This window comes from Glycine soja, chromosome 8, assembly GCF_004193775.1.
Source record: "Glycine soja cultivar W05 chromosome 8, ASM419377v2, whole genome shotgun sequence".
Taxonomy (NCBI): Eukaryota; Viridiplantae; Streptophyta; class Magnoliopsida; order Fabales; family Fabaceae; genus Glycine; species Glycine soja.
The window spans coordinates 23,756,375-23,828,463 of record NC_041009.1 but is presented as its reverse complement, the minus strand read 5'-3'; the positions used below and the strand labels follow the sequence as shown (position 1 = coordinate 23,828,463).

At 33.7% G+C, this 72,089-nt stretch overlaps 2 protein-coding genes across 2 annotated transcripts in view; one reads left to right on the top strand and one right to left on the bottom strand.

The window, feature by feature from the left end:
* Window positions 1–24,682: 24,682 nt before the first annotated feature.
* Window positions 24,683–62,671, bottom strand: LOC114424050 (two-component response regulator ARR18-like). The gene is made up of 7 exons (XM_028390918.1): window positions 62,551–62,671; window positions 27,293–27,442; window positions 27,025–27,188; window positions 26,176–26,422; window positions 25,958–26,034; window positions 25,309–25,435; window positions 24,683–24,954 (listed from the first exon to the last, which is right to left on the bottom strand). Exons 1-7 carry the CDS (start codon window positions 62,669–62,671, stop codon window positions 24,683–24,685), a joined length of 1,158 nt encoding a protein of 385 aa, XP_028246719.1.
* An 8,028-nt stretch (window positions 62,672–70,699) lies between these two features.
* LOC114422840 (aluminum-activated malate transporter 4-like) overlaps window positions 70,700–72,089 on the top strand; it is a 5,362-nt gene continuing 3,972 nt past the window's right edge. The window contains exon 1 of the mRNA XM_028389381.1: window positions 70,700–71,270. Coding sequence (XP_028245182.1) covers window positions 70,898–71,270 — 373 coding nt within the window. The 5' untranslated portion in view covers window positions 70,700–70,897. The remainder of the gene's footprint in view (window positions 71,271–72,089) is intronic.

Here is a 72,089-nt window from a genome sequence, read left to right as displayed (position 1 = left end):
GTTTTGGGACTTGAGTGTTTTGTGAGCCACCTTGATGGTACCCTAACATCAAGTGTTGGACCTGAGTGTGTAGAGTTGATCTCTAGTGTGTAGAGTTGATCTCTTTTGTTCAGAGAGCAATCTCTGGAGTGTCCTTGATTTAATTGTAAACACGGGAGAGTGTTTGAGAGGGAGTGAGAGGGGTTCTCATATCTAAGAGTGGCTCTTAGGTAGAGGTCGCACGGGTAGTGGTTAGGTGAGAAGGTTGTAAACAGTGGCTGTTAGACCTTGAACTAACACTATTTTAGTGGATTTCCTCCCTGGCTTGGTAGCCCCCAGATGTAGGTGAGGTTGCACCGAACTAGGTTAACAATTCTCTTGTGTTATTTACTTGTTTAATCTGTTCATACACTCAGAGATAATCTGCATGTTCTGAAGCGTGATGTCGTGACATCCTGTACGACATCTGGCATTGGTATCAGAATTTCAATTGGTATCAGAGCGGGCACTCGAAATCACTGAGTGAGACCTAGGGAGATAAATTCTGATGAACATGGAGAAAGAAGGAGGACCAGTGAACAGACCACCAATTCTGGATGGAACCAACTATGAATACTGGAAAGCAAGGATGGTGGCCTTCCTCAAATCACTGGATAGCAGAACCTGGAAAGCTGTCATCAAAGGCTGGGAACATCCCAAGATGCTGGACACAGAAGGAAAGCCCACTGATGGATTGAAGCCAGAAGAAGACTGGACTAAAGAAGAAGACGAATTGGCACTTGGAAACTCCAAAGCTTTGAATGCTCTATTCAATGGAGTTGACAAGAATATCTTCAGACTGATCAACACATGCACAGTGGCCAAAGATGCATGGGAGATCCTGAAAACCACTCATGAAGGAACCTCCAAAGTGAAGATGTCCAGATTGCAACTCTTGGCTACAAAATTCGAAAATCTGAAGATGAAGGAGGAAGAATGTATTCATGACTTCCACATGAACATTCTTGAAATTGCCAATGCTTGCACTGCCTTGGGAGAGAGAATGACAGATGAAAAGCTGGTGAGAAAGATCCTCAGATCCTTGCCTAAGAGATTTGACATGAAAGTCACTGCAATAGAGGAGGCCCAAGACATTTGCAACATGAGAGTAGATGAACTCATTGGTTCCCTTCAAACCTTTGAGCTAGGACTCTCGGATAGGGCTGAAAAAAAGAGCAAGAATCTGGCTTTCGTGTCCAATGATGAAGGAGAAGAAGATGAGTATGACCTGGACACTGATGAAGGTCTGACTAACGCAGTTGTGCTCCTTGGAAAACAGTTCAACAAAGTGATGAACAGAATGGACAGGAGGCAGAAACCACATGTCCGGAACATCCCTTTCGACATCAGGAAAGGTAGTGAATACCAGAAAAGGTCAGATGAAAAGCCCAGTCACAGCAAAGGAGTTCAATGCCATGGGTGTGAAGGCTATGGACACATCAAAGCTGAATGTCCCACTCATCTCAAGAAGCAGAGGAAAGGACTTTCTGTATGTCGGTCTGATGATACAGAGAGTGAACAAGAAAGTGATTCTGACAGAGATGTGAATGCACTCACTGGGAGATTTGAATCTGCTGAAGATTCAAGTGATACAGACAGTGAAATCACTTTTGATGAGCTTGCTACATCCTATAGAGAACTATGCATCAAAAGTGAGAAGATTCTTCAGCAAGAAGCACAACTGAAGAAGGTCATTGCAAATCTGGAGGCTGAAAAGGAGGCACATGAAGAGGAGATCTCTGAGCTTAAAGGAGAAGTTGGTTTTCTGAACTCTAAACTGGAAAACATGACAAAATCAATAAAGATGCTGAATAAAGGCTCAGATACGCTTGATGAGGTGCTACAGCTTGGAAAGAATGTTGGAAACCAGAGAGGACTTGGATTTAATCCTAAGTCTGCTGGCAGAACAACCATGACAGAATTTGTTCCTGCCAAAAACAGCACTGGAGCCACGATGTCACAACATCGGTCTCGACATCATGGAACGCAGCAGAAAAGGAGCAAAAGAAAGAATTGGAGGTGTCACTACTGTGGCAAGTATGGTCACATAAAGCCCTTTTGCTATCATTTACATGGTCATCCACGTCATGGAACTCAAAATAGCAGCAGTGGAAGGAAGATGATGTGGGTTCCAAAACACAAGACTGTTAGTCTTGTTGTTCATACTTCACTTAGAGCATCAGCTAAGGAAGATTGGTACCTAGATAGCGGCTGTTCCAGACACATGACAGGAGTTAAAGAATTCCTGGTGAACATTGAACCTTGCTCCACTAGCTATGTGACATTTGGAGATGGCTCTAAAGGAAAGATCACTGGAATGGGAAAGCTAGTCCATGATGGACTTCCTAGTCTGGACAAAGTACTGCTGGTGAAGGGACTGACTGCAAACTTGATCAGCATCAGTCAGCTGTGTGATGAAGGATTCAATGTAAACTTCACAAAGTCAGAATGCTTGGTGACAAATGAGAAAAGTGAAGTCCTAATGAAGGGCAGCAGATCAAAGGACAACTGTTACCTATGGACACCTCAAGAAACCAGTTACTCCTCCACATGTCTATTCTCCAGAGAAGATGAAGTCAGAATATGGCATCAAAGATTTGGACATCTGCACTTAAGAGGCATGAAGAAAATCATTGACAAAGGTGCTGTTAGAGGCATTCCCAATCTGAAAATAGAAGAAGGCAGAATCTGTGGTGAATGTCAGATTGGAAAGCAAGTCAAGATGTCCCACCAGAAGCTTCAACATCAGACCACTTCCAGGGTGCTGGAACTACTTCACATGGACTTGATGGGGCCTATGCAAGTTGAAAGCCTTGGAGGAAAGAGGTATGCCTATGTTGTTGTGGATGATTTCTCCAGATTTACCTGGGTCAACTTTATCAGAGAAAAATCAGACACCTTTGAAGTATTCAAGGAGTTGAGTCTAAGACTTCAAAGAGAAAAAGACTGTGTGATCAAGAGAATCAGGAGTGACCATGGCAGAGAGTTTGAAAACAGCAAGTTTACTGAATACTGCACATCTGAAGGCATCACTCATGAGTTCTCTGCAGCCATTACACCACAGCAAAATGGCATAGTTGAAAGGAAAAACAGGACTTTGCAAGAGGCTGCTAGGGTCATGCTTCATGCCAAAGAACTTCCCTATAATCTCTGGGCTGAAGCCATGAACACAGCATGCTATATCCACAACAGAGTCACACTTAGAAGAGGGACTTCAACCACACTGTATGAAATCTGGAAAGGGAGGAAGCCAACTGTCAAACACTTTCACATCTTTGGAAGCCCATGTTACATTTTGGCAGATAGAGAGCAAAGGAGAAAGATGGATCCCAAGAGTGATGCAGGAATATTCCTGGGATACTCTACAAACAGCAGAGCATATAGAGTATTCAACTCCAGAACCAGAACTGTGATGGAATCCATCAATGTGGTTGTTGATGATCTAACTCCAGCAAGAAAGAAGGATGTCGAAGAAGATGTCAGAACATCGGGAGACAATGTAGCAGATACAGCTAAAAGTGCAGAGAATGCAGAAAACTCTGATTCTGCTACAGATGAATCAAACATCAACCAACCCGACAAGGGACCCTCCATTAGAATCCAGAAGATGCACCCCAAGGAGCTGATTATAGGAGATCCAAACAGAGGAGTCACTACAAGATCAAGGGAGATTGAGATTGTCTCCAACTCATGTTTTGTCTCCAAAATTGAGCCCAAGAATGTGAAAGAGGCACTGGCTGATGAGTTCTGGATCAATGCTATGCAAGAAGAATTGGAGCAATTCAAAAGGAATGAAGTCTGGGAGCTAGTTCCGAGACCCGAGGGAACTAATGTGATTGGCACCAAGTGGATCTTCAAGAACAAAACCGATGAAGAAGGTGTTATAACCAGAAACAAGGCCAGACTTGTTGCTCAAGGCTACACTCAGATTGAAGGTGTAGACTTTGATGAAACATTCGCCCCAGTTGCTAGACTTGAGTCCATCAGATTGTTACTTGGTGTAGCTTGCATCCTCAAATTCAAGCTGTACCAAATGGATGTGAAGAGCGCATTTCTGAATGGATACCTGAATGAAGAAGCCTATGTGGAGCAGCCAAAGGGATTTGTAGATCCAGCTCATCCAGATCATGTATACAGGCTCAAGAAGGCTCTCTATGGATTGAAGCAAGCTCCAAGAGCTTGGTATGAAAGGCTAACAGAGTTCCTTACTCAGCAAGGGTATAGGAAGGGAGGAATTGACAAGACTCTCTTTGTCAAACAAGATGCTGAAAACTTGATGATAGCACAGATATATGTTGATGACATTGTGTTTGGAGGGATGTCGAATGAGATGCTTCGACATTTTGTCCAACAGATGCAATCTGAATTTGAGATGAGTCTTGTTGGAGAGCTGACTTATTTTCTGGGACTCCAAGTGAAGCAGATGGAAGACTCCATATTCCTCTCACAAAGCAAGTATGCAAAGAACATTGTCAAGAAGTTTGGGATGGAAAATGCCAGCCATAAAAGAACACCTGCACCTACTCACTTGAAGCTGTCAAAGGATGAAGCTGGCACCAGTGTTGATCAAAGTCTGTACAGAAGCATGATTGGGAGCTTACTATATTTAACAGCTAGCAGACCTGACATCACCTATGCAGTAGGTGTTTGTGCAAGATATCAAGCCAATCCTAAGATAAGTCACTTGAATCAAGTAAAGAGAATCCTGAAATATGTAAATGGCACCAGTGACTATGGGATTATGTACTGTCATTGTTCAGATTCAATGCTGGTTGGGTATTGTGATGCTGATTGGGCTGGAAGTGCAGATGACAGAAAAAGCACTTCTGGTGGATGTTTCTATTTGGGGAACAATCTTATTTCATGGTTCAGCAAGAAGCAAAACTGTGTGTCCCTATCTACTGCTGAAGCAGAGTATATTGCAGCAGGAAGCAGCTGTTCACAACTAGTTTGGATGAAGCAGATGCTGAAGGAGTACAATGTCGAACAAGATGTCATGACATTATACTGTGACAACCTGAGTGCTATTAATATTTCTAAAAATCCTGTGCAACACAGCAGAACCAAGCACATTGACATTAGACATCACTATATCAGAGAGCTTGTTGATGATAAAGTTATCACACTGGAGCATGTTGACACTGAGGAACAAATAGCAGATATTTTCACAAAGGCATTGGATGCAAATCAGTTTGAAAAACTGAGGGGTAAGCTGGGCATTTGTCTGCTAGAGGAATTATAGCAGCTACTGCTATTTGAACGTGCTCAAACGTCTCACTTAACATTAATAGCACGTTCACTACTAAGCCAAAACAAATTCGACCGTTGCTTCACACGTCCCTCTACATTCCTCATTCAAACTTATATTTTCGTGGTAATCTCGTTTTCAGCATTCCCCAACAGCTCTCAGAAATTTGCGAAACCATTCCAAACGCTCTGCTTTTCCATGGCTACCTCACCAAAAGAAACTTCAGCTCCTGGTTCACCCTCTGTACCATCATCCCCATCATCCACCAAAGCGCCATCAATCCAGGAACAACCTGAATTCCATATCCAACCCATACAGATGATTCCTGGTCAAGCCCCTGTTCCTGAAAAACTGGTTCCCAAACGACAACAGGGTGTGAAGATTTCTGAAAACCCTAGCCTTGCAACAAGTCCTAGGGAAGTAGACACAGAGATGGATAAGAAGATCCGCAGTATTGTGAGTAACATTCTGAAAAATGCCTCTGTTCCTGATGCTGATGAAGATGTTCCAACATCTTCCACCCCAAATGCTTCTGTGCCTGATGTTGAGAAAGATGTTCCAACATCTTCCGCCCCAAATGCCGAAGTCCTCTCTTCCTCCAGCAAAGAGAGATCAACAGAGGAAGATGATCAAGCTGCAGAGGAGACTCCTGCACCACGGGCACCAGAACCTGCTCCAGGTGACCTCATTGACCTAGAAGAGGTAGAATCTGATGAGGAACCCATTGCCAACAAATTGGCACCTGGCATTGCAGAACGATTACAAAGCCGAAAAGGAAAAACCCCCATTAAGAGGTCAGGACGAATCAAGACTATGGCACAGAAGAAGAGCACTCCGATCACTCCTACCACATCCAGACGGAGCAAAGTTGCAATCCCTTCCAAGAAGAGGAAAGAAATTTCCTCATCTGACTCTGATGATGATGTCGAACTAGATGTTCCCGACATCAAGAGGACCAAGACATCAGGGAAGAAGGTGCCTGGTAATGTCCCTGATGCACCATTGGACAACATCTCATTCCACTCCATTGGCAATGCTGAAAGGTGGAAATTCGTGTATCAACGCAGACTTGCCTTGGAAAGAGAACTGGGAAGAGCTGCCTTGGATTGCAAGGAGATCATGGACCTCATCACGGCTGCTGGACTGCTGAAGACTGTCACCAAGTTGGGAGATTGCTATGAGAGTCTAGTCAGGGAATTCATTGTCAACATTCCCTCTGACATAACAAACAGAAAGAGTGATGAGTATCAAAGAGTGTTTGTCAGAGGAAAATGTGTTAGATTCTCCCCTGCTGTGATCAACAAATACCTGGGCAGACCAACAGATGGAGTGGTGGACATTACTGTTTCTGAGCATCAAATTGCCAAGGAAATCACTGCCAAACAAATCCAGCATTGGCCAAAGAAAGGGAAGCTGTCTGCAGGGAAGCTAAGTGTGAAATATGCAATCCTGCACAGGATTGGAGCTGCAAACTGGGTACCCACCAATCATACTTCCACTGTTGCCACAGGTTTGGGTAAATTTCTGTATGCTGTTGGAACCAAGTCCAAATTTAATTTTGGAAACTATATATTTGATCAAACTGTTAAGCATTCAGAATCCTTTGCTGTCAAATTACCCATTGCCTTCCCAACTGTATTGTGTGGCATTATGTTGAGTCAACATCCCAATATTTTAAACTACACTGACTCTGTGATGAAGAGAGAATCTCCTCTATCCCTGCATTACAAACTGTTTGAGGGGACACATGTCCCAGACATTGTCTCGACATCAGGGAAAGCTGCTGCCTCAGGTGCTGTGTCCAAGGATGCTCTGATTGCTGAACTCAAGGACACATGCAAGGTGCTGGAAGCAACCATCAAAGCCACCACAGAGAAGAAGATGGAGCTGGAACGGCTGATCAAAAGGCTCTCAGAAAGTGGCATTGATGATGGAGAAGCAGCTGAGGAAGAAGAAGAAGCAGCTGAGGAAGAAGATGCTACAGCAGAGGAAGAGGAAGATGCAGCAGAGGATACTGAATCAGATGATGATGATTCTGAAGCCACCCCATGATCATCAGACCTTTATTTTTGCTTTTTACTCTTACTAGCTATAGGGGCATGTCCCTTTGAACAATTAATTACTATTGGTCTGTAATATTTGCACCTTAAGTTCATGCATTCTACTTTTGTCAAATTCTGTCTAAAAAGGGGGAGTAATAGTATTATATGCATGATTTTGTGTATGCAGTAGTAGTATTATGCATGACTTATGATTTAGAGAAGTAGGATACGATGTATGCATGATTCATGATTTTGAGGGGGAGTTGTATGTATATGATTTTGAGGGGGAGACTGCTGCTGCTGATGATGACTGATGTAAGCTACTAGTAGCTGATAGAAGATGCTGCAGTAAGAGCATGGAGACAAGGGAAAGCTGATGTCACATGAGATGTCTTGACATCCTGGAAAAGACTAGTAGCTGATAGAAGATGCTGCAGTAAGAGCATGGAGACAGGGGGAGCAGAAGAAGAAAGCTGATGTCATGTGAGATGTCTTGACATCCTGGAAACGACTTGCAACTTGCAGAATTTCCGCTGTGCTTGATTACTCTGATAATGAAAGTTACTGATCCCACTTGCATAACTGCTCGTACCTGCTCAGGAAGTGTCTAAGTATGTTTTAGACAAAATTTGCCAAAGGGGGAGATTGTTAGTGCTTAGCTTTACTAAGCTTTAAAAGATTGGCTAAGATTTTGTTAAAACATAAGCACTTAGACAATGAAGGAAAGCTGGAGTTGCTGCACATGATGTCCAACGTTATGTCAAAGAATAAGATCGGGCTGCACAATGCACAAGGCAAGATAAAGTGTCAAATGAAGAATTGAAGCTGTAGGATTCACGATGTCGGATACAATGTCCAGGACATCCTGCCTGAAAATACTGGAATTGCTAAAAGCATTGAAGCTGCAGGATCCACGATGTCGGATACAATGTCCAGGACATCCTGCCCGAAAATACTGGAGTTGCTAAAAGCATTGAAGTTGCAGGATCCACGATGTCGGATACGATGTCCAGGACATCTTGCCCGAAAATACTGGACATATAAATCTGTTATATCTTTAACAGATTATTGTGCAGTTAGCAAGAGATTAGATGATCTATCTTTAGGAACGAATTAAAAGATAATTAAAGTTCGAATTACAAACTAGAAGAGTTCGTTCAGGGATTAAAGATTAAAGATAAAAACTAAAAGATCAAACGTTATCTTTTAGTTCTTTAAGTGCAGATTTTCAGGAAGAATGATAGATCTCATCCAGCACAAGCTGTTGCAGCCCAGACCCACACACTGCTATAAAAACATGGAGGCTGCACGAGTTCTGTACCAAGTCCGGGATTGAAGAGTTGTTTTGTGAGTTTTGGGACTTGAGTGTTTTGTGAGCCACCTTGATGGTACCCTAACATCAAGTGTTGGACCTGAGTGTGTAGAGTTGATCTCTAGTGTGTAGAGTTGATCTCTTTTGTTCAGAGAGCAATCTCTGGAGTGTCCTTGATTTAATTGTAAACACGGGAGAGTGTTTGAGAGGGAGTGAGAGGGGTTCTCATATCTAAGAGTGGCTCTTAGGTAGAGGTCGCACGGGTAGTGGTTAGGTGAGAAGGTTGTAAACAGTGGCTGTTAGACCTTGAACTAACACTATTTTAGTGGATTTCCTCCCTGGCTTGGTAGCCCCCAGATGTAGGTGAGGTTGCACCGAACTGGGTTAACAATTCTCTTGTGTTATTTACTTGTTTAATCTGTTCATACACTCAGAGATAATCTGCATGTTCTGAAGCGTGATGTCGTGACATCCTGTACGACATCTGGCATTGGTATCAGAATTTCAGATTTTATTTTATGTGGTTAAATTAAGTGAGCCTATTAGACTACTAAATAAAATGATATGGGTTTAAATGAGCAAATGTCAGTGTTAGCCCATTAGGGATAATGAGAATCCTATTAGGTTAACATGTTATAAAAAGACTATTGTCCCCAATATACCGAGCCGTCACACATAGTTTTTCTTCTCCTCATATGAAGAGTTACGAAGGTCCCATCAAATATATTTGAATGATTGAAACAAAGAATCAAAATCAATTTTTTTTTATTTTATCAATATAACACCCTGAAAATTATAACTTGGTGTATGCGCATGATTAGTCCTTATTAAGTAATTTCATGTGTTTGAATTGACTGCAAACTATGATTAATTAAAATCATGGTGTTAAGTTATTTTTCAGTAAGTGAAATTTTTTTAAATAATTTTTTTCTTGATAATTATTTATCGATAAGTGTTTGCCCGTAAAAATAATTTCTTTGCGTATGATATTTTTTTGTCAAATAAATTCTTTTTACAAAAATAATATAATTGGATCTTTGCAATTTATTTATTTACACAAATAATAAATTCATTAAGTATTAAGTTTATTATAAAAAAAACTATTTGATTTAATTTAATTATTAAAGTTAGTAGAAAAATATTTCTATGCGAGAAAAACATTTTGCAGTTGTCATTTGAACAAAAAGGTTTAATTTTTTTAAAACTAGAGGAAAAATGCTTTTCAGCCATGTAAATTATAAAAATCATGGATTTCATCTTCATTTTCTAAAAGCAAAAGCAAAACAAAGTTGCTTCAAGAAAGTCAATTTTGAGGTCTGGGAAACGTGTTAGAAAGAAAATTTTACTGGAAGCAACATAGGATTAATTTTTTTTTGTAAAAATTAACTTGATGAAAAGAGGGTTCTATTAGCTTCACACTGTAAAAAAATATAAGTCATGTTGGTTTTGGGAAGAAGTAGAAATTCACAAATCTTTGAACTATGTCCAAACTAAAATGCTCTTTGTCTTGCTGCCTTGTAGAATTCTTATGTTTTTTTTTTGTTTTAGATTTTTGCTAATGAAGTATTTTACCTTGTTGGAGAGATGAGAAGATTTTATTTAAGTTTGTATAAAAAGTTTTCAGTAGTAAAATTGTTTACGGAACTTTACAGAGGCTTAAATTTTCCCCTTTTATAAAAGCTGGGGTTTTTTAATGCATGTTATTAGATGTGCTGAATTGTTAAAATTTTTTACTAAGTGTTGATGTGTTGCTTAAATTTTTGTCAAAGTGTTGTGTGATGAATTTGATTATTTCCATATGCATTATGATTTATTTTTTTATGATTGAAAGACCCACATAGTGTGAATCTCGAGCAACTATAATTGTGAAATGCTATATTTTAATTGGAGACCAGGTGGTGTGACCTCAGGCAACTGTCACATGCGATGTTTTGTGTGTGACCCGGTTGACTTGTTATCAGGGACAGTAACAATTTGCATGTTAAGACCTGTGTGTGGTAGATATAGAGACTCGTGCATAAGTCCAAGTGTCAACTAATTCTAGTAGGCATAGTGTATCTTGAAAGAAGTGCACCATTAGGTAATTGATGCATGAGTTCTGGTGTGGACTAGAACCCTATTCTAGTGGATATTGTGTATCTCAAACGACATGCAATGCTTTGTGTTAGTTCAAGGGACTCGGGCACAAGTACCCATGTGACTAGGATGTTTTCTCCAAGAGATTAATGCACCTGAGAGACGTGCAAGTGGACACAAAATCACGGTAGAATAAGGAGACTTTCTTCAAGAGAATCATATAGGGGGAGGTGCTGGAAGTTGTGAGGGCTTGCTAGACAACGATCGATTGACGATTTCCACCATGAGGTATGGATGGTATCCCTATTTTGTGATTATGCTAAGTCTAAATGATTCTCATTCTTTGTTTTCCTTTCAACAACGTTTTGTAGTTGTGCTATCGAGCCCTACGACAATGATAAAGTAAACACTTGGTGAGAGTGGTTAAGGAGTAAGTCCTTCGCATTAGGATGGCCTTATGAGTGGTACTTGTGTTATTCCCACTGACTTGCTATTTCTTGGGGATATGGCATTGAGTTTGTAGTCGCATTTTTCACAGTGCCAACTTGGTGATCCCGACAAATGCCAGGCATAACCAATCGATGAGAGCCTTTCCATCATACTATGGCATAAAGTGTCCTCCCAGCAGTCATCTAGACTAAAATGTGTTGGATCAAGTGGCCTCGGAATAATTAAGAAGGGGGGGTTGAATTAATTATTAATGTATCTTGACTAATTAAAAAATTATCCTTCTTAATATTATTAGATTCAATTAGGCTTTACTACTAAGTTATGAGGAAGTAAAGAACAAAAACAATAACTTAGACAAAAGTAAAGTGGAAATAAAAGAACACAGCGGAAAAGTAAAGAGTATAGGGAAGAAGAAGACAAATACAAGATTTATACTGGTTCGGCCACAACCCGTGCCTACATCCAGTCCCCAAGCAACCACCGATTCTTGAGATTTCCAATAACCTTGTAAAATCCTTTACAAGCAAAGATCCACAAGGGATGTACCATCCCTTGTTCTCTTTGAACAACCAAGTGGATGTACGCTCCACTTGAACTAATCCACAAAACATGTACCATCTCTTGTTCTTAGTATTACAACCCAAGTAGATGTACGCTCTACTTGTACCACAAAGGATGTACGCTCCAATGTGTTAAGACAAAGAATTCTTAGGCGGTTAGTTCCTTGAATCTTTGTAAGGGGAAACAAAAGATATCTCAGACGGTTAGTCCTTTGAAATCTTTTGTTTAAAGGGAAAGGGAAGAATCAAAAGAATTCTCAGGCGGTTAGTCCTTTGAATCTTTTGTCAAGAGGGGGAAGGGAGAATCAAAAGAATTCTCAGGCGGTTAGTCCTTTGAATCTTTTGGCAAGAGGGAGAAGGGATGAAAAGATAGCACGCTTTTGTTTTCTACAGAATTTCCACTTGCAAAAAAAAAAGTTTTGAAACAAAGTTTAGAAAGCTTTTTCGGCAAAGAAAAAGCAATGGGCAATGGTTAGAGAAAGATTGTGAAAAAGAATTGTTTGGAAGAATATCATATATATATATATATTGAATGTGTGCCAAAGTCATGCTTTTATAGACTCTTCATGTCTGGTCAAAGAAACCATTGAAAAAGTTGTGACTTTAGAGAAAACCATGTTAAGAGTTATAACTCTTAACTTTTTCTTCAAAACTGTTCACTGGTAATAAATTACCACAAAGGTGTAATCGATTACACAATGCATTTTATGAAAAGTTGTGACTCTTCACAATTGGATTTGAATTCCAACGTTCAGATTCACTTGTAATCGATTACTAATATAGTGTAATCGATTACACTATTTGAAAATCATTTTGGAATGTTGCAAACCATTTGAAAACATTTTGAAAACCAAACTGGTCACTGGTAATCGATTACTGATAACTGGTAATCGATTACCAAAGAGTAATCACTCTGGTAACTTAGAAAATTTGAGAAAATTCTTTTGTAAAACCAAATTGTGCTATTTGGTTTTTGAAAAAATCTTTTAATACTTATCCTATATGAAGTCTTGACTTGTTGCTTCTTGATTTCTTCTCTTGAATCTTGGATTGGATTCTTGATGCTTGATCTTGAAGTCTTGAATCAATTACTTGGGCTTTTGGCATCATCAAAATTGCTTGGTTCATCATCATGAAGCTTGCTTCTACAAAATGTTGTAAAGCCAGTGAGTTCTGAGAGTTCTAATGGTAGCTAGTCAATGTGCTATGTATGTTGAGATAATGAGATGGGAAGCCTTAGGTTGCGTGTGAAATCTAGTATATAACCACTACAAAGTGGTTGATAGTGTTGTGTGGTTTAACTTGCGATAGGGCTTTTTGTGCTTGGTTGATGAGGTGAAAAGAATCACCGTTACGTTTTTTTAGGATCAAATGCAGTTAGAGCTAGTGCTTGAGCTAGAGTGTGGAGTAGGCAAATGGTACCCAAATGTGGCACGGGGTGTCGACCACTTTATTGAGTACCTCAGATTCATGATGATGTCCTTAGTTAAGCTTGTAGAGGCACCAGTGTACGTGAAGTACTTCATATGTGGGATTCAGCCTATACTATTGTAATACTGTTATGCCACCTTATGGAGATCATAGAGATTTCCTCTTCTTTGTCGTCATCATTTTCATTCGACACACCAAACTATGCACTAGGGTCATCGTATGCAGAGGAGTACTTTCCTTAGTATGAGCAAGGGCCACCATACGCCGAGGAAGACTCTCCTCATTATGTGCTAGGGCCACCATACACTGGGGATGACTTAGAGCACACTGTGGCAACCCCTCTTGTTCCAATACCAAATGTGAGGGACGACAACATTGAGGAGGATCCAGAGATGATGGAGGAGTATCGATCAAAGGTGGCAGAGGAGCCTAGTGATCTAGTGATCAGGGTATGGAGGATGACACCAGGGGCAGACCCAACGAAAAAGATTAGGGGGGGGGGGGCAAATATAACCTAGATAATTTTATGATAAAAATCTACATTAACTATTCATTTATAAGAAAAAAATCCAAAATCTATTAAAATGAATTTCGACAAATGTCTTGTACCACTTAATATTTCTTATTTTTATACCATATTATTAGTGCAAAATACTTACTGACTTTGTTGACGATTAATCTTTGTCGAAAAACCTAATTTTCCATCTTTATTGGGTCTCCCCTCTCAATTATATTTTTTTTCATTCACAAGGTTCGAACTTAAGATCTCGCTTGAGTCCACTACTACTCAGACCAACAATTTTTTAGTGTACAACTTAATATTTGATTTGTTTTCTATAATAAAATATTCAAATAAAAATAATTATTTTAATATTAAAATATTATATTATATATATATATATATATATATATATATACATTAAAAAAATTCAAGGGGGGCCAAGGCCCTCCTTTACCTATACATTTGTCTGCCCTTGGATGGCGCAATGGTAGATGATGGGGGAGCTTCCCCAAGGAGGAGTCGAGTGGCTCATAGGGGAGAGTAGTGAGGAGGAGGATCCCGACAAAGATATGTACGACGCTTCCTCCTAAGGAGGATCTTCTCACTACGATCTTTTGACTCACCCTTTTTGTGTAAAGTGTCTGTTGTAGGCTTAGGTTGTGGTGATTGCACTAGGATGTTTCCTTTCTTTAGCATATGTATGGGTAGACCTAGGTTCCAGATATTTTGGTTGTGTTTGTATTCATCATCTTTTCATTATGTATATTTTGGGCATATCCACGAGCTGATATATCTACAATTTCAAACTCAGTACTATTTGTATTTTCGCAATATTATGTTATATGTATTTCAGCAGTTTAGTTTATATCATTTCTTTTTCTCTTCATTTAAAAAGTGTATGTTTTATATTCAAAACGCTTTTGTCTCTTCTAAATGATTTATATTTCTATCATGCCTTTTATGTCTAAGGAAGAAAAAAAGAAAAAAAAATTTACTCGCGTTTTCGTAAGGTAAAATGTTTTCACCATCGAATGAATGAACACGATCATTTAAAAAGAAAAGTGCATGTTTATTCATAATAGATTTAGGGTGTCACAATTAGAGACCCAATACAAAACAAAATTATTAGATCTAAATAAATATTTGCTAATTTATTAGGAATAAAAAACACACCTTAATTTTATTCTTCTTGGTTATAAATATAGCCTAAGCACGTCCAGGATAGGAAACCTAATTCCCATCATATTCCTATTATCCTCTCGAGCCATTTATTTTTCTTTAGAAAAATGGCTTAATTGCAAAAGGAATCCCCCTATTTTTCCCAATTCACTTAATCGGTCCCCTATTTTTTAACTCGCTATTTGAGTTCCCCTATTTTTTGAAATTCACTATTTGAGTCCCCAGAGAAAAAATTGAACGTTGATTGTAGCTTACAACATTGACTATGCAATCGAGTCCTTCCTTTTGCCTCCATAGGGCTCCGAATATGAAAATCAGTAACGATTCCACCACAGACAGGTCAATGACAGATTTTTTCCTTCTGGCGAATGACACCACCGTCCACGGAGCTGAGTTTCCGCCTTTGTCGTCTGTGATGCCGCCGTTGCAGTGTTTGATGTAGAGGAAGAGGAGCAATGTAAGGGAGACTATGGTTGTCAAAACGTAGCCCACCACCGATATGCCTGGTCTGAACGACGACGAGGAGTTGTTGTTGAGATAATTTTTAGTTACCTAATTACTGAAAGGGTAAATTGGAAATACCTCTTAAACGAACGATTATATGTGGACACGTGGCAGTCAACGTTTTAAGCTAACAATCAACGTTCAATTTTTCCTCTGGGGAGTTAGATAGTGAATTTGGAAAAATAGGGGGACTCTGATAGTGAATTAAAAAAATAAGGGGACCGATTTAGTGAAATGGAAAAAATAGGGGGACTCTTTTTGCAATTAAGCATAGAAAAATCACACAAACAAAAGAAAAGGTAGCATTACCAAGGATGATTCCACAGGAAACTTATCCTCCAAATTTGTCCTTTAGTGGACCAGTGAAGAGTAGCTAAACCCTAATTTGAAAATATAAAATGTCAACTAAACCCCATTAAAAATATATGTAAAATTTTGATTCATTTGATTTTGAGTTAGTTGTTGTTTAGGAGTTAAATAGGTACTTTATTTAAGTTGTTGTACATCTTGATCCATGATTTGAAGTGGAAACAACTATTTTTAACAGAAAAACCGATAATTTATTGGTATTAAAAAGTGTAACCAAACCAAAAAAACACAATTTAGGTTCAAATATGAACACACACAGATTCAAAGATTACAAACTTTGTATCCTATACACTAGACATGGCAATGAAACACATACCCGTGGGTATCTGCCCAAACCCATCCTGATTTTGACGGGGAATACCCGAGTTAACCGGATATAGGTTCGGGTTCGGTGATTACCCAAATTTTTTAATCGGGGTTAGGGTCGGGAACGAGGATGTCACTACCAGTCCCATACCTATTTCCGTACCCATCCCGATGATAAAATTATTAAAATTATATTAATTACTAGTTAATTTTATTTTATAATTTTTATATAATTTAAAATTCTTTTCTTGGTGATTTTTGTAGACAAATGCACTATAATGAATTTATTGATATATAAGTAATTAAAAATAAATATGTAACAATCAAATTTTTTTAAATTAGAATTTTCAATTTAATTCTTTTACAAAAAAAAAACTTTTTACAAATCTAAACGAGGACGAGGCGGAGATGAGAATACCCAATACCCAGAGGGATGAGAAAACAAATTTTAACATGTCGGATACCGGGGACCGGTATATATTGGAAAGTTAGAGATTGAAGAGATAATACACGTCCCCGCATCGCCCCGTTGCCATGTCTACTACACATACCATGTCTACTACACACACCAATCAAGCATCCCCAAAAGTCACTAACAATAATCCATATAAACACGCTACAAGAATTCAACATCTTGAAAATTAACCATACCTAATCCAAAACACCTTAAATAAGATATATCACTATAATCCAATCTCAAAAAACATTCACCAAAAAGAAAGAAAAAAAAAATCCAATATTTTCACCAACATCTTGAAAACAACATCCATGTTGATCAAGAGATTGTTAATTGAACTTAATTAGTACCGATATTTTCTTTTGTGAACACTTGTGCTCCATCATGTAACTAAGTAAACCTTAACAATGCAATCCTAACTTCTGCAATAAGTTTGACAAAGTTTGAAAAACATGACCATATTGAAGAACAAGGAATTTGGACCTAAGGAAGGAGGACGAGGGTAATGTCGAACCGAGGGCTTCCTGCAGGAAGTTCCAACCCAACACAATTCTGGAGCGAGACGTCAGCACGGTAGTTGCCAAAGGCATAAGTGGCAAAGGTATTGTTGAGTTTGACGGCAACCACACTGGGGCATCATCAGTGTTCAGGATCTTAAAATCCCCGCCGAACTTTCTCCAAAAGTCTCTCGATTCTCGTTGCTATGGTTGACTTTCTTGCAACGCCCATGGCCATTTGCGTCTCAAGTTTAATATAGGGTTAAAATGGTCTACCCCCTTGTAATTTCATTTTAATATATTTTTTAACCAAATTACTATTTTATAATCTAAACCGTCCAATTATTTTATTCTATATCCAATGGCGACAAATGAGGAAGAAGACTTTCCTAAAGTAACCAGTCAAATTCTTTAACAAATTAATTATTAATAAAATTAATTAATATTCCACACGAATGTCTTATTAGTATTAAATACATGTGACATAATGTAAGTATCCTGCTCTCCAAATATTGCCTACCCCCCTCCCCAAATGGTGCCATATGAAAGCACAAGGAGGTCCATATATAACTTTTGAATTCATTTCGATAACGTAAAATATTGTAATATAGTAACAATTGTAATTTGTTTTGACATGTACATTTGGAAGAGCACACAACATTTTTATTGTTACAGAAAAATTTGTTTAATTTAAAAATTGAGATAATAAAAAAACTTTATGCACTTTGGGTGACTAAGGAGTTGTGTATACTTAACAAATAACAATAATAAAATAGTATTATTTACTGCATATATTGATACATTTAAAAATAATATTAATAAATGGAATAAAAATTAATAATATATACTTGTTACCATGAGTGGAGTTTGAACATCCAAACAGGACAAATAATGAAAACTAACCAACAAAAAACTTGCCTATCAAGTTCTATGATGATATAATTAAATATTAATTATGTCTTTCTTTTATTTTATTGTAAATTTTAACATTATACTTCAATGGGGTAATAATCCCAAAATCTAAAATAATTAAGTAAAAATAAATACACATTGTTTGGAAGATTAATAACTATTTAATTTTTGGCACACATTATGTAAATTTTATGTTTGTGTATTTAAATGTTGCATCTTTTGCAATTAAAACGTTTTAAAATATGTTTTCCATTTTTTATGTGTTTTATTTTTAAAGAAGCTTATTAATAGTGGTTGTGTTATTGTCATGGCGTGCTTTGGTCCTCTGAAAATCTTGGTTCCTTTGTTAGAGTTTTGTTAGTGTGGTGGTTTCTTCCTTTTGCTTGAGTTTCTTTGTTATGGTGTGAAGGGATGACACTTGTTATTCTGACATATAATTAATATATTCTGACACTTGTACCGAGTTACACAACATGATTTGATTTTTGAGTTTAAGCTATATTTTTAGCATTACGTGATCTCTCCAAAAATACATGGTAGTACACGTAACAAAATATTGCCTACTTTTAACTACCAAAATTTAATGCAATGACAAAACAAACTAATCTAGATTGCTTCTATGAAGAGGATAATAATATATGGCTCGATGGTAAGCTTAAACTTATCATCACTATTCACTCATGTTTTAAGAATATAAGTTTCATTGTGATGTTCCTCAAATGTGTGCATCTTCATATTTAAAAGTCACTGGGATCATGAGAAAAAAAAATTCTAAAGACATGATATAAAAGTAATATGTAAAAAAAAAAAAAATGAAACCAAATAAAGTAAAAACTGATGTAAGTTTCATTGAAGCTTGTAGGCCTAGGATCTTCTTCATCAATGAATTCATTTGCTTCTTGGAAGATGAATGACAGCGGAATAGAGAAGAAAGAGAGAGAGGAGACGTCATTTCAAGGAGAAGATGAGTCTAGAAGAAGTTCACCACCATAGGAAGCTATGGATAAGAGCTTGGAGGAAGAAAAAGATGAATGAAGGGAGAGGAAGAGAAGAGCACGAACTTTTGTGCTCTAAAAGAGCTCTGAAATCTGAAGTTTAATTTTCAAATGATCAAAGTTGAAAAAATGCACACACATGACCTCTATTGATAGTCTAAGTGTCACACAAAATTGGAGGGAAATTAGAATTTCAATTCAAATTTCACTTGAATTTGAAATTGAATTTGTGGAGCCAAATTTTGGAGCCAAAATTTTACTAATTATGATTAGTGAATTTCAGTTATGGTTCAACCCACTAATCCAAGATCAATTTTAAGATTCTTCACTAAGTGTGCTTAGGTGTCATGAGACATGTAAAGCATGAAGAACATGCACAAAGTGTGACTATATGATATGGCAATGGGGTGTAGTAAGCAAATGTTCACCTCCCCCTCTAAAATTTAATTGGATTGGGCTTCTACCAATTCAATTAAATTTATTTCTCAGTACACACATCAAATATTCACTTAGTGCATGTGAAATTACAAAACTACCCCTAATACATGTAGAAACAAGCTTCATGATGATGAATCAAGTTGATTCAAGTAGTTTTGATGATGACAAAGATGATGACAAAAGGCCCAAGAGAATGATTTCAAGATTGAGTCAACAAGTTCAAGATCAAGTTTAATTTCAAGTTTCAAGAGAAGAAATCAAGAAGACTTCACAAGGGAAGTATTGAAAAGATTTTTCAAAAAACAAACATAGCACAGTTTTGTTTTTCAAAATAGTTTTTCTCAAAATTTTCCAAGTTACCAGAGTTTTTACTCTCTGGTAATCGATTACCAGTTTCCTATAATCGATTACCAGTGGCAAAGTTTGATTTCAAAAGCTTTTAACTGAATTTGCAACGTTCCAATTGTTTTTTTAAATGGTGTAATCAATTACAATATATTGGTAATCGATCACCAGTGTATCTGAACGTTGAAATTCAAATTCAATTGTGAAGAGTCACATCTTTTCATAAAATGTTTTGTGTAATCGATTACATGGTTTTGGTAATCGATTACCAGTTACAAGTTTTAAATAAAAATCAAGAGGTGTAACACTTCCAATGGTTTTCAGGTTTTTCTCAAGGTTATAACTCTTTCAATGGTTTTCTTGACCAGACATAAAGAGTCTATAAAAGCAAGACCTTGACTTGCATTTCAATAACTTTTTAACAATTCTTTAGAACAATTTTTGAGAAACCTTTGCTACTTATTCTTCTTCTTCTTCCTTTGCCAAAAGCTTTCTAAGTTTTCTGGTTTCCAAACCTTGCTCTTTCACAGAAAACAAAAGTGTGCTATATCTTTTCATTCTCTTCTCCCTTTGCCAAAAAGAATTCGCCAAGGACTAACCGCTTGAATTCTTTTTGTGTCTCTCTTCTCCCTTTTCCAAAAGAACGAAGGACTAACCGTCTGAATTCTTTTGTGTCTCCCTTCTCCCTTTTCCAAAAGAACGAAGGACTAACCGCCTGAATTCTTTTTGTGTCTCTCTTCTCCCTTTTCCAAAAGAACGAAGGACTAACCGCCTGAATTCTTTTGTGTCTCCCTTCTCCCTTTTCAAAGAATTCAAAACGACACAGTATGAGAATTCTTTTGATTCTTCCCTTTCCCTTAAATAAAAGATTTCAAAGGACTAATCGCCTGAGATATCTTTTGTTTCCCCTTCACAAAGTTTCAAAGGACTAACCGCCTGAGAACTTTGCCTTAACACATTGGAGGGTACATCCTTTGTGGTAAAAGTAGAGCGTACATCTACTTGGGTTGTTGTAACTTAGAACAAGAGAGGGTACATCTCTTGTGGATCAGTTCAAGTGGAGGGTACATCCACTTGGTTGTTCAAAGAGAACAAGGGAGGGTACATCCCTTGTGGATCTTTCCTTGTAAAGGCTTTTACAAGGTTGAAAAGAAATCTCAAGGACCGTGGGTCGTTTGGGGACTGGATGTAGGCACGGGTTGTTGCCGAACCAGTATAAAACTCTTGTGTTTATCTTCTTCTTCCCTACACTCTTTAATTTCCGCTGTGCACTTTAATTATCACTTTTACTTTTGGTTAAGTTTCTTTTTCTTTTCTTAACTTTGTAGTAAAACCCTAATTAAATCTAGTAACATTAAGAAGGATAAATTTTTAATTAGTCAAGGCACATTAATAATTAATTCAACCCCCCCTTCTTAATTATTCCGAAGCCACTTGATCCAACAATACAAAAACTAGTCTAGGTGTTTTAAAATACAAGGGATGAAAAATCCTATATTTCTATGGTACCTATCTACATTATGGAGTCCTAAATACAAGGACCAAATATAATGACATCCTAATCTAATATGTACAAAGATAATTGGACTCAACCTTAGTCTATGGGCTCAGAAATCTATCCTAAGGTTCATGAGAATCCTAGGACCTTCTTCAGCAGCTCTAGCTCAATCCTCTTGGAGCCTCTTGCTCATGGCTCTAGTGACTAGTCCCTTCCTCGGGAGGATTGCATCAAAAACACCTTCAAGTAATGAAAATTCACAAAGTCAATTCACAATGCTTCCTCAAATATGCTTAATTCAATTGGGAGAACCATCTTTTTCCAATAAAAGAAATGAAAGACAAGACACCTTTTAGGAGACTGATGCCAAAATCTCTAACTTTATTGTAAGAAATCTATAGACTTTTAAGACATGCAAGCTCTGAAAGAAAAATTGGATTAGATAAATTGTACTATTGATAAGATGAAAATGATTACTTCTATAAACACAAAGACACACTGACAATTATATGCTGTCAAATACAACACATGTTGCAATATGTTCTTTTAAATTAGAGATATAAAACCATTTCACTCAAGATAAATAAACTTGGGTGGAATGTGTGTGGGAACTACTCTGTAGTAGAAAACAAACTAATTGCATAAAAAAAAGTCTATACAATTAATCTTGGTGGGCAAAAGTTTCAGATATTGTGCACAAAAGAAAGAAAGATGCAACAATCCTAAAAGAGGTTTCATATGATCACAATCTATTATGCAATTACATCACTATAAATTGAGAGGTTCCAAATAGGTCAAAGCTGAAAAAAAGGATCAAATCATTGGACTGAAATTACATAGAAATCAATTTACTTTTACTGTTCAAGTGTTGGGCATCAGTATCTCAGAAATTGTAGTAGAATTCCCTCAAGCTATTATTCTCTTATCCAACAGTGTTGCTTAGTTACATTATACCCATATCGCTAACAGATACTTGTAAATGAAAAATAACTAATATTAGGAAGAAAAAAAGTGTAGAAAGTTATCGATAACTTATTTTTTAGCTATCTACAACACTTCTAAGTACAAAGGTAGAAGGTAGCTAAAAAATATTCCTCCACTTGGATACTTTGAAAATGAAAAACCACTAATATTAGGAAAAACTATAGTCAATTATTGATTCATTATTTAATCTATCCATTGCACATGTCAAGTATTACTCTTATTGGGTGCTCTGCAGATTGCAATTGAAGTTGAAACAACTAACTTTGATAGACAATAATACAACATCATGGGATATAATAGTTATGCAAGAAGATGTTGGTAAGATGCACTTCTTATATAACATTATAAGATATGACAAAAAGAAGAAAAATGAACAAATTGAAAATATATTTAAAAAGGTTTGTGACAATTATTAATCAAATGGAACAAGATAAATGAATTAACATGGAGAAAAAAAAACCTTAGTTTAATATATGTGGCATTAATAGGAAAAAAACCAACAATTTACGAAGTCAGAGTCATTAAACTGAGAAACATACAGGAAAAAAATGTATAAAAAACTCATTCCAATGTAAATCATAATTTTGGGAATAATTCTATGAGCTTTGTTTGAAACAAAAATGACTTGCATACCAAGTTGTTCATGGCTGTAAACAAACTTCCAACTCTTGCTTCTTAAAACTTAACTGCTCAAGCAAAAATCCAAAAATTAAAAAAATAAATACCCATTATAGTACGATTAATATGATGAAATTGAGAATGAATGGAAAGAGAAGACCACTTGAGAATAAACAAAAAAGAAAAGGAAAAAAAAGTATACGCGAAAGATTAAATATTGGTTTATTTGGATAAAAAATTAATTAGCCAACCGATCAATATTATTGCAATCTATTGCCTCGTGCTCTCTGCCAATATCAAAATAGAGTAGAAACTCTTTAAATTAATACTCAGTAAATTAATAAACTTTTTAAAATAATAAATTTTTCCGGTTCTAACTTGGACCAATATAAAAAATTGAAAAACTCGATAAAATAATAAGATAATAATTTTTCATGAGATCTCTTTATAATTTTTTATCTCAAGAAAATCATAAATTAATAATTCATAGAAACTGAAAAAAATATATTACACTATTGAAATATGATTCAATAGTTGCTTAAGACATGGATGATTTTCCAATAGTAATTTATATATGTCAAACTTGCTTAAGAATACATTGAACACATTTATTTTTCTTGTTTACATTTATTGTACTTCAAAAGTCATTGTTGATTTCCAATGCATATAAACAGAGCAATTACTCATTTACATTGAGTCTCAAGGTTTGCTATAACGTAACTCTAAGAGGTATAGACTAATTTGTCTTTTTATTTGGTATGTACAGTATAATTACTTAAAAACTCTTTAAATTAATAATTATTAATTTATCGATAAATTAATAACTCTCTAAATTAATAAATTTTTCCGGTACTGATATTATTAATTTATAGAATTTTAACTGTAGAGAGCTGTACACATCACAACAAAGAGAAAAAAACACAGTTTTACCAAAAGCAACAAATTAACAACCGAAAAATCGAGACATAAATACTTTTCATATCTTTTCTAATACACGAAACAAAAACTTTTTGTATGCAAGCTCATAAGCAACAAATCGTAATACCCAGAGACAAATTTAAACAAAAAAAAAATCTGAAATTGAATAGATAATAAATAAAGGACCATTCAATAGGAAAAAAAGAAATAGAAAGTGAAAATTGAGGTATGGAAAAGTTAAAAAAAAAATGCAAAAGCAAGAACGTTAGGCTGAGAAATTCCCTCCATTTTGCCCTCACCATTTTTCCACCACATGCGTCACACGCCATCCCTTTCCACAGCAAGCCTCTAAAATGTCTCTTCCATTTAGAAATTGAAAGGTAAAAAGAAGATTGAGAGAAAAAAAAGGGGGGGGGGGGGGTTGAATCGATTTAATTACAGGCGCATGAATTTTGAAATTTAAAAGGGATTCAAAGAAAGTAGTTGGCTAGCGTGAGATTTAAGGATATAAGTTCTAGTAGTGATCGAAGAATTTAAAGTGTAGATAGATGGGCATAAATTCTTAGGTTGAAATATTAGGCGGAAAAACGAGCTTGAGACCATTGAGTAAGTGGACATGTGTAGTTTTCTCTTTCATTACAATTTTTACTCAAAAATTCAAATCTCCCGTGTAGTATATGTGTCAAAATTTCATCTGTTTGTAATTGTTGCTTGGAATCTATTGTGAATTTTGTCCTGTTCAATGTCCATACAAGAACATTATTAGAAATTTAAAATTTCTTTGTAGTAATTCACTTCGAGTAGCTCATGTTTACTCATATATTTAATTATAATCGTTTTATCACAATTAAACCAGTAAACTGTAAATTGGATAGTACTTTTACCAATTTATTAAACAATTGATTCTAAAACTTAACATAGAAGGTTGTAAACATATAATTACTATATGATAAATAGGTCTTCGGTAAGCTCGGCATCGCATGCACTTGAAAGTTGGCACCCAAAACATCATTGAGAAATTTATTACATCATGAGTCCAAAATTATCAGTTTCAATATCTTCAAGACTTCTGAAGAACTCTTCATATTCATTTTCAGGTAGGTTTTGAAGTGTTGAAGAAGCATTTGGAATAGAGTTTCCCACTATAGCACCATCAATTTGGCTGGCCAATTCATTTGCAACAAATGAATTGCTTAGGACACTCTGCAGTTTGTGAATATCTGATTCTTGAGTTTCACCAGAGTTCAGGTCTTGTTTTGGGCTCGCATTTAAGGGAGCAAATGATGTAGGGATACCTGCAGCAAATTCAGTTGTTGGATGGTTTATAGACTCATGCATATGCTCTTGTTGTTCTACTGTCATGATCAACAGAAGAGAAAATGTTAGTAATATATTCTTTAGCACACATTTGATTGTTGATTGAAATTCATTGGACTCATAAAATCAAGCATATCCCAATTCCTATTTGAGGATACTCAGCTCATAATTTCTTGCCTCTTAATAAATTTCAGTTAATAATAAAAGATGTGTTCCAAATGTGTTGCTATCATTTTTCTTAAAAAATGCCATTTTGTAATCTAAGATTAGTGAAAATCAAATGGAATTGATCTTATTGTATTTCTTTCACACCTAAGCATATGACAACATACCTCGGTAACTTGAACTCCCTAACGAGGAGGGAAACGTAGTCTTGCCACTAATGTTTGATGATGTACCCGCTTGATATGAACCATAACCGATAGTGACCTTATTACGCTTTAGCTGAAGTTTGTATCTCTGTGCATTGGTTGTTGATCATGTACATATTAAAGAACAAAGAACATGTTAATTTGTCATAGCAGGCATATTGTGATTCAAACAAGAATCGTGAAAGCAAGTGGGAAAAGGAAGATAAAAGTAACAATGCATCGTTGCATCCAAATTTTATGTAGTGATACAATTCTAATTAAACTATTAACTATATAGTACTACTATACCCATTTATCTTTTAAATAATGCAATTTCCAATTGAAAGAAGCAGCTATATTTAGGAGGTCCATTCCTATCACAAAAGAACTCATGTCTAACGAAATTAGGAACTAAAACTCCACTAAACCAAACCGACAATCCTATTGTGATGTCTTTGCATTCCTTCAGTTTTTTTTTTTTCCTTAAAGTAGCAGCTATGTGATATTAATAGAGTATTATATATATAAACCAAGTCATACTCAAACTTGTGGGTTAAAAACATGCAATAGTAATATTAAATATTATAAGAAACTATTCCATGTCTAATTAAGTTGAAGGGACATGAAAAACCTGCATATAACTTGAAATCTGGTTTAATGTTAGGTCAGACACTTTCATTAATTTTTGAATCGCTTTTGGACGAGCAACTGAACACAAAAACAAACAAAGAGCTGATGTTAAATATGTGATTAGTGATTACCTTATTATCAAGGATATTTCAAGCATAATCCATGATTAATAGATTATAATACTAATGAAAATTCAATATAGAATGGGAGAAAACATACTATTACTCTCAATGCCGCCTAGATATTCTAGGGCTTCTGTGAACTTTTGACGCAGCTCAAGAGTCCAAAGGATTTTCCTTTTCTTCGCAAATCCAATTTTGTGTTCTCTTCTTTTCTCAGTCTCCTTAGGTATATGGTTATCACGGTTAAAGTTCATCATGGCTGGCCTAAGTTCTTCTCTCTTCTCTCCTTGCTTGCTTTCATTACCATCATTATCAATCTTCCTTTCTTCCTTTTCTCTACAAGCCTGGCATTGTGTGCCAATAATTAACTGTTCAATGCAAGTATATATATTTTGGAATTTGTTTAATAGGTTTTCCTCAACCAGCCTTCTTTCTTGCACTTTTTATTTTTTGAATACATTGCCATGTTTAGAATATAGTTAATGTTATGCATGAAATTTACTGTTTTATTACGGGATAAATTATTGAGTAACATAATTGGTACTCGTAAGTTATAATTATTGTCAAAAGATTAGTCCTCTAAACATTTATGATCAAATTAGTCTCACAAAAATCTAGAAGGTCACCATATATATTATCCTCCAAAAAATTTGTCATTGTATTAATCATTAAAGGACTTAATTAGTAGCCAAATTAGTATTTAAAAATAGTATAACCAATTAGTTTCCATGGTGACTAATTAATAAGATGAAACATTCCAAACATTTTTGAGGGAACAATTAATATGATGATATTTTAGATTTCGAAGGAACTAATTTAGTTAGTAACTATTTAAAAAAAAAAACTAATGAAGTAACATGTGTAATTTCAAAAACCAACACGAGGGTTTACCATAAATTATTTATCATTTGGTTTTTGTAAATTCTAATCCCTATTAACAACATACCTTGTTTGCATGTTGTGCTTCTATTGCTGACTTAGGTTTTGACTGATGTGCAATTAGCCACAAGTATTGGAGATCCTCAAAAAGGATTGGTTCCTCGAGGAAATAACAAGGTCCTTTAGCTAATGTTTTCCAAATAGTATCCTCAGACCCTCCAGATGAGATGACTGGACATGATAAATATAGACAAAAAAAAAAAAGTAGTGAGATCAGAGAGTTAAATTGTTAGGAGAAAATTTAACTGCATCGAAAACCTGAAATTCCAACTCACAAACAACTGGAATGTCCTTCTCATGCAATAAATCCACAAACGCAAGGTCATGTAGGCCAGGCATGTTGAGTTTAACCATGACAAGTCTGAATTGATTTTCATGATTGGAAACCATGGACATAGCCATAGATACTTCATCTGTCAAAGTAACTGAGTAACCAAACAATTAGTAACTATTCACGTCAGTTACTCAAGCAATGGGATTAGCATTAAATTCAGCAGAAGAAAAAAACATAGTATTTTGTAAAGATAAATTTTTGTATAGCTTCCTCAACTAGCTCAACATGTATATATAGATGTCCTGATTAAACTCTTGCAGAATCAATTGAAGTAAGCTTTTTTTTTTTTAATTTCTTGTTTTGAGAATTAAATGAAAATATAGATGAGTCAAATGCAAATATAGTATGTGTAAAAAATTAATTACTATGTTTTAAGAAGCTCGATGGGTATCTTAATTTAGTTGAAAATAGTTTCAAAGTTTAGGTTAGATTCAAAAAAGTTGGTTATTAGTATTCTTACTTTTTAATAATTTAATTATGAATAGTATTAAATTTATGTATTTTGTTTTGAATAATATACTGGTAACATTTTAAGCCTAACGTTATTGGGTCATGAGTTACAGTTTGGTAAAGGTCGAGAAAATGAAATGATAAATATATATATATATATATATATATATATATATATATATATATATATATATATATATATTTGACAGAATATAGATTCTGGTTAATAGCCATGCCTGCCCAATTACCCATTAAGCACTTATATAGTTTGTCCTAGTCTATTTAGTATGTGGTTTATATATAACATTGAAAATACAAAGTAAAAACATGAGTATTCTTGATGCACACCAAGTCACCAACAAGGCAAAACAAGATCAATAAGTAAAACTTAAACAAAATGATAGGGTTTATGATTGAATTATATTGGATTAGTAATATGTTTTTAGTTTTTGAAATTTTTCTCAAATTTGGTTTTATATATCTTCAACTTTAACAATCAATAATTTTCATCCTTGTATTTTTTAAAATACCTTAGTTTTAGTCATTGAAGCTAACAAATTTTCCCTCATATAGGGACCAAGTTTTGATATTTCAAAAAGGATAGGGACTACAAAAAATAATATTTTAATAGTCACAAAAATCAAAATTTGAAAATCTTTCCGGATTAAAAACACTATTAACTAAGCAATCACTATAAGAAAAATTAAATTTAATGATGAAAAAATTTAGAATAAAATACGTTTTTTTCCCTCTAAAATATGTAAACTTTGGAATTGATTCCTTCAGAAATTTTCATCTCATTTCATCCTCCTAAATTTTTAATATATATTATTATTCATTCAGTATGTTAACTCTTGTTAGTGAATCTGTTTGTGTGGCAGAAAAGATTGAACATGGAATCTATTAGAGTCATTTTACAACATTTTTATATAAAAAAAAATAAAATTGGTAGTAGTGCTTGTTAAAAATACTATATTAATATGTTAGGCTTACTAACAGAGTTAACATACTGTATGAATAATAACATGTTAAATTTTTTGAAGAACTGAAATGAGACAAAAAGTTTTGGAGGGACTAATTCTAGATTTTCCATATTTTAGAGAGACCAAAAAAATACTCTACCCAAAAAAATTTATATAATTAAAAAATGTCTCTAAAATTTTTGTAACCTCAATTACTTAGGATAAAACAATATTAATTTTCATCACTGAATTTTGTCACTAATATATTGATTTTTTTTTGTAAAAAGTATTTTAAACCAAATTAAATTGATATGAAACAAAGTAATATAGAAAAAAGGCTTCAAAGTATACCTTTGAATGCATACTGCTTCAACAGTGATGACAGATACACAAGAGACAATGTGTTGTTATTTAATAGCAGAATGTTAAGCTCTGTTGCAAAGGAAGGAGGGCAATTAACCATTGATATTGATTGATCATCCATGTTTAGAACAAAAAGCTTAAAGAGAACATGTGATACAAGTTTAAACAACTAAGAAAATGATTAAACCATGGAGAGAAGAGATGGAGGAAGTGTTTGATGTATGCCAAGGGGATGATGCGCCAATTAAATAGTAGCAGAGATTGGACTTTTGGATGAATATTAGTATTTTCTACTGGCAGTTTTATAAAATTTTATTTTAATGAAGTAGACCAATTACCACCTGGTCAAAACCAAAAGAAAATGAAAGTCAAGAAAGGAACAAAAAATAAAAAGCATTTTAATGAGATTTAATTTACTTATAATAAATGACAAGACCTTCCTTTTATATACATTATTTTTTATGAAATTATAGAAATTCTTATATTAACATGTGGTATGGAATAATTAATACATTTATGTAAATTCAATGATGGTTATTTATGTTTGTGAACATTGCTTCACATTGATTATAAAATTATTATAATATTATTTTAATTCATGACTACATTTACTTAGTTATGGTCAAAGACCAAAGAAAGTTAAAAGATATATATATTTATTGCTATGGAAATTTATTATTATTATTATTATTATTATTATTATTATTATTATTATTATTATTATTATTATTATTATTATTATTATTATTATTATTATTATATTCTAAAGATAAAATCTTTTGTAAGTATAATTATTACTTTCAAATAATTTTTAATAAAAACTTAATCTTTAACATTGTTTTATTTTTTAATTTTACTATTCTATTATTTTATGTTATAAATTAACACAATTGTTGTAATAATTATAAAAAAAAATAAGATTATTACTTCTCAATGAATTTTTTTTATAAAATCCTGAAGTTAATTTTACCATTATCACTTTAAGAATATTTTATTAAATTCTCTTATCATAACATATACATTTTAATATTGTCTTTCTTGTAATTTCTATATCAAATCTATAATTTCTTTTTTTTAAGAAAAATTAAAGATAATGTTTTTGTACTTTTCAAAATTTGTCATTTAATTCTTCTATGTTTTAAAAGGAAGACACACATTTAGTGATATTATTAATAATTTTTCAGTAAATTTTAGAAACGTAAACATTAATCGATAACTAGTTGTTAATAGTTAATAAAGATTATTATATTTCTAGTAAATTTTGCATATAAATATAGACCACTTCTAAGGTGGATCTCTTGGGCAAGTGGTTCACGGTGATCCAGTTTTAAAACCGAATATAATAATATATACTTTTTATATTTTGTTTTCAACTTTTTTATAAGAGTAAAGATTAATTAAGTTTTTAGTTCTCAAATTATAGGAATTTTAAATTTTTTATCCCTAAATTATTTTAAAAAAAAAAATAGTACCTAAAGAATTTATCGTTATTATAAATAATCCTTAAACATTTTTTCATTATTATAATTAGTCCTTAAAGACATGAACAAAATTATTCTTTCTCCACATCCACAACGAATATCATCATAGATTGTAGATGAAGATGATAAATTATTGTTCTACGTCGAAAATCTCCTTAGTAGTTGTTATAAGTTCATAGGTACTTCAAGTGTTAGGATTCAATAATGGTTATTCTTTGTTTTTTCATTTTAATAACATAATATTTTAATTATTTACCTAAATATAATAAAACTTAGATGATATTTATGTGACATACAGGTAATATTTAATCTACCTTATTTTATGACACTTCATCATTTAATATATAAGACATTAACGATATAAAATATTTTTAATAACATAAATTCTTTAGGGATCAAATTTTTAAAAAATAATAATTTAAGAACAAAAATTTTAAATCTCATTAAAAACTTAATTAACCTGAGAATAATATTTGAAAGTGATGTTTCAATAACACCCTTCACTAATTTACAGTAATCAATCTCTGAGAACCCCCTCGAGAGGGTCACCCGCACACTGCAAATTTGTCGTTGAAATCTTGGTGCGACAAAGTGGTATCAATCGGTTATGGAAGATTTTCACTGCAAACGTTTGTTTGGAGGTACAATTGGTTGAGATATTAAATCGTAGTTGGTAATGGTAGCTAACAATGGATTGCTAGAGGATGAAAGCCTTTGCTTCGCAGTACAAGCGCCAACTCCTCTCCACTGTGCGTTGTCGCAGAGATGATTTTTAGCGGCATCACCACATTTTTAATTTTATTTTTCTTCTTCTCATTCCTCTTTTCCTTCATCCACACCATCATCTTCGCTGGAATCCTCATCTCTGCTACCACTGACATCCACAACACGTAACGTTTAGTGCTACACGGATCTTCTCAGCGGAAGCAATGGTTTTGCCAAAATGGATTTGTTGAAGAACTGAATAACATTCCTAGTAGTAGCAACATTCACAATCCTTCAAATGCCAATTTTGAATCTAATCTTTCACTTTTGCTCAATTAAAAATCATTAACCATGAAACCCAGTTAAACCCAATGCTTGTTCCTTCCTTTTGCCGTCTCCGGTGAGATTTGTGTAACTCCTCCGACGTCACTTTTCGTCGAGTCTCCATTCACTGCCATCGCAATGGATTCAAATCTTCAATTTTTTATTCTTAAGCACACCTTCTCTCGAACCACATCAACGACCGGTACCACAATATGAGTTCCTTGAAAGAGCTCGTGAACCGCGACATGTGGAGTTGCATCATCGACAATGAACATGGGTTTTTCTATTATAACAGATAGCTTAACTGCAAAGGATTTGGAGTTTGGGATGTGGAAATTGGAATTGGAATAATGAGTTTTAGGGGTTAGGTCTAGTGTTAGATTATTAGGGTTGGTTGATTTAAACTTTATGTTAAGCTTAAATTTCATTTCAGCCATGATTTATGAAGATAATTCTCATATTCTATTCTCAAATTCTATTATGGATTCAAAGAAATAAATAGATTATTCTTATTATTATGTTTGTTTTAAATTATACTTGTTTTCTTAGTTTTTAAAGTGTTTATTGTAATGTTATGCTTGCAAAGATTAAAAAGGGAGGGAAGATGAAGATTAAATTATATTTAGGGTAAATAGTCATTTTCATCCCTGAATATGTAGAGTGCTAACAAATTCATTCTTGAATGTGTCATGTAGACTCTTTAATCTTTTATTAATGGTAACAGATGAAAGTTAACAGATGGATGAATTTGTCGCACTTTTTTACTTTCGCGGACTAAAATTTGAATTTTCATCTTTCGAGACGAATTTGTCAGCACTTTATATGTTCAGGGATGAAAATAACTATTTATCCTAATAATAATGTATAAATCTATGCCATGTAATGTTGTGTTTTATTAATTGTTTGATCAAATGCTTTATCTAAATTGCAAGAGAAATTAAATTTAAGTTAAGTACTTGAATGAATTATTAAATTATTAGTTAGTGATGTTGAGTATGTATTTATGTATATTAGTGGGTTCTTGGTGTGTTTGGGCCTAGGGGGATGGGTTTTGAGTTATGAGAGAGTGTAGGTGTATTTAGTATAAGCAAGTAGGCATGGCAACGGGGTAGGTCGGGGCCGGGTTTTGCTTACCCCACCCCTGCCCCCAACTCCCCATTTCCCCCCACCCCCACCCCCAAAACCCAACAGGATTGTAGATTAACCTTCTATTCCTGCCCCGAACGGGGTCGGGTTTTCCCCGCCCCCAGCATGCTTGTAAAATCTTATGAAAAATATAATTTTTAATAACGATCACAACATATTTTTAGATTGTACATGACAACATAAAATCCTATCCAATAGTTTCAAGTTTTAGTATGTTATATATATGTAGGGATATTTTTGTAAATTAATTATTGACGGGGCGGGTTTGGGACAGGTATTAATAATCTCATCCCCGACCCTGAACCCAACTTTGGCTGTCGAGGAACACTCGAACCCGATCCTGACCTCAATCAACTTAGGTTTTCCCCTTCAAAATCGGGGGCAGGTCCGGGGTGAGCCTCACGGGTTCGGGCCCCATTTCCATGCCTAGAACCAAGGTGTAAAAAGAGGGGATTTGTAGAGTCATAAACCTCCTTACACTCACATTTCTGAAACTTCATTCAAAAGAAAGAAAATCCTTCATTCTCTTCTCATTTTTTCTTCTCCAAGAAACCACCAATGGAGGAACCTCAAGCTTTGGTGTTTGCAAAAGGGAACTCCTCTCTTCTTCTTTTTTGTGATTGTAGACTGTGCATATGTGAGATGGTCTTCCCCTCTTCCTCTGAGTCATTTTTTGTTTTCCTTACAGCACCCATGGACTTTCATGGAAAAGCTTTATATTGAGGTGTTTTGATTTTCATTTTGATTGGCTTCGGGTTATGGATGATGTTTTCTTAGTGTGGTTATTATGGAAGTGGAAGAAAGTTCCTCTCTTGGACCCAAAGATCATTCATTTTCCTTCTTTCTTCAAAAGTCACCATCTCGAGTTGTGTAGTTAAGGGAAGCTTAACTCATTCGAAATCTTTGTTTTGTGTGTTTAATCATTATTTTCGAGATGTTAAAGTGTGTTCTCTTTGGTTTTTATTGTCGAACATTGAAATATTTGAGTTCGAATCCATTTTGGCTTCCATTGGAAGATATTATATGGTAAAAGCGTGAACTTGCAAGTTAGTAGCACTTAAGTTGTGAATGTATGTATACATGATTTTGATGATGTCAAAGAAGAATCAAACAAGGCTGCTTCAAATGATAAGCATTTGCTTCAAGAATAATTCAAGAGTGCTTCAACAAGCAAAGCCATGTTTCAAGATTCATTAAAGACCAAGCCTTGCCTTAAAACAAAGTGTTTTCAAGACATTCAAGGCTCTGGTAATCGATTACCAGGAAGTGTAATTGATTACCAGAAGACAGGGTTGAGAAATAGCTGTTGAAAAATGTTTTGAATTTGAATTTTCAACATGTAATCGATTACCATATGTCTGTAATCGATTACCAACAACGAAACTTTGGAAATTCAAATTCAAAAGTCATAACCCTTCAAATTATAACTGTGTAATCGATTACACAAACATTGTAATCGATTACTAGTGGAAAGTTTTCAGAAAATCTGCCAACAATCACATCTTTTCATTAGATTTGTGAATGGCCATCAAAGGCCTATAAATAGGTGACTTGGGCACGAATTTTAGGCAGAGAGTTTTGCTTGGCAAAAATGTCTTATCCTCTCAAAAGACAATGAGAGAGATTCCAAAAGAACTTCATTGTCAAATGCTCTCTCAAGAAATCCTTGATCAAACACTTGCAAAATCTATAAGGATTCTTACATGATATTCATTGTAATATTCTTCTCTTGAAGAGAGAATTCTTCTTCCATTCTTCTTATTCAATGAGATTGGTTAAGAGACTGTGAGTCTCTTGTTGTAAAGGATTCCTGAACACAAGGGATGGGTTGTCCCTGTGTGGTTCAGACTTTGTAATGGATTTTACAAAGATAGTGGAAATCTCAAGTAGGTTGCTTGAGTACTGGACGTAGGCACGGGTTGTGGCCAAACCAGTATAAAACTGTGTTTGCATTCTCTCTTCCCTTATCTCATTTATGTTATTGCAATCAATTTTGCCTTGCATATTTATAGAACATTATTAAATTGATTGTTGTTGCTTCTTCTGCATTCTAAGCCTATCCCTCTTAAGATTATTGAGGCCACAAGGTCTAACATAAGTGAGCCTAAAATGGTGCTTAAGCGAGACTAATAAGCTGGTCATTGCAATTGGTCATTTAAGTACCCCTTGGCCTCTCTTAAGCGCAAGGTTACGGTAAGGAAGAAGTTGGAGCTCGCTAAAGCGCAAGGTCGCAGAAAGGAAGAAAATTGGAGCTCGCTTAAGTGCACCCTTAGCCTTGCTTAAGCTCAAGGTTACAGTAAGGAAGAAAAATGGTCCTAGCTTAAGCGCACCCTTAGCCTCGCTTAAGCACGGGGTTATAGTAAGTTGACAACTAGACCTTGCTTAAGCACACATTTGGCCGTGCTTAAGCAAGGGTAAGCAGAAAGGAAAGAAAAGGGACCTTACTTAAGCGCAAAGTTGATCACGCTTAAGTGTGAGTATTTGTCAAAATCTTCTTCCATGCATTTCAATTGAATTCTAAACTTAAATTCTTTGATTTGTTGGTAGATTTAAAAATGAAATGAATTGAGGTGATTTCTTGTTATTTCTTATGTAATTCACATTCATATATTGAGATTTATTGTTTGACTATGAGTACTTGTGATGTAAAGTCTCATGAGGTGTAGATGAACTATGTAAGAGTTCATGGGTGTGAGAATTATATGAATGGTGAATTGATAAGGAATTGAACAAGATGTATGTGATTAAATTGATGATATGATGGATTAAACTCAATATAGAATGGATTGAGAGTTATTGATGAAATGAATTATATTGATGATGGTGGATGAGTATAACAATGATGTTATATAATGTTGATGTTTAATTATAACATGCATGCATTGATGAATGACATTATATATGAGTAGACATGTAAATTAAGGGTGTTTAGTGGGCCCTTAACCTAGTGTTGGAGGTTGTCAATGGTGGCTAACGGGAATGGACCTATAGAATGGATGAGTGGCTGAATCCCTCAATCGGATAAGGTATTTCCAAGCCTTACTGAGGTAAGCCACTATCCACGCTCATCCATTTATGATAAAACTACACTTCCTTCGTATGATTAGTTCGAGTCTCCCTGAATGGTCAATGTGTGACTATGTTAAAGGATGTGCTTGAATTAATTGCTCAGACGGTAAAAGTCTCCCTGGAGTAAAGAGTCAACATGACATAACATAATAATTAGACATGTGATAAATAATTGTGATTTGAGATTGATGTGCTACTTTAGGAGTTGTATAATTATATTGTTATAAAAAATGTGAAAGATTTTCCTTAACTCTGTTAGGAATGATGATTTATATTGTTTTAATTATGTGATGTTTTCTTTTTAAATGAGTTTACCCTTGCATTTTCTAGTAACTATGATAATCATGTTATTTGACACGGAAGCCAATTATGATGTAGCTTCGGAGGAGCATGTCATTCATGGTTAATGTGGGCTTGATAGTGGACTTAGGGGTGAGATCTGAGCCTTGTCATTTATTTATATTTTATTTTAGTGGGGATCAGCTTAGGGCTTAGATATGTTTATGGATATGTGTTGTATTTATTCCCTTAATGAGATCCCTTGGGATTTATTTTGGAGTCTTGTTTATGAGGTTTTCATGATTTGGTGTCTTAAGACACAAATACTTTATATCTTATGTCTAGAGGACTCTTTTAGGTGTGATGTTTATATAACATGCTTGGTATCGCAAAAAATCCATAATATTTTCATTAATTAAATTAATTTAAGAGCTTTTAAAATGATTAAAAGTGAATCTTCTATCAAATACTGGGTGTTGCTACGTGCACCACCATGCAAATTACTGGTACACCTAGCATAACTTGCGCAATTCTCATTTGCCCTTCCATACGGATTGCCCAATTCGTAAGTGACCCAAACAATTTTTTTAATTTTTTTAAAAAATATTTTACGAATTATTTTAAAATTAATGACCCATGCAGGAATTGAACTTGGGACTTTCGTTATTAACATGATGCTCTAACCAACTAAGTTGATAGGCCAATTATATTATAAAATAATTAATGTCGCTATATGTAACACTAAAATTTCTAATGTATATTTAATGCACATGTAAATTTAGATAATAAATTTTGTGACAATTAATTTTGATCTAATAATTAATTTTTTTACATATATAAATTGTAAATAAAAATCATATGTTTGTTAACATAAATCTACTAATGTATTTTTTGACCTTATTACAATTAATTTTGATCTAATAATGTATTTTCTTACATATATAAATTTTAAATAAAAATCATAAGTTTCATAAAAATTCATATATGTAAACATATTAATTATTAGATCAAAATTAATTGTCACAAAATTTATTATCTAAATTTACATGTGCATTAAATATACATTAGAAATTTTAGTATTATATATAGTGACATCAATTATTTTAAACATAATTGGTCTATTAGCTTAGTTGGTTATTGTGCTAATAATCCGTAAGCCTCATCCGTATGAGCTACGGATTGCCAATTTGTAAGCCTCATACGCAATCCGTATCAATTTTATGGAAGGGTAAAATGGATATTGCACAAGTTATGCTGGGTGTACTAGCAATTTGCATTGTGTGCGTAGCAATACCCTCAAACACCGGACTATCTATATTATGGGCCATTGCTGGTGCCTTTGTTGCTCATTGGGCTTCAGGCTTCGTATTAATTCTTTTTCAGGCTGCTACTTTCTGCACCTCCAAGTTGCTTCATGCACCTTTATTGGGATGTTTCTTTACCTTCTGGATCGGTCATTTTGGAAGCCAAAAAAAAGATCCAAGAAGTAACTTGGAGATGCAGGAAGGAAAAACCTTATTTTTGTATATAGCTTTGCACGAGCATGTATATGGGAAAGTTGAAAGAAATGAATTTTCAAAGAGTTAATTATATTGTTCATTTCTTTTAGTTTGTACTATATTGGTTTTTATTTAATTAAGTTTTCCTTCTTTAAGGATTAGGTACATTTAGACCCCTTATTAATTTATTTTATAAAAAATAATAAAAATATTATTTATATTTAAAAAAATTGTTACAATAAATTTAGATGAGTTTGGAATCAGAAGCTCATCATGATTAAGACATATTTCAAGACTCAAAGAATATTTACAAAGATACTTATAAATTATCTACCAAGAAGGTTTTAACATTGACTGTAAAATTCAAACTCAATAACACACGCCCTTGTGGGATATAAGTTTAATCCTTAATAATTGTATCAACATTTGTTGGTATTTTTATTTAAATATTTAAGAGCATATAATGAATTTGAAATATTTAAAAGTAAAAAAAAATGAAAATGTTTGAAAAAATTTATAAAATAGGATATCATGATTTGAGTAAGGAAAATTTGGAGATTTTCATTTGAATGATATGATGTTTTAGTTGATAAATTTTAACTATTTTCTTTAAACTTCCCAAAATAAATTTAATACAATTTAGTTAATTTAATTTGAGAATATTTTAAATTAGACATAAAAATTTAACAATTTTACATAAATAAATTAATGATAAAAGTATATTTATTTAAATTTAAAAACAAAAGGCCCTAAAATAACAAAATCATATATACTTAAAATTAAAAAAATCCCAAGAGCAATCAAAAGGAATTGAAATACCACCCATTGGTTTTCTTCTTTATTCCCACTGTACCAAAAAAAAAAAAAAGAAGAAGAAGAAGAAGGAATTGAAATAAATGCAGTGTGGTTGTGGTGCCTTAATCTTGAGGGCACCACAGTCAAACAAAATAGGAGCAAAGTCATAAGAGGTGCCATTGAATTGGTGTTCACTCAATGCTGGCCCATGGGAAATAATAAGTACGAGCATAAAAGAAGAAACGTTTAATCTAATCATGAGTCATTTGATAAGGTGAAAAAGTGCATTATTATCCGATAGGAGAAAAAATAACACAAATAAGTTGAGTTTCTTTTATAAATTAATTTATATGCTTTATTTTCAGAAAAAGTTAAATAAAATTCTATAAATATTAAGTTTTAAAATAATTTTAGTTTTAAATATTTATTTCATTTTATTTGTTAATTTTTTCTCTTATAAATAAACAATTGAACGACGATGATGAGTGACGGTTCCCTTATAGTAAAGGAAGGAACAAAAGTGATGCAGCGGGTAGAAAGGTTCTGCCGCGACAGGACGTCATGGAGAAGAAAAACACCAATGCATAATAAAAGATCTTTCATGCCTTATCTACACACTTATTATTGGAAAAAGTTTTTGGCTTTAACCGTTTACTTTTCTCCTCATAATTATTTTATATATTCTTTTAATGAAATGTTATTTTAGGTTTTAGATATAGATTTGCTTTTATATTATTTACATGTTTTATATCTACTAACTAATATTCTCAGGTGCCTAAAAAAATATTCTCAGGTTACAATTAAGTTCCTTAAACATGGTTGTCCTGTTTATATCATCATTGTTTTAGCATAATTCAGAGTATCTATGGGATTTTTTTTAAGAGGGAGGATTCTTGTAGTAGTCTCATCTCATGTTTTGCAGGAAGTTAATCAAGTTGTGAGGCTTGTCTTTAGAAGGTCAGACGAGTCTTTGATATTGTTTCATATTTTATTTCAAACATTGTTATGGCTAATGTAATTTCCTCCATGGTTCTATGCAATTTTTAGTGCTTTCCTTTGAATTTTTTTCCTAAAGTCCAAAAAAACTAATACTTTAAAAAACGAATTATAGTCTTATTTATATTAAAATATGATATATGTTAATTAATTGGTTAATATGTATAAATAGTTTCAAGTTTAAGTTGTGCAATAGTAGTTATTATGTATATAATCTCATAATAAATAATTTATACTATGATCATTTGGCATTTAATACCAAAATCTAATCTCAAATTTGATTGAAAAAAGATTTTTTTTTTTCACTTAATGATTATATATTGACCGAAAATTCAATAAAATTTACATTGTTATCTAATTATGAATTATCATTGGTATTACTTTTAAGATAATTATTGTAAAATTAAAAAAAAAACTTACAACACACAATAGTTTATAATGGAATAATAGTGTAAGATTATTTTATACTGTTTATATATTGTCTTTTTTATTTTTATGATGTATATTAACTGACATAAGATTTCCATAAAAATATTTAACTAACATAAGATTGTTGTATATTAATTAATGATTTTTAAATTTGAGCCCTGGATATAAATTATGTTAAACATTAATTTAGGAAAAAATATTTGTTATGTATGTTGATTTTATTTGATTCCAACAATATTTTTTTCATATATGATACACTTGGCGTAAAAAAAATATTATGATAACATTTAGCATGGTCGACCCAAGGCTTAAAAAAATATTTGAGATATATATTTTTATTTTAACTGAGAGTTATGTGTGGGCCTTTTTGCTTACATGTGTAGCCTTTTTTGTTTTTTTTTAAATAAAAAATATTTATTTTTGTTAGTGAATTTAAAACTTGAGCTATAGTTCATTTACCTTTGAATTAACACTGATATTTAGCCATTTAGGTTGTAAGATGATTTTAGTACTATTAGTTAAGGTTGGTAACCATAAACAATCTTTAAAATTACATTTATTTTCATTCAAATTAAATTAATCTTTACATAATTAGTAATGGTTTTTTTAGTGGAACTTCGTAGATATCGTTAATAAATCAAATGAAAGCATTATTTCAAAGGAGAGAATGAATTTGGCCTGAAGCATTCCCTTTCCTAAGTTCTCAAAAAAAGTTGTTTAGATAATCCCACAAGCCCATCAGGAACAAAATTTGTATATCTAGTATCTACTAATATTCTAATATGATACACGAAACACTTTTCAAATTGACATTTGGGTTTTTTATTAAATAAGTTTCTTCATAAATACTAAAGTTAGTTTATGAATAAGTTAAAGTTAACTTTTCAAAAAAGTTAATATAATTTAGCTTATTAAAAAATGATTTTAATTTATCCATAAGTTAATTTCAGTTTATGGGATGCACTATTTCATTTTTTAAAAATATTCTTTATGCTTGTAAAATAAATTATCTAAACAAGATTATAATTACTAAGCATTTTTTTCTTCAATAAAGACCCTAATAGAATTTTTCAAAAGCCTAACAAAAAAAGAAAGGTTAAAAGACAATGTTCCAACTCTAAGAGATAGAAAAACGAACATTTCCTTCGTAAAGGTAACTAACATACAAGGATCGAAAAAACTATGGGTACTTAAGATCTTGTTACTTTTTGATATAGGATTGTCTACTCCACAACAAGAGAAAAGAGTTGTGATTCTTGGACAGATGCTTCGGGCATATGACTGGAGACAAAAGTAAATTCCTGGACCTAGAGAAGAGAAAAGAGTGGAGGTTCTGTTGCCTTTGGAGGTAACAAAAAAACCCTCATCAAAGGAGTAGGTAAAATTGGTAAACCAAACTTTATTCAGATTGAAAATGTCTATTATGTAAAAGAATTGAAACATAATCTTTTTAGTATCAGCCAACTATGTGACAATGGCTATAAAGTTAAGTTTGAACCAAATGCTTATCTGATTAAAGAAGCATTAACGGAAAAGATTCTATTTTCAAGTATAAGAGAGAGAGAAACCTCTATATGATATGTCTAGAGTCCTTACCCAACCAATTATGTCTAGTAGCCTTTGATAGTGATAAATGGCTATGGCACAAAAAAGTAGGTCATCTCAACATGAAAACTCTTTCTAAGCTCTCCAAACACAATCTGGTGAGAGGGTTACCAAACATTAAGAGAAAGACAGAATTGGTGAGGCTTGTGCCAAGGTAAACAAACCAAAGGATATTGGCAAAAACAAACCCTTGGTTGCTTGGTCAGTAGTTTGTTCTCCAAAAAAAGAATGAGGTTTAGGCCTTTTTAATCTCAAGGACTGGAACATTGCGCTTCTTTCCCGTATCCTGTGGGACTTTCATTGTAAGAAAGTTTCTCTATGGGTTCGGTGAGTTCACCATTACTATTTCAGAGGGAGCGATGTGTGGAATTACAATACTTCTTCATCAGATTCAATTTTGATAAAGAAAATCATTCAAATAAGGGACTTTATTATCTCCAAAGAGCTAAGTACGGAAGAGGCCAAAAAGAGGATTCAATCTTGGAGCACTAATGAACAATTACTTGTTGGCAAAGTCTATGAATATATTAGAGGTGTCAAGCCTACTGTTAGTTGGTGTTCTATTATATGGAAACACTTAGCTTGTTGGCAAAGTCTATGAATACATTAGGGGCAGATCCACATAAGGTGTTCAAGGAAAATTACGTTGTCTGGCTATAGCAATTACAGTCTACTGCATCTGGCTGTCTAGGAACAAGCTGATTTTTTAAGATTATCAATTTTCTGTAATAGAGGTTATTAGCAAGATTAAGTTTCTTATATATAGACAAACGTACCTGTTGCATTTGTTTTAACATCTTGATATAGGCTTTCTTGTATTAGGGAAACTTTTGATTTTCTCTAGCTGCGGGGTATGTCCCGTTTATTGTTGTATCATTTTGGGTTTAATATAATTTACATTTTTCCAAAAAAAAAAACAAACCAAATCTAGTTTTCACTCTAAAAATGCGGTATCTTTCCAAAGAGTCCTAGAATTACTACATATAGATTTTTTTGGTCTAATCAAAACACCTGGTTGAAAAAATATGTGAATTTGTAATAGTTGATGACTTCTCTTTAGTCTAATCAAAACACTTAGCCTGGGTGAAAAAATATGTGAATTTGTGATAGTTGATGACTTCTCTTTATTCACATGGGTTTTATTACTTTCACATATCAGATTTAAGAGGGTCAAGCCCTTTTGGTGGGGTGTTTGACCTAGACCGTCTAGGTATCCGATCTTGGTCAAATGATATTTTCTAATGTCTTGGTTTGCAGCCTAAGCCCCGTGGTCCTGGCCAAGTAGGTGCTTGGTTAAGGCCGAAGGGGTTCTCAACAATACCCATGAAAGGATTGTGTCCCCTATAAGTACAATAGACAATTTCCATATTTTAGTGAATTGTGTGAAGGATTAATTTGTTACTTATATTTTCGCTTTACTGTACTGCTACATCTTTAGAATTCAAGTCACAGTGATTGATTAAAAACAGCCTGGTACCTTGCATTCCGAGTTGTATAGAATAATTGAACAGCAAATGAATCTTAACATGTGACATATGCATGCGTGAGCCATGTGTTCTACACTTCTAGCTGCTAGTAAGTTTGAATCTTGTCCTCATTTGCATTGAATATTAGTTTAGTTCGTTTTTTAATATATCGAGCAATTTAAATGTTATTATACGTATATTAAAATGAATTAGATTGATTTTTTTCTAAATTAATACAAGTAAAAACTATATTTTAAGTAGTCTTATTAAAAATTATGTGAAAACGACACTTTTACATTTATTTAATAATATGTTGATCTCATGGGTCGATTAATATGAAGGTTTAATTGTATTTTTTATTTTTAATTTTTGGTAAATTTTACTCCTAATTTTTTAATTTGGTGCATGTTATTTTAGTTTTTAAGATTCTTACCAATTTTACCCTCCATCATTTTACTACTAATACAATTATATTTTTTATCTTTAATTTTTTTTAGCAAATTATACTTCCAATTTTTTAATTTGTTGGTGAATTTTATTCCTAACTTTTGTGTTTATTATTGGATAAATGACAGAAGATAAAATTTGTAAAATTCTTAATAATTAGAAGTAAAATACATCAAATTAAAAAGTTGGAGGTAAAATTTGTTAAAAATTAAAAAATTGAAGGTAAAAATTGTAATTAAGCATTTAAGCCTAGGATGAATTATTTTCTTTTTCCTAATTAAATATGAATTATTTTATTACTTTAAAAACTGCGACAGGTGTAACTTTTATGATCAGACAAATCTTAGATCTTCTTTTTCATATACTATTTCGCAATGCCTTTTAAGAAATAAGAACCATATGGTATGGGTCGATATCGATTGGAATCTGAACCATTTTGATGTGCGGGATTGGACTTCTTCGTCGGTATTCAAACCCCCTTTTGAAATAAATTGATAATTGGATTAGTGCATGTAAGTCACATGTCCTCTCGTAGGCCTTAAGTTGCATCAATAATATTTTACGTCCCAATTTGAATTTTGAAGAAATAAATCAATTAATTTCTTGTAAGAATAGCTCAACTCGTCAATAATTGGGCGGCACTTTCATCCGCAGATAACAAATATAAATTTCTACGTAATATGCGACAAATTATATATTTCTTTTTGTATGTAGGAATCGAAGGAGTGCGCACTACTCAACCAGCTAGATTATTTTGGTAAAAATTATATAAATTGCCTGAACTAATAAAAATTCAACAATTTCTTGAAAATTAATAAGGCTAGTACCTTCAAAGAATTACTAGATTTTGATACAATTCTATCATAATTTAACCATCTATTATAATAAAATCAAATCATTAAAAAGTTAACTATTCTAATTATTACTTAAGAAATTTAAATCTTTAGATAAATCAATACGTCATTAAATGAGCAATACATTTTCTGTAAAAAAAAAAAAGCAATGCATCAATAATACAGCCAATTTAGTCTTTAAAATAATAATAATAATAATAATAATAATATTTTAATCCTTGAAAAATGGTATAGTTATAAAAATAATTAAACGATGATCATTTTAATTCTTAAAATTATAATAACAAGGACTAGAATGGCTAATATTTAGTAACTTTAAGGGACTACGTATAATAATACTTTTACCATTATAATAACTAAACTGATCAGTACTTATAAAGTCAGAGATTCATTTAATATGCTATTTTTGTTAAATAGTATCATAAATTAAGTGTAAATAATATATTTTTTTGGCAGTTTAATCCATGGGGCTGTTTATAGCTAGCACACATAATAGGGAACATCTATAGTCATATTTTTTGGCCAATGGAACTTAGTCTTTTTAGACAAAGGGCTATTTTGTATTCTGTATTCCTCGTACAGATGACCTCTGTATTTGTTCCTTATGGGATATATATATATATATATATATATATATATATATATAGCCTTTAAAAAATTGGGTGAATATTAAGTCTAAATAATTTTATGATAATAACGTGATCAATGTTAATTTAAATACTTATTTTTCTTTCAAAAATAACAAAAAAAGTTCCTGGTCCTGTAAAATAATTTACATAGATATGCTTAAAATTTAAACCATTATATTTAAGAGTTGACCTTTTGGAGCTCAATAAATAAACTTTTAATTAATTGGGTTTCTTCTTTGCTTCTCATGGAAGTATGATTATTTAAGGTTACATAGTTATTACATCAAATATCAAATATGATAAAATGTGCAATATGGATTCTACTATGCGCAAATTAAAACTCAAAATCATTGGAAATGTATTGGAAGATATAATTATAATTAGTTTCAATTATAAACAAATTTGTTATATTAAAATAAATGTAATTCATATTCATATCTCAAAATAAAATAAAAAAAAGATAAAAGTATAATTTAAGAATTTTCCAAGAAAGATAAATGCCTTTTTTTTATATTTACTTTTATTTTAACTTTAAGTGATTAAAACGCAGCACACACTCTCAAAAAATACTCCATGACCAAAATAACAATGATGAGATTAGAACCTTGGAGTGAAGAAGCTGGTAATTATGTTAATTCTGATATGATCTACATCTTGGCGTGGGGTAAGAGGACTCATAATCGTTATTGAGTATATGATTTGTCTAAGCAAGCATCATTACATAATTAGTCATACCTGTCCTGTACGATGCATTAATTTATTCCAAACAGTTTTCAACAATGCCATGAATGATACTTTGGCTACATAGGTTAGCACCAATAATGTTAACGAACTATTTATCACATACATTTACATTTCAAGAAATTTACAAATTATGATTGTATACGTCTCACAGTGTAAGAATAAAAAAAAATACTTCTAAAAATGCATCAGATACATTGTCTCCACGGTCGAGCTAGGCAAATTATACCTGGTTTAATTATTTTTTGATAATCCCACTTCAACTAATGACTGGACAAACAAAAATAATGAGCTTTTAGAAGTTTACGCTAATTTATTGAAAGTGCATTTAACCCTTATTTTTTTTATGAAAAAGAAAACTCATTTAGTTCATCTAGTTGGACAAACATTACCTTTTAATTCTTATATTTTTTTTATTGGCCATAGTTTAAAACAAAGTAGTACCCACTAAAGCAGTGACTAATCTTCTATGAGTGCACATACATAGAATTTGAACCTTAAACCCCTTGGACACAATCGCTATCACTTATGCCATCGGTGAGATTTTATTTTTTTTTGTGTCGCAATCATTGTTATTGGTTGAATTCTTACATTATAAAACCATTCCTTTTAGTTTTTGTATACAAGCAATTTCAAATCATTTTTTGTCCTTGTTAATACATACATTTTATCCTTTAGTCCTTGCTATTTTGTAAGATAAGGACTAGAAGAGATTTAATTAAAAGTGCTTGTATTGGAATTAAAAGAGATGATTTTAAATATAAAGACTAAAATGCAAAATTTGTGCAATGATAAAAATTAAATGAATGCTTTTTTCTTCTTCTATATTTTAATGTTTACATCAACTCTTCATATATTGTCTAAAAAAAACAACTCTTCAGTCTCCATACATGAGCTTCTTTGTTTTATAGTTATTTGAATGCAACTTGTTAGAACAAGGAGAATTAAGGTTGCTTTTAACAAATTAGGACTCATTTTTTACTATCATGTTGCATACTTGTGAGTAATTCAATTTTGTTGTAGTTAGTTGGTGCTTAAGTCTGTTTTCTATTATGATAGTTAATGGGCCTATAAGTTTGTTAGAGCCCAACTGTTCAATTAGTGTGGCTGTTAGAGTTAGTTGAACTTGAGCCAATTGTATAAAATGTTGTGTGTGTATACTTGTGAAGTGTGTGTGAATAATAATCGTTTTTCTGCTTTCACTTCTTCTCTATTCCTCTGTAAACTTTTGTTGTGAGTGTGTGTGATAGAGTGTTCTTGCACTAACAATGGTATCATGAGCTTTGTTTGAATTCTTGGAGTGAGAGTTATGGGGAAATATGTTTTTTCAAATAGAAATCTTCCAACCTCCCTACTTATTTTGACTAACAAGAACTATCATAGGTGGTGTGCCCATATGAGAGTTATCTTTTGATTTCAAGACGTCACTAAAATAGTGAGACATGGGCTCCAAGAATTGAAGAAAAATCCATCTGATGTACAAATAACAACCCATCACGATGTAGAGAAGAGAGATGGCAAACCCTTGCTCATCATCCATCAATGTATAGATGCAAATAATTTTGAGAAGATTGTCTTGGCCAATACAACAAAGGTGACATTGGACATCCTTCAGAGAGCACATGGTGGTGCTAATAAATTAAAGATGGTGAAGTTGTAGACATTCAGGAGGTAGTATAAGCTATTTCAAATGAATGTGGGCGAAAGTGTTGTTGAGTACTTCACTAAGTTGTTGATCATTACAAATCAAATGAAAATTAATGGTGAATAACTGACAACTATGATGATTACTGAGAAGGTCATGAGAATCTTGACCCCGAGGTTTGATTATATTGTAGTACCAATAGAGTAGGCCAAGGATCTCGAGGAAATGCAAGTGAAAGAACTACAAGGTGCTCTTGAAGTACAAGAAATAAGGATGAACAAAAACAAGAAGAAGAACAAAAACAAGCCTTACAGGAAAAAAACCTCCATAAAGAATGATTGATGTAGAAACAAGAATAAGAAGGAGAACAAGAAAATCGAAGAACAACGAGTGGCAGAATAATGGAGCAGGGAAAATAGTACAATGGATCAAAATCACAATGAAAATAATTATAAGAAGAATGAAGGTCATGATAGGTATAGCAAGAATAAATTTAATAAGAAATAAATTCAATTCTATAACTGTCAGAAATGGGGACATTTTGCTTATGAGTGTAGAAGATAAGGCACAACTTGCACGTGATGAATATTCTGATTTAGAACATGTCTTAGTGATGGTAACTACAAATTTTGAAGGTGATTCTTCTTATCATTGGTATTTGGACACAAGTTGTTCAAATCATATGTCAAGGAGAAATGAGTGGTTCATTGATCTTGATGAAAAGGTGAAAATCAAGGTGAAGTTTGGTGACAATTCAATAGTTATTGTTGAAGGTGTTGGTAAAGTGATGATTAAAAGGAAGGATGGAGTAAAGGATTGCATTACAAATGTTCTCTATGTTCCAAAATGAAGAACAATTTGTTGAGTCTTGGGCAATTTCCAAAAAAGGGTTATTCTATGAGTCTACAACAAAACTCAATAAAGGTGTATGTTGTTAATAGAAAGTTGATCCTGAAACTTCCTTTGTCAAAGAACAAGACTTTCAAGATTGGAATTCAAGTACTTGAGAAAGAGCACTTTGCTGCCACCTTGAAAGCAGTGCATTGGTTGTGGCATTACATGTTTGGACACCTGAATTTCATAAGTTCGAACCGATTACAGAGTAAGAAAATGGTACAAGGTCTTCCACAAATAATGGAACCACACAACAGATATGTGAAAATTGTTATGTGAGCAAGCGGACCGGAAATGCATTCAAATCCAAAGCCCCTCCCATATTAAGGGACAAGTTAGAAGTGATATATTCATATGTGTGTGTGGAGCCTTTGAGGTCCAGTCTCTTGGAGGTAACAATTACTTTGTATCTTCCATTGATGAATATACAATGATGATGTGGATTTACCTGCTAAAAAGGAAGAGTGAAGTGTTCCTTATTTTTAAGAAGTTTAAATTGATGTGTAAAAAACAAAGTGGGAAGGCAATTAAGGTGATAAGGAAAAATGGTGGAGGTGAATATACTTCACATGAATTTAAAAAATATTGTGATAAAGAAGAAATGCTTCATGAAGTAACTACTCCTTATACATCCCAACACAATGGGGTGGCTGAAAGAATGAACATAACTATCATGAACATGGAGAGAAGCATGTTAAAAGGCATGAAATTGCCTAAGTATTTGGGGGAGAAACTATGTTAGCGACTTCCTTCATATTAAATAGAAGTCCTATAAGAGGCTTGCACGAGAAAACTCTAGAAGAAGCTTGGTTTGGAAGCAAACTTAATGTGTCACACATCAAGATCTTTGGTTCCTTATGCTTTAAACATGTTCCAGTTAAGTGAGGAAGAAGTTGGATGATAGAAGTGATCTAATGATCTTCATTGGGTATCATCCAACTGTAACTTACAAACTATATGATCCAAGAGGCTAGAAAACAATAATGAGAAAAGATGTAATTGTAGATGAGTCAAAATGATGGAATTGGGATGAGTCTAGTCCCAAAGCTAGTGTGGAGAATAGATTACTTGAGGACCAAATTAGTGAACCTAAATTATCAAAAAAATTTCAAACTAAAATACCTCAAAGAAATAGGAAACAAACTCAAAAGATTGAATAATTGTGAGATGTTTCCTAACAAACTTGTGACATAAGGAGATTTGGTCCATCTAGCCTTGTTGATAGAGGTGCAACCAACCCGTCTAATGATCCTTTATATGGGATTGGAGGTCCTATGACAAGGTCCAAGACTAAGAGGATGAAGTAAGCATTGAAAGACCTGATTCTAAAGATCAAAGAGAAAGAAGACCAATGTGAATTAAGGGTTATACCTAATAGGGTCACTTTCCTACAAATTGATGAAGATACTTTGGGGCCAACTTGAAGAATCACTTTGGGAAGCCCAATTTACAAGACAAGAAGCATCCAGGGGTTGAGTTGATCAATTTTGGCGGACTATTAATATTTGGTTGATTAGATAACAACTAAGTCCAATTTGTGTCATTTATTTGTAATTTTTGTACTATTTTATGGCTGAATTTTCTGGTGACCTTTCATTTTCTCTTAGTCTTACTAAATGCTTTCTAGAATGCTTTAGGTCATTTAGTGGCTAGCGGGAATTTATTTTCATGTTTATTGTCATTTTTCATTTAGTGGCATGCACTTATCAATGCATCTGGTAAATGTATATTAGTGAAAATTTATTATAGCATTTCAAGATTAGCCTATAAATAGGGAACTCTTGTACTCTCCAAAGGCAGAATTTGAGGATTAATGAAATTTGAGAGTTTCTCTATTGTAAGAGCTCGATAGTGTTGGTTATACCGGAAAGTCACGGTTAGGGTCATGCTCTTTTTGATAACTTTGGTTCTATTGGTAGGTCGCAGTTAGGGTCAAGTTCCTTTTTTTTATAGATGTTTTCAAGACGATCCTAAGTGTTCTCTGGAAAAGATGATGGAGCTCACAAACCAAAAGGGGAGGTGAATTGGTTTCTAAATCAATATAGACCTTTTTAAAAAACCAGAGTTCAAAAAAACTTCTGTTCCAAGGATCGTAACACAAACTTTTGATAAAACAATATTTAATCAATCACCCTTTACACAAAAACCTTCATTAAAGGTCTTTCTTCAAAAAAAATTATCTTTAGCCTTCATTAAATTGATCAAGACCAGAATGAGAAAGAAAGATAATACCAATAGAAGATGTACACCAATTTTTATACTGGTTCATTCTCTATCTCTAGAGAAGCTAATCCAGTTATCTAATCCAACCCTAATTATATTTTCATTATGCATAAAGAATTTTTACAAGCAATCTCAGTTCCTACCCTGAAAAAGAAGACTAAGGTGTCCAACCCTAGGGTCCTCTGTGGATAAGAGCCTAAGAGAAATCTATCCTTAGCCCAAACTAGAAAACTTATTCTAGCATGCCTTCAAAAATTCATACACAAACTAACAATGTGTAAACCACAGGAAAAGTAGAGTCAAAGAAATACACAACCTGATTAATCATATGCAAGATCCTTGCTTGAATGAATGAGTGCCTTCTTGAACTCAAGAGAAATGCACAACTCACTTTTCATAATATGATCTTTCATAATCAAATATTAGAAGTTAAGAAACATTGTATCTAAGCATTTTTTTCTTCTCTTCTTATCACTTACTTCAGTTCATATAGTTTCACACATTTTTTTTAACCACTTAAAGTGGGAACATAAGGTGGCTATTTATAGATAAAACAGTTATAACCTCTTGTAATCAATTAAATATACAATGTAATCGATTATTTCGAAGAAGTAATCGATTATATTATCATTTCAATCGATTGAAGTGTTCTTTCCAAAACTTGGAAAACATTCAAGAACAATGTAATTGATTAGATTCTTGATGTAATCGATTGAAGTGTTCTTGATCACTTTTGAAACACTTTTAGGAGAGAAGTAATCAATTATATCACCTAGTAATCAATTAAAGCAAAGACTCTTGAAAAATCAATCATTGTCTCATTTGAACTATTTAATCGATTATGATTACCTTGTGATCGATTAAACCGATACAAGAAACTTTTTTGCAAGCTATAAACACTTGTGTAATTGATTATGATTAGCATGTAATCGATTAAAACAAAGAGTTTTAAACACATAAGATATTTTCTAACTTCGGAACCTTTCTTCTTACTCCTACAAGATGATGCATGATGCTCATATGAAAAGATAGAGACTAAGATGCAACACATAATACAACAATCAATACATATGTCACTTAAGAGAGTTGGGCATGAAAAAGACAAAACGTCTTCAAGCTTCAAGGCTAAGTCTCCATGTTGCTCCCCCTATCTCTAACATTCTCTTATCATTTGGTATCTAAGCTTTGGTTCTTGAAATCAGGTCTTGCAATGCTTGATTCATCCTCTTAGTCTTGAACCTTGTCATAGGACCTCCAATCCCATGTAAAGGATCATTAGCTAGGCTGGTTGCACCTATATCAGTTGTTCATAAAAGTATAACCTATGACCCTTGAGGAGGCAATTAAAGATGAAAAGTGGATGACTATTATGAAAAAGAAGTTGAATTCAATTGATAGGAATCACACTTAGCAACTAGTTCCATTGTTTTAATGACCTATTGCAGTAAAATGGGTTTATAAGATTAAGAGGATGCCTGATGGAACTATGGCTAAGTACAAAGCAAGGTTAGTAGCAAATGGATTTCTACAAAAGGAGGGAATTTGCACTAGTAGCTAGTTTAGAGGCAATTCGGTTAGTAACATCAATTTCTAGCTTCAAAGGGTTGTCTCTCCGCCAATTAGACGTCAAATCTGCCTTCCTAAATAGGTCATTGGATGAAGAGGTCTATGTAAACCAACCACCTAGTTTTTAAGTAAATGGAGAAGATGAAAATGTGTGTATACCTAAGAAAGCTTTGTATGGTTTTAAGAAGGCTCCTAATGCATGGAATAAGAGAATTGATCTCTTTCTAATGCAAAAAGGTTTTATAAAGTGCACAAGTGCAATATGGAGTCGATACTCGAGCATCAAAACCTTATGATATGTTCTTAGTGTGCTTGTATGTGGATGACTTGTTAATTACTAGAAGCAATGAAAGAGAGATCAATAAGTTCAAAGGGTGTATGATGGCTGAATTTGAAATGTCTAATTTAGGGGAGCTTACCTACTTATGGGGAATGGAATTCATTCCAACAAATAAAGGAATTTTCATGCACAAGAAAAGTATGCAACAAATATCTGAAGAGATTCAACATGTTAGATTGTAATCCAACATCAACTCCTATTGAAATTGGTACAAGGCATAAAGAAGGAGATGAAGATCTTGTGAACTCAACACAGTATAGGTAACTAGTTGGATCACTAAGATATCTATGTAATACCAGACCAGATTTGGTCTATGGAGTTGGCTTGATAAGCAAGTTTACAGAGAAGCTAAGTACATCTCATCAAGCAGCTAGAAAAAGAATATTGAGATATATCAAAGGAACACTTGACTTTGGCTTGTTATTTCCGAATGAGTTGCAGTGTGAAGGTGTGGAGATTGTGCGTTATATTGATTCTGATTGGTGTGAAGATAAAGATAATCGAAAGAGTATAGGTGGATACGTTTTCATTCATGAAAATGGATCAATCTCATGGAGTTCAAAGAAATATGATGTAGTTGCTTTATCCTCCTGTGAAGTTGAATATATAGTTGCATCATTTAGAGCATGCCAAGCTGCATGGTTGGAAACTCTATTGAAATAGCTCTTCCTTTAAAGTAGCTAGATGATAGAAAAATGAAAATGGACCACTTCTTCCTCACTTGTTTTGGAACATGTTTAACTATATTGGAAACTGAAAGTAGCCCTGCCTTTAAAGATGAGGATTGACAACAAATCCACAATTAATTTGGTAAAGTATCCAATTGTTCTTGGAAGAAGTAAGCACATTGAGACTTAATTTCATTTCTTGAGGGATCAAGTAAACAAGGGGAATTTGGAGCTGGAATACTGCAATATTGAAGGTCAGATCACATATATATTTACCGAACAATTAAAGGTTATTAGATTTCACAACTTGAGAGACAAATTGGGTGTTATGTCTTTGAGAAAATTTGAATTAAGAGGTGTGTTGTGAGTAATTTAGTTTTTCTATAGTTAGTAGGTTTGCTACAGCCCAACTGTTTAGTTAGAGTTAGTTGAACTTGAGCCAATTGTATAAAATTTATGTGTATACTTGTGGAGTGTGTGTGATTAATAATTGTTTTCTACTTTTACTTCTTCTGTATTCTTCTCTAAACTTTCTACTGTGAATGTGCGTGAGAGAGAGATAGAGTGTTCTTGCACTAATAATAGTGACATTGTGAGGAATTTATAAATCAAACAAGTAGTGCAAATTTTCGGGTCCATTTATTTTGAATTTTTTTGTTTTCATTTTTATAAAAATAGAAAGGTGTAGTAAAAATATATTTAATTGGATTTTGTATAATATTTTTTAAACAATGTTCTAAAAAATAAGTCAAAATTGATTTTCTTTTTACAATTTTAAACCACCATTTATATATAAATGACACAATTTTATATTCTTAGTGTGTGTGTGTGTGTGTGTGTGTGTGTATATATATATATATATATATATATATATTCTCCATGAAATTATATAATATTCTATCTTTGAATTTTTTTTCATTATATTCTACCTCTTTTTTTCTTCTTCTTCTAATCCTTTAAATTTGACTTTTGAATCAACCTACGTACATTTGCCTCTACAATTCACATCATTTCTACACTTGCAATGCATTTCAATGCTAAAAATATTAATTCTATGTTTTCAATCTATTTTTGTATGTTTTTGGTGTAACTAAGATATTTGGAGTTTTTCTTTGATATTCAATTAATTTTTGTCCAAGTTGGTCTATTTTGAATAAAATAATGTCTTCATATTGAAATTTTAGGAGATCCTTATAAAATACCAATAACCACCAGGAACACGGTACATTATCAACAAGAGTTTTAGAAATATCTAGATCCATAATGATTGACCAAACAAACGTAGCGGAATCTGGAGAATAATCACGAACAATTGGTTTAATGACCTTCCTCAACCAAATCTCCTTATTCCTTGTGGGACCTTCGTTTTCTCTTCAGATGGAGAGATGAGAAAATTGTTTTTGATTAGGTATCTTAGGGACCATAAATGTGCCTCATGTTTTAAACCTATTAGGGTTCCCATTATCCCCTCATGGACCAAATTGGTTTTCACTCATTAAGCTCATATCAATTTTCTGTTGATAGTCTAATAGGATTACCAAATTAGATCACTTATATTGAGCCCATAAAAAAATGTAAATAACTAATATAAATGTTATAATATAATATGTAACCCACATTAATTAATTAATTAGGAATTATAAAATTCCTAACAATCTCTCACTTGGGCTTCATATTAACTTTAGCCATTTATACTACAAAAGTATTTAGGCATACAATCATATGCTATTTACTTTTAGACTTCCTTTAAACAATCTGGTCCATCTTATATAACAAGAATCACTGTGGTTTTCATCACAATCTAACGTGACTAAGCCACAATGATCATCATTGTCACTTATACTTGATGACATAGATCAAATATGGATAAGTGACATGAAAATAACATGTAATGTCATCTTATTCATGTTCATTTCCAACTAGTTCAAACTTTATTCTATATAGAGATCAATCCAAGCATAACATAAATATTGCAAACAAAACAAGCTTAGAATGAAATGATAAACTTCAACTTTATTTCTGTAGAAAATCCAAACAATACAAATATATGAAAAACATAGGATATAGAACTCAAATGTGACTCCCACTAAACTAAGGTACTATTAGGAATTACACCTATATGAACAGTGTGCTCATGAAAAACTATAGGTACCAAACCTTTAGTAAGTGGGTCAACTAGCATGGAATTAGTCCCTATGTGTTTTATGAAAATCTGTCTATTTTGAACTCTTTCCTTAACAACCAGAAACTTGATGTCAATGAATTTTGACTTGGTTGTACTCTTATTGTTGTTGGAGTATTGAACTGCTGATTCATTATCACAATAAATCCTTACTGGTCTTTCAATTCCATCGACCACATGCAAAGCAGTGACAAAATTTCTCAGCCATATCCCATGGTTGGATGCCTCAAAACAAGTAATGAACTCTACGACCATAGTTGAAGAAGCTACAAGGGTCTGTTTATCAAACTTCCAAGAGATAGCTCCTCCAGCCAACATAAATATGTATCCAGATGTGGAGCGTTTGCTGTCTTAACATCCAGCAAAATCAGAGTCTGAGTACCCAATGATCTCCAAATTCTCATACTCCTTATAAGTAAGCATGTATCTTTTTGTTCTCTTCAAGTAACGCATCACACATTTTGCTGCTTTCCAATGCTGCATTCTAGGATTACTCAAATATCTACCCAGGACTCCTACCACAAATGCTATATCAGGACGAGTGAAAACTTAAGCATACATTTGACTTTCTGCTGTTGACACATAAGGAGTCTTTTGCATCTCTTTTTTTTCAAGGTCATTATTAGGGCATTGTTTGAGACTAAATTTGTCTCCTTTGGCATTTAAGGTATCTCTTGGTTTACTATCTCTCATGCAAATTTATCTAGGACCTTATCGATATAACTCTCTTGTGACAACCTTAGGATTCCTTGAGAGTGATCTCTTAGTATCTTAATACCTAACACAAAAGAGGCTTCACAAAGATATTTCATTTCAAAAAATTTCGCCAGAAATTTTTTTGTCTCTTGTAAGAAGCATATATCACTGCTAGCAAGCAGGATATCATTGACATATAATACCAAGAATAAGTATTTATTCCCACTAAACTTGTGATATACACAATCATCAACTACATTTGCCTCAAAACCATACTAGGTAATGACTTGATGGAACTTGTAATACCATTGACAGGAAGCATGTTTCAGACCATAGATGGATTTATTTAGTTTGCAAACCATAGACTTTGAGTCACCTAATACAAAGTTTTCTGGTTGCACCATATAAATCATTTGTTCAATATCACCATTTAGAAATGCAGTCTTAACATCCATCTAATGTAGCTCTAAATCATAATGAGCTATCAGTGCCATTATTGTTCTAAAAGAATCCTTTGAAGATACTGGAGAAAAGGTTTCTTTATAGTCAATGGCTTCTTCTTGAGTAAAACCTTTAGCAACTAGACGAGCCTTGTATCTCTTGACATTGCCCTTTGAATCCCTTTTGGTTTTAAATATCCATTTACAACCAATAGGTTTCATACCTTTAGGCAATTCAACAAGATTCCAAATGTCATTGTCTTGAATAGATTTCATCTCATCCTTCATGGCATCGATCCAATTTTGAGAGTTAGAACTACGCATAGCATGGCAGAAGTTGATTGGATCATCCTCTATTAAACCAATGTCATCCTCATGTTCTTGGAGAAAGATAATATAATCATTTGGGATTGAACTTCTCCTCTCTCTAACAAATCTCCTTAATGGCACTTCTTGAGGTTGTTGTATAGGTATTTGAGGGAGAACCTCATTGTTGTCTTGTTCTTGAACAATGTCGTCAGAAATAATTTAAACATTGTTTTCTATTACTCTTGAACAGTAATAGGTATAAGGACTTGAGCAATGTCAATAATAGGTTCTTTCTCAAAGAAAACATTCATTATGCTCTCTTCCTTCCCAAACTCAACTTCCTCAAGAAATCTCGCATTTCCCGTTTCAAAAAAAGGATCTTAAAGTGGGAGCATAAAACTTATAGCCCTAAGAGCGTTCAGCATAGCCAACAAAATAGCAGCTTATTGTTCTTGAATCCAGCTTTCTTTCATGCGGCCTATAAGGTCATGCCTTAGCCGAACAACCCCAAATAAGCAAGTGTTTAATGCTTGGCCTTTTGCCAATCCAAAGTTCATAAGGGGTTTGGTTAACTGCTTTACTTAGCACCCTATTAAGGATGTAAGTTGTGGTCCTCAAGGCTTTTTCCCAATGCAACTCTGGCAAAGAAGAATGACTAACCATACTTCTTGCCATATCCTTAAGAGTTCGATTTCGTTGTTCTGCTACACCATTCATGCTAGGTTTGCCTGACATAGTGTATTACAGAACAATTCCACATTATTTGAGAAAAAGCGCAAAAGGTCTTGGACATTGTTCTCCCGATCCATCATATCTACCATAGTGCTCACCACCACGGTTAGATTTGACAACCTTAATTTTCTTTCCAAGTTGAAGTTCAACTTTAGCCTTGAAACTCTTAAAAACATCTAGGGGTTGGAACTTCTCATGTATCAACTATAGGTAACTGTATCTAGAGTAGTTATCTATGAACGAGATAAAATATTGTTGTCCATTCCAATAAGGTGTTGGAAAAGGACCACAAATATCCGTATGCACTACTTCCAAGATGTCTTTAGCTATTTCGGTACCTAATTCCCTCGTGTTGGTTCATTTTCCCTTTATGCATTCAACCCAGACTTCAAAGTATCATAAATCTAAAGGTTCAAGAATTTCATCCGACACAAGTCTCTGAATTCTCTGTTTGGAGATATGACCTAAGGGTTTGTGCCATAAGGTGGTTGAATTCTCATTTAATTTTCATTTTGTACGATGTGACTTTGTTTGCAATATTTCATCATAGGAACAAATAACATCTAACATGTATAGATTATTACTTAAAGAACCAGAACCAATCAAATTTGAATTTTGGTAGAGACTACTAACTTTATTATTTCCAAATGGACAAGAAAAATCAAATTTGTTCAAATTAGAAATTGAAATCAAATTCTCTCTAGAAGATGGTACCACAAAAGTATCAAATAAATCCAAATAAAATCCAATTTTCAACTATAATATAAAAGTTCTTATAGCTTCCACCGCAACCCTTCTTCGTCGCCCTCAAATATGGATCTTTCATCATCACTTGACAGTCGACAGTCGACTCCACAGGCAACCTTTCATGGTTATACTAATGTGAGTGGCCGCGTCAGAATCCACCCACCAAGTATCTTTACGTATAAAAGCCAAATTAACTTCAGAACAAACAAGAACACAGAAGACTTACCTTTCTTTACACACCATGCAACGTACCTTGGAAACTCTTTCTTCATGTGTCCAGGCTTCTTGTAGAAGTAGCAAGTAAATCCTTCATCTTTCTTTTATTTTTTTTTTTGTTGAGAAGACCCTTCTACAACACCCTTAATTTTCTTTGTTTTCTTATTTTGAAATCTTAAATGAGCACTTTCATATCTGTCTTCTTACAACCTCTCTTCCTTTTGCACACAATGAAATATAAGCTCGTTAAGGGACCATTTGTCCTTCTGAGTGTTATAGCTCACTTTGAATTTCCCAGAAGTGAGATCAAAACTAAATGCACGAACAGGTCTTCACCAAGCTCTAGTTTAGGTACATTCAGTTTTGATGCCAAGTTAGACATTTCCATTATGTACTCCATTATATTACTTTTGTCCTTATACTTCATGGAGATGAGTTTAGCCAAAAGGTTACTCATCTCCGCCTTCTCATTTTTGATAAAATATTGTTCAATTTCCTCAAGAAATTTCTTTGCATTTTCACCTTCAGAAATAGAACCCCGGAACGCTTCTCAAATAAAGCCTTTATGATCATAATACACAGTCTCATTTCTCAATTTTTGCCTCGTTAGAGGTTTCCAAAGTGGAAGTGGGTAGTTCCATTCTCGGTGCCAAATCCAAATCGATACTGCCAAGAACAATTTTCCAGACCTTAAAATTTGTCCCATTATTAATAACATGATAAAAAAAAACAAGTCATGTAAGATATATATAACAAGACGTGTAAACATTTTTGCAGAATAGACCCATCACAATATACTAGCACAACATTAATTCCTAGTCTTTGGAGAGAGAAATTAATTTGTAATTGGTACTCTCAACACAATGATAAAAAATTGACAATAAATTCTGTCAAATAATAGTCTTTTTTGGACCAACTATTGTTCACATGAAAATACCTTATAATTATCACACATTTATCATCACATGTACAATATTATTTGGCCAAATTGCATCTTTCTTTGGGCTGAACACAATTCGCATAAATAATTTCATACTAATATCTATCTAATTTTAATCAAATCAATTTTCACAATAAGGATTACTTTGACAATATATTGTGCCGATTAATTTAATTAAAAAAAACTAGATATGCAAAAAAAAAAAAGGATACGTTACTGCTAAATTTACACCCAATCATGGTAACAAAAATATAAAACATTAATTACGATAAGAAAATATCATATCCTTAAATTATATTTAATGTTATCATTGATTCATACTGAAAATACAACAAGTAAATATCACATCCGTAGATAACACTATCACACATTCATGAAATGAATTAAAAAAGATAATTAAATCATGTATTAATTCCTAAAATAAATCTTTAAAAGATATTGTATAAATAAAAAAATTTCTTTAGTACAAATTCATGTTTGTGCAGTGCACCCTAAAGACCAGAGACCAAAGAAACTTCACTTCACCTTCAACTTTGATTTGGTCCCACGTTAGAAAACCATAGTTATGAAATATTAATTATTTAACACCTCGTGTGACTTGAATCCAAACATAAAGACAAAAAAGTGTAAAAAAAAAAGTGCACTAAAAAGTTTATAGGTGTCACATATGAGTGGAAGAAAAAGTTTGAAGTCTGGAAACTCTGGATCAAGGAGAAAAATAAAACATACAAGTTATGGGTTACGGGTTGCCCAAACAATTGGCATATATTTATCCCAAATAAAATCCCAAAACAAAATTAGGGTTCACGTAACAAAGCAACATAAGTATAATACAAACCAAACAACTTTAATTCCCAATAATCTAATAATAATGGTGGATATGATATCACTTGTTGGAATTTTAAGGGATTCATATAAAATATCAATAACAACTAGGAACACATTACATTAGTTATCGAGAAGAGTTTTAAGAATACCTGAATCCATAATGATTGATTAAACAAACACAACGGAATCTGGAAAGCAATCATGAACAATTGATTTAATGATCTTTCTCAATCAAATCTCCTTATTTCCTGCAACATATAAATTGCATTATTGCAAAGTTTGTTAGCTAAAGCCACCACAACTTAAAGTAAACATGGAATGAGACTTTTTTCTTTGTTGTTCGACAACCTCTAGAAGATCATATGATTCTTCTAATAGAAGTTCACAAAAAAGGAAGCAATGCGCTGGATTTAAGAAACAAAAAAAAAACAATAAACATGTTTTCTAAATTATAAAACAAATGGAAATGAAAATGATCTCAGCAAAAAAAGGAAATGAATTTTTTTTTAAAAAAAATGAAACAAAACATAAAAGTGTTCTCAATTAAAACGGACCTTCATTTCCACCCTAACCAATTTTAACTAGAGCAAAATTGATTTACAAAACAAACAAAAACACATGATCATTTTGTTATGTAATTTTCCCAACAAACAAGCAGTTACTTTTCAAAAGAGAAATAATCAGTTTATTAAAATTTTCTAAAGAATTATTAAAAATATTTATTAAGTATAAGTAAAAAAATATTAATAATTAAAGTTAATGTAAAAGACTATATTTATATTATATAAAAGAAATTATCTCACATTTTTACTAAACAAACTCAAACATCTTGTCACGTGAATTTTTATTTTAGTATTTGTCAAGAGTTAACATACTTTTTTGTCTGGATCGCGGATTACGAGTGTCCTTTAATCTATCGCATCAAAGATTAATTTTGTGGAGATTCATAACTATCATTGGTCCAAGAAAATTTTACATACGATGAGAATCAAATACAGATTCTCCTACTAATTAAATTGATCGTTCTTATACATGTGAATATAATAAGTCTTTACAATTGCATCAATCCTTTGGAATTGGAGTTATAACGCATTTAATTGTACTGTTAAATTTTCAAGTTTTTTTTACAAAAATTAAATTTTTAAGTTTGTTGAATTTAATATATTTTCATCTTAAATACTTCTTGAAATTCATCTTTTTTTTTCATCATAACTCATATTTATTAACTTTGTTTCTCTTTCTACCTTTTTCTTCTCTATCAACATTTTTTTAAATGAAAAATGTCTCATTATTTCAACACCAACTTGTTCCTCAATACAATGTGGGATAGTATCAAAGAAGCAAAGGCCAACATGGGAAATAGCCACCCTAGATAAACTATTAACTAGGGCGATTAGATTTTCTTTCCTAGGAATAAAGCACACTTTAACGTGAGGAAGTGCTTATAAAAGGTGTCTACATTGAACAATATAATACCAAATTCAGAGAAGTATGGCCTACTGCCATAGAGGTTGTTCACACATTGATTATCTCAATTGTCTCAATCACAACATGCTCAATATTCAGATTCTGAAGCCATGTGATTGTTGCTTTGAGAGCCAATGTGTTATGAATGAAAACACAGAGCATGATGCAACAAAGCTTGAGACAAAAGCAAAAGAAGAAAAAGAACACAGAAGGACAAAAAGGGCAATTAGTAAACCATGGTACCTTGAGGATTATGCAACCAAATGACGCTGAGCTGACAATACTCTTCTAGAAGCAGAATCTAGGAATTCTTCTGTGCCATTAGAGGTTGTCTCCATGATTAGCGCAATGTTTATTTTCCTCCAAGGCATATAATGCCAAATTCTATTAGAATATGAATCTAGAATGTGCACTGGAATATCTATATATATGAGGCTATGTAATTCTAATAGAGGCAATAAAAAAATAGCTTTATCCTTACCTTCTTCTCTACTCTGGAGGTCCTAGGCCATAAATCCTAGGTTAGCTCTGTAGTCTACAACAACTTGGTGCTTTCATTGACTCTCAAGGCTGAATCCATGTGTTCTAAATCAAACCTAGAGCGCCTAGAGGAAGCAATGGCCAAACTAGCCTGAAACCACATCAATACCAATGAAAAGCTTGATGCCTTGATCCTTCATATCGAGAACCTCGAAAACAAAGTCCATCACACCCACACCCCATCTTCGTCCTCAGTCACACCTACACCAAACATAACCATCAATAACCCTCCTCGAATGAAGTTGGATGTCCCTAGATTTGATGGTTCAGACCCTTCGGGCTGGGTATTAAAAATACTCAGTTCTTTGAATACCACTCAACCCCAGAATCTGACAGACTTACTATTGCCTCCTTCTATATGGAAGGACCGGCCTTGACATGGTTCCAGTGGATGATGAGGAACCATCAATTAACCACCTGGTCTAGCTTTCTTCAAGCCATTGAAACTCGTTTTTCCCATTCACCATATGAAGACCCTACTGGTCTTTTGTGCAAACTCACACAGCAGGGTTCAACAAAAGATTACCTCCATCAATTTGAAGCTTTAGCCAATAGAATCGTCGGATTCCCACCCTCCTTTCTCCTGAGCTGTTTCGTCTCCGAGCTCGACCTAGAGATTCACCGGGAAGTCCAGGATATGCAACCATTCACTCTTGTGCATGCCGCCGAGCTTGCATGCCTTCAGGAGAAAAAACTCTTTGAATCTCGCATGCAACCTCGCCCTCGCCCACCAATTTTCCTCCACCATTACCTGCTCTCGTTCCTACACCTAAACCCACTCTACCCCTTTTACCTTCACTAGCCAAGCCCCCACCCATTCTCCTCAAATGCCTTACCCCTGAGGACCACAGTGACAATCCCACAAGCCCTAATATAGCCCCTCTTTTACCTAATGTTGATGACTCGACCCAACCTAAAACCTAACTTAACTCACCACTTACCCAAAATCCACCCGACCCACCTCAGGCCCAAATTAGCCTCCACGCTCTAGCAGGCCACACAGCCCCAAAAACCTTACGCATGGTGGGTCGGATCTCTCATCGGAATGTCATGCTTTTGGTGGATGGCGGTAGCACGCATAATTTCGTGCAAGAATGCTTGGTGAAATCCTTGAATCTTCAAGCTGAATCAACTCCTACCCTGCGCGTCATGGTCGGAAACAGAAATGAAGTGGAATGTTGCTTCCTTTGTCGCGATGTTAACCTGCTGGTACAGGGTCACACCTTCACGGTGGACCTCCATTCCTTTGTGCGGCGCCGACATTGTGCTTGGCGTTCAGTGGCTCAAAGCACTCAGACCAGTGTTGATTGATTATAATGACTTAAGCATGAAGTTCGTTTTTAATGGCACCTTAATTGAACTCAAAGGCAATTCTGACAATGCATTGCTCGAACTCACTCCTCCTCAACTCCGGAGACTGAACCAAACCCACAGCGCGAGTGAATATTTTCACATTCGACTTTGTTCTTCAGCGTCTCCTTCCTTACCCACTCACCCTGCCATCCTTACCTTGAACCATCAATTTTCCTCCCTTTTTCAGACACCAACTGCTCTACCCCCATCCTGCACCACCAACCACTCAATACACCTTTCACCTCACTCATCTCCGATCAATGTCCATCCTTACAGGTACCCTCATTTCCAAAAACAAGAAATTGAGTCTCAGGTCTCGTGCATGCTTCAACATGGCATTATCCGCCCAAGCACCAGCCCTTTTTCATCATCGGTCCTCTTAGTCAAGAAGCGCAACGACACCTGGAGATTTTGTGTGGACTACAGAGCTCTCAATGTGATCACCATCAAGGATCACTTTCCGATTTCGATGGTAGATGAGCTGCTCGATGAACTCGGCGGAGCACGGTGGCTTTTGAAATTGGATTTACTGCAAGGGTATCACTAGATTCTCATGACTTCGGCGGATGTGAGCAAAACTGCATTCAGGACTCATCACGACCATTATGAATTCCTCGTTATGCCTTTTGGCCTATGCAACACACCTTCTTCATTCTAGGCAATGATGAATACTACTTTTGTCCCATATTTGCGTAAATTTATCATCGTCTTTTTTGATGATATCTTAATTTATAGCAAATCCTTCTTTGACCACCTCGAACATTTGAAAATAGCCTTCCGAACCCTGCGTGATCATAGCTTTTTCCTCAAATTATCCAAATGTTCCCTTGCCACTCAACAAGTGGAATATTTGGGTCACTTTGTGTTAGAGAGAGGAGTGGAACCTGTTCTTGCCAAGGTCGAAGCTGTCCTTCAATGGTCGCCACCAACATCAGTCAGAGTATTGTGTGGTTTTTTGGGCCTTTTAGGATTCTACAATCACTTCATCCAAGGGTATGCCACTTTGGCGACGCCACTCACCGCCTTGTTGGCCAAAGATTCATTTCACTAGTCACTCATTGCCAAGTAAGCTTTTCTCCGGCTAAAAGAGGCCCTATGTAAAGCCCCAGTCTTGTGGCTACCGGATTTTTCCCTGCCCTTTGTAGTCGAGACTGACGCCTCTGGAATTGGTATAGGGGCGATATTATCCTAGCAACATCACCCCATAGCTTATTTTAGCAAACCATTCTGCCCAAAGTTGCTTCGCGCTTCCACCTATGTCCGCGAACTAGCGGCGATCACGAAGGCAATAAAAAAATGGCACCAGTACCTCCTGGGCCACCATTTCATGATCCTTACAGACCATAGAAGTCTTAAGGAACTCATGGCACAAGCAATCCAAACTCCAGAGCAGCAGACATACCTTGCACGCTTAATGGGTTATGACTATACGATTCAATATTGTGCTAGCAAGTCAAACCTGGCTGCAGACGCCTTTTCTCGGCGATCGGAGATTCCTTCCGGCACCCTTTTGATACTAACAGTTCCAAATTGTATGTTTTTGCAGGAATTGAAGGCAGAGCTATCAAACAATCCCAAATTCCAGAAGTACCATCAACAGATAATTGCTGAGCCTCATAATCATCCTGAATGTATGCTCCGACAGGATTTGATTTTGAAGAAAGGGCACATTTGGTTACCACAGGGAGCCTCGTCCATCCCCACTATCCTTGCAGAATACCACTCAACACCCACCGGCAGGCACACAGGGGTCATGAAGACTCTAGCACGGATTCGAGAAAACTTCACCTAGTCAAATATGAAGCACAATGTTCACAAACACGTTGCTCACTGCACCTCATGTCAACAGACAAAGTATTGTCATCGACGCTCTTCGGGATTACTATGCCCCTTGCCTATTCCGGCACAACCATGGGAAGACCTCTCCCTCGACTTTATTATGGGATTGTCGAACTTTTGAGGTCATTCCACCATCCTAGTAGTGGTAGACCGGTTTTCGAAAGGAGTTCATTTGGGCATGTTGCTAGCATAATACTCCGCTTCAGGCATGGCAAGGCTATTCATGGACATCGTTGACAAAATCCACGACATGCCTCGGAGCTTGGTCTCCGACAAGGACCCCCTCTTTGTGAGCTGTTTCTGGCAGGAATTGTTCAAGTTCAGTGGAACGTGTTGGACCTTGTGGCCTCAATAATCTTAAGAGGGATAGGCTTACAGTCTCTTAACCAATCTCATCGAATAAGAAGAATGGAAGAAGAAATCTCTCTTCAAGAGAAGAATATTACAATGAAGATCATGTAAGAATCCTTATAGATTTTGTAAGTGTTTGGTCAAGGATTTCTTTTGAGAGAGCATTTGACAATGAAGTTCTTTTGGAATCTCTCTCATTGTCTTTTGAGAGGATAAGACATTTTTTCCAAGCAAAACTCTCTCTCATTTCGTCCCAAGTCACACATATATATAGGCCTTTGATGGTCATTCAAAATCCAAATGATAAGATGTGACTGTTGGTGATATTCCTTGAAAATCCTCTCTGGTAATCGATTACAAAATTAGTGTAATCGATTACACATTTATTTTTCTTGAACAGTTGTGACTCTTCATTTAAAATTTGAATTTCCAACGTTCAGAGTCTTTGGTAATCGATTACATATGATGTGTAATCGATTACACACTTTCATGTGCCTTGGTAATCGATTACATGTATTGGTAATCGATTACATGTGCCTTGGATGACTTGAAATCTTTTCATTTTGAGGCAATGCTTGATCTTGAAGAAATCTTGAATCAAGACTTTGTTTGTTGAAACAATCTTGTATTAATCTTGAAGCAAAATGAGCCTTGTTTGATTCTTCTTTTGACATCATCAAAATCATGTATACATACATTCACAAAACGAAGCTCCGTATGAGCTCAGCGTACCACCCTTAGACCAACGGACAGATAGAGGTCATGAACCGTGTCATCGAACAATACCTCAGAGCCTTTGTCCATCAACGTGGGGACGATTCTTGATATGGGCAGAATGGTCGTATAATACCTCGGTGCACTCTACAACTGGAATGTCTCCATATGAGATAACTTTTGCCAAGAAACCTCCAAGTTTAATCCAGTATCTGGAGGGAACCTCGAATGTGGAAGTCATTGATGAGTGGCTTAAGCAATGAGACCAAATACTTGCTAGTTTAGCAAAGAAGCTGACAAAGGCCCAACAACAAATGAAAGCATACGCAGACAAACAACGCCATGAATTGACTTTTGAAGTAGGAGACTAGGTGTTGGTCAAATTACGGCCCCATCGGCAGACGAAAGCCACTGGAAGTAAATATTCTAAACTCGTAAAATGATTCTATGGTCCCTTTCGCATAATTCAACGAATCGGGGCAGTTGCGTACAAACTAGAATTACCGCCAACCTCAAAGATTCACCCCGTGTTTTATTGTTGCTTACTGAAACCATTTCAGCCCACTACTACAGACCCTGTAGTGGAATTACCAGCTTTGTCAGAGGACAACCAACTCCTCACAATCTAGACACAAAATGGGAACAGACAACATCAGGAAGACAATTCTAGTCCTAGTTCAATGGATGGGAATACTCCTAGAAGACACCTCATGGGAAAAGTGGGAGAGCCTCAAAATCAATTACAACCTTGAGGACAAGGTTGTTTTGGAAGCTCAGAGGAATGTTATGAATGAAAACACAGAGCTTGAGACAAAAGCAAAAGAAGAAAAAGAACATAGAAGGACAAAAATGGTAATTAGTAAACCATGGTACCTTGAGGATTATGCAACCAAATGATGCTGAGCTGGCAATACTCTTTTAGAAGCAGAATCTAGGAATTCTTCTGTGTCGTTAGAGGTTGTCTCCATGATTAGCACAATGTTTATTTTCCTCCAAGGCATATAATGCCAAATTCTGTTAGAATATGAATCTAGAATGTGCACTGAAATATCTATATATACGAGGTTGTGTAATTCTAACAAAGGCAATAAAAAACAACTTTATCCTTACCTTCTTCTCTTCTCTGGAGGTCCTAGGCCTCAAATCCTAGGTTAGCTATGTAGTCTACAACACAATGCTTCACCATGTATATGCAATATAATTGGTTTCAAGTCTGTAAACGCGCTTACAAATTGGCCATGGTCATGTCTGATGCACACACCCATTCGGAAACTAGTATTGTCTGCAAAAAAAAAAAAATGCATCATTAATGTTGCATTTGAGGTGGTCAGCAAGAGGAGGCTGCCTCTATCAATGTTTATATACTTCAAAACAATTGTGTATTAATGTATAAATTATAAGAGTAAATATACATTTTGAAGTGAACAAAATGACACAAGAAGGAAGGTCGAGTCGTGTTGTTTACAATTTTAATTCTTTCTGAAAAGATGTTTCTTTGTTCAGAACGTAAATCATTTCTGGGTCAGAAAAGAACTTTATCAATTTTTGGAAAATTATTGACTTAGAGTGAAACTTCAAAACTTTTGTCTGAAAACAAAAACCTTTCTTAAAAGTTCTTTTTTTTGTAAGATTCTAACTATCAGTTCTCTTCCTTAAGATCAGTGTTTAACTAGAACAAATATTAAATGAGAAGAGAAGGAAAACAAGACAACAGATATATACTAATTCACACTAAATCACAAGGCCACATCCATTTCTTACTCAAACCAGTGAGATTTCACTATCACAACTTCAATTACAACAACACAACACCTTAACTCAAGGTGTCAACAACCCAGAACATCACACAAGTCCTGAAACAACAGCTCGAGTCTTAATCAGTGACAATCCCACTGACTTAAGATACAACACGGTTGCTCCCTACAACACCAACACTTGGTTGGTTTGGAGACTTTTCTCAGTTTATAAAAAGGGTTTTCTGTGAAGACACTGCACTGACACACATTCTTCATAAATTAGGAGGTTTCCACTCAAGAATACAATTCACACTTCTCACAAATGTTCAATAAGGCTTAAGAAGGAAGTGGGTCACTCTCATTAAAGAGGAAGAAGCAAATTAATTTTTCTCAGAGGAGGTTTTGATGATGTTTTCTTGATTCAATCAGACTGCTTCTGTTGAAAATGCAATTTAGACTTCTTTAAGAAGGTTTTCAACAAACTAGTCATTGGTGTAGGGACCCACTGTTAGTTTGTTGCAAAGTTTAAACACTGTCAGCTATGTTATGTTCTGTCAGACTATAGATCTCTTTCTGAGCTATTTCATTTTGAAGGACAGTATAATAAAGCACATATAAGAAAGTCTTTCTAATAGTTTTGTTGAGTAGAGATCAGTGTACTTGCAGCAACTTCACTTGAATATCCTTTGATGATGACTCTTGGAATTGTTTTAACTTCATTGCATGCATCACAAGTTGCTTAAGAAACGTTTTTGTAATCTCCTAAACTTTCATAAAGTGATTATGAGTACTTCAAATACTTCATTAATTCACTACTTCAGATAGCAATTTAGAAAGTACTTTAATTTGACCCTTTGTCAAGATCCTTTCTAAGACATATCTTGCTTTTAATGTATTCAGAACAAAAATTCAGACCTTCGCAGAAAAGGTCTTTTTGAAGTCTATTTCTGATGATGCTCCATTTTGATTTTGAGTCTTTTGTAATCGTCTTTACTTGAAGGTTTCTGAAGGATCTTTGCAGTTTCCTTTCTTAATCCCTTTATTTACTGTAAAGTTTTGTTTAATCAAACTTGTGCTTTATCTTAGTTTTTTCTTTTTCTTTCTGAACTTCCATTCTGCTCACATCAGAACACTGGACTTGTTTTTACTTCATTATTTGTAACTGAAATACTAATCAAACAAATAATTTCAAATATCTTTCTCCATCACCATTATAATTTGCATGATTAATGATTTATTATCATTAAAACCAAATATGTGGATTCAACACATTTACATTGGAGATATGAACTGAAGTAAAATTACCTTAATATTTAAATTAAATGGATAAAATATTAGAGTAAATTGCATTCTCTTTTCTTAACAGATATTTAAATTATATTTCCCTTTCCTCTTATTTGAAAATATACACTTTATTTTCTTTCTTAAATGAACTGATTAGTAGATTTTTTCAAGATAAAAATTATATATTTACATTAAAGTTCATTCGCATTAAAAATGTCTTTATTATTCATTGTTTGACCTTTGACTTTGAAGATGAAATGAAGATTACAGATGAGATTTTTAAGTAGATAATAAAAGTATTTAAAATTTAACTTTAGATTTTATTTAATAATAATAATAATAATAATAATAATAATAATAATAATAATAATAATATGAATTTCTCTAACTAATTCCAATAAAAAATATGATTAAACAATTCCATCTTATGTGGTCAAGTAAAATTACATTCATTTATTTAGATTCTTTTAGGGTTTGCCTAATTGACCCAAAGTGAAAATGGAGTTAAACAACCTCAATCTTCAAAATAAAATTTAGATGATTATCTTATATTTTAAATTATATTATTAATGTCATGACTATCAGATCTGATGCACCATCTTAAATTTCTCTTTCAAATCATTTATTTTTTTCATATTATTTATGTATAAAATTAAACTTTATAATTATTAATTAAAAATTAATAATTAAAATTATACTAAAATACATAAATATATATAAATGAATGATAAAATATAAATTTTAATAATATTTTTAATTAATTATAAAATTCTATATTCTTTATTGACTTTAGGTAAATAGTTTTCATTTATTTCAATTTTAGAAAAATGAATTTTATTTTTAAATTGATTGAAATATATAAAAATGAACTTTAGGTAAATAAATCTCATTTTACATATAAATGATAACAACAATCAAATTGTAAAGTCAAGTGTAAACTGAGAACTATTTAGGCAAAGTGAATAAAGAATATAGATTTTTAAAATTAATTAAAAATACTAATTATTAATATTTTATAATTTTATTATATATAATTATGTATTTTAGTATAGTTTTAATTATTAAATTTTAATTAAAAATTATAAAATTTTAATTATATATATATAAATGATATGAAATAAAATGATATAAAAGATAAATTAAAAATAATACATTAAATGTAATAATCTTAGTATTAATGATAGAATTCAAAATACAAAACATTTATTTAAATTCTATTGATATTAAAGATGAGGTTATTTAATTCTATTTAATCTTATTTTTATTTGAAGTCAATTAAATAATTTTTTTAAGCACAAAATTTCATATAATTTTATTATGTGATTTAGGATGAAATTATTTTTTATCACATTCTTACTTTAGCAGTTAGACCGCCCCTATTAATATCCATGACGCTTACCCCACCGCAAAAAGCGTCCGTTCTGCTTTCTCCAACTCTCGGTTCTCTTTCCCTTCCCACTTACACTTCCCCACCAAATCGCCACATAAAACGACGCGCGCCCCCTCCAAAACGCGCCCTCTCAATCAAACGCAGCATCCACAAAACGATGTCGTCGTAAGACTGAAGAAGAAGAACAAGAAGTAAGAATCATCGCGATGGCAGCGGCAGCAACGAGAAGCGTGTCGCTGAGGCAAATATTCGCGGAGAGGAGCAAGGAGAGGCTCCTCTCGCGGAAGGACTTGTCGGAGCTGAGGCTAAACGGCAACACCACCGCCACCGCCACCGCCGCGGCCGCTACTCCCCACACCCTCTCGGATCGCGTGGCGCGGTTCGGCGAGGGCGTGGGGAGGTTCTTCCGTGAGCTGCGGGAGATGGCGCGGTCGGATCCGCGGAAGGTGGTGTTCGCGGCGAAGGCGGGGCTGTCGCTGGCGTTGGTTTCGTTGTTCATTTACATCAAGGAGGAGCAGCTCAGCAAGTACTCCATCTGGGCCATTCTCACCGTCGTTGTCGTTTTCGAATTCAGCGTAGGTAGGTATATTATTATTCTCAAACTGTACTTAGAGAATAGAGATTTCTCTCCAACTCGCCTTCTTCCTCTTTTCTTTACTTCTACTTTTCTTCAACAACAAGTTTTTTTTTGTCCACGACTGTCCCTCTCAATTCACTAGGTCACTGGGTGAGAGACTAATCTTGGGTCAAGGGAATTTTGCTGGGATTGAAAACGGATTCTCTCGTCCTTACACTCATCTTTTTTTTTTTATTGTTAATAATTTTATTTCTATAAATTGTCATTATATAGTATATTATAGTTTACACTTTAAAAATCAAGGTAATTATTAGTAAAATTTCACAAATTTACTATAGTTGACTCTGATATCTGATATTAATTGAAAAAAAAAAGATATGCACTAAAATTTTACAATCTTATTCAATTAATATTACTGTGAATGATAAATTTGTTGATAAATATCTTTAAAGTCAAATTAAATATTATTTTTAATTGCTTTTACACTTACAGTATATGCTAATTAATATTATTAAATTATTAATAATCAATTTTTACTTTTAATTTAATTGAAATGCACTATATTGACATATATAATATATTTTTTTATAATAATTATTTTAAAATTCATTAAAATTGAAAAAAAATAGTGTAAAATTTTACACCACAAAAAACTTTCTTTTTTCTATTTTCACTTCAATAATCTTATTTTGATGTATATCCAGTTTAAATGCAACAAACTTATGATAGGTAGGTCAAGAAATCTAGCTCAATTTATTGTGTATGATAGGTGACTTATTATAAATCTGACATTGTTTTGAATTCTTATCTTTGAAAATAAA

What these genes read in the sequence shown, in the direction of transcription:
- LOC114424050 (XM_028390918.1), bottom strand. Translation starts at nt 62,671, where the DNA reads ATGGTTGCATATCCTGGACTTCCCGGTGAATCTCTAGGTCGAGCTCGG. An exon ending in GAAGGACATTCCAGTTGTTT is followed by an intron (nt 27,189 to 27,292) that starts GTGAGTTGGAAT and finishes TATCATGTCCAG; the next exon opens with TCATCTCATCTGGAGGGTCT. An exon ending in AAGCACAACATGCAAACAAG is followed by an intron (nt 26,423 to 27,024) that starts GTATGTTGTTAA and finishes ACACAATGCCAG; the next exon opens with GCTTGTAGAGAAAAGGAAGA.